General features: G+C 34.1%; 6 protein-coding genes across 8 annotated transcripts; 5 read left to right on the top strand and 1 right to left on the bottom strand.

Moving 5' to 3' along the window:
- The first annotated feature begins 4,426 nt into the window (after window positions 1-4,426).
- LOC105158025 (Core-2/I-branching beta-1,6-N-acetylglucosaminyltransferase family protein) lies at window positions 4,427-7,242 on the top strand. Its single transcript, XM_011074627.3, has 2 exons — window positions 4,427-5,062; window positions 6,544-7,242. Exons 1-2 carry the CDS (start codon window positions 4,427-4,429, stop codon window positions 7,183-7,185), a joined length of 1,278 nt encoding a protein of 425 aa, XP_011072929.2. The 3' UTR covers window positions 7,186-7,242.
- Window positions 7,243-11,382: 4,140 nt separating this feature from the next.
- SARD1 (Calmodulin binding protein-like protein) lies at window positions 11,383-18,602 on the top strand. The gene is made up of 7 exons (XM_088878308.1): window positions 11,383-11,564; window positions 12,243-12,318; window positions 13,123-13,669; window positions 14,359-14,519; window positions 15,677-15,871; window positions 17,198-17,303; window positions 18,108-18,602. The coding sequence occupies exons 1-7, from the start codon at window positions 11,476-11,478 to the stop codon at window positions 18,329-18,331; spliced, it is 1,398 nt and encodes a 465-aa protein (XP_088734434.1). The 5' UTR covers window positions 11,383-11,475; the 3' UTR covers window positions 18,332-18,602.
- Window positions 18,603-28,586: 9,984 nt separating this feature from the next.
- On the top strand, window positions 28,587-36,749 carry PK3 (serine/threonine protein kinase 3). The gene is made up of 7 exons (XM_011074626.3): window positions 28,587-29,009; window positions 31,524-31,666; window positions 32,406-32,549; window positions 32,977-33,162; window positions 33,978-34,102; window positions 36,197-36,438; window positions 36,513-36,749. The coding sequence occupies exons 1-6, from the start codon at window positions 28,799-28,801 to the stop codon at window positions 36,420-36,422; spliced, it is 1,035 nt and encodes a 344-aa protein (XP_011072928.1). The 5' UTR covers window positions 28,587-28,798; the 3' UTR covers window positions 36,423-36,438; window positions 36,513-36,749.
- Window positions 36,750-40,636: 3,887 nt separating this feature from the next.
- Window positions 40,637-45,654, top strand: MOS4 (modifier of snc1,4). Of its 2 annotated transcripts, none has more exons than XR_002286688.2 (7): window positions 40,637-40,981; window positions 41,601-41,776; window positions 42,304-42,387; window positions 44,610-44,679; window positions 44,798-44,931; window positions 45,027-45,192; window positions 45,346-45,654. XR_002286688.2 is itself a non-coding variant. In XM_011074625.3 (7 exons), the coding sequence occupies exons 1-6, from the start codon at window positions 40,742-40,744 to the stop codon at window positions 45,082-45,084; spliced, it is 762 nt and encodes a 253-aa protein (XP_011072927.2). In that variant the 5' UTR covers window positions 40,644-40,741; the 3' UTR covers window position 45,085; window positions 45,346-45,654. The 2 variants fall into 2 exon arrangements, 1 of the variants encoding a protein (XP_011072927.2); XM_011074625.3 differs by having other exon boundaries at window positions 40,644-40,981; window positions 45,027-45,085.
- Window positions 45,162-53,670, top strand: LOC105158115 (alpha-1,3-arabinosyltransferase XAT2-like). The gene is made up of 4 exons (XM_088878136.1): window positions 45,162-45,230; window positions 45,346-45,417; window positions 49,639-49,759; window positions 52,520-53,670. The coding sequence occupies exons 1-4, from the start codon at window positions 45,162-45,164 to the stop codon at window positions 53,668-53,670; spliced, it is 1,413 nt and encodes a 470-aa protein (XP_088734262.1).
- Window positions 53,671-60,330: 6,660 nt separating this feature from the next.
- LOC105158022 (zinc finger CCCH domain-containing protein 67) lies at window positions 60,331-68,173 on the bottom strand. Of its 2 annotated transcripts, XM_011074623.3 has the most exons (7): window positions 67,108-68,173; window positions 65,975-66,040; window positions 65,492-65,611; window positions 64,786-65,061; window positions 61,108-61,386; window positions 60,720-60,777; window positions 60,331-60,638 (listed from the first exon to the last, which is right to left on the bottom strand). In XM_011074623.3, exons 1-7 carry the CDS (start codon window positions 67,846-67,848, stop codon window positions 60,589-60,591), a joined length of 1,590 nt encoding a protein of 529 aa, XP_011072925.1. In that variant the 5' UTR covers window positions 67,849-68,173; the 3' UTR covers window positions 60,331-60,588. The 2 variants fall into 2 exon arrangements, with proteins under 2 accessions (XP_011072925.1, XP_011072924.1); XM_011074622.3 differs by having other exon boundaries at window positions 60,331-60,777; window positions 67,108-68,169.
- Between the last annotated feature and the right edge of the window lie 3,916 nt (window positions 68,174-72,089).

Raw genomic sequence — 72,089 nt, 5'->3', positions numbered from 1 at the left:
CCACCCCGTTTGATTTTTTTTATAAGTTTTAATTTTTTTAAAAAAATAAAAAAATACAGTAAGAGTAAAGTTGACAATTTCATACCTCCATTCAAGGATTACATAATTTCAGCAAATATCAGGGGGATATTCATAATTTTTCAAATAATGAGGGGTATTTATAATTATAACAAACTTGAGGGGAGGTGGCTACAATTTACCCTAATTATTTATTATCTTTTTGTGGTTAAATTTTTAGGTATGGAGAGACTAGCTAGGGTTCTCGGAGAGGACTTGGGAAAGTCTTGCTTTATGTTTGATATATCTCAGAGTCTGTTTAGTTTTCACCCCTTCCAAGTTTCAACTTAACGTAATACAATTTGAGTAGCATGTGCTAATTCATTATACCCTCATTACTTTATTATACGAGTTATTTGACTCATACGATAAAAAAAAAAAAAAAAAAACTTTGTATTAATTATATTATATTTATTTGAAAAAAGTATTATTTTAGTCCGCTAAATATGTCTAATTTTAATTTTAGTCCGCTAAATATGTCTAATTTTAATTTTAGTCCGATAACTATGTCCATTTTTATTTAGATCCAGTAACTTACGAAATTGCTTACTTTTAGTCCTCTGGCAGATTTTCGAACAATTTTACTTTGTAGGGTCAAAGCTAGAAAAAGTTCAAGAATATGATATGATTTTGAAGCCCTAGCTTCGATTCATACCATGTCACCAGGATTTTCAAAAATCTCAAAACTTCCGGAATAGATCAAGTGGGCGGTTTATGACTCATGGCAAAATAATCCCCACTTTAAACGTGGAGATATTTTGGAGCTTAACTTTATATCAGCGGCTCCAGATCGCAGAAAAATGGTCTCATCCAGCATTTCATTTTATCAAGTTGAAGATGAAATATATCTACCAGAACAACTTGGGAATTCTAGGAGTGAACTATCTGTTTAAAATATTTAAACCGGATAAAGTAAATGGATCATTTCTATTAAACTCCATTATAAGAAAAACACAAATTCACAGAAAACTTATTCGAAAAGAAAAGAATGTTCGTTGGGAGAATAAACTGCCTGCAACAGATGCCATAAGGAAGAAAATATGCGACATGATGCTTGTTGGACAATGGCATAACCACATATACCTTGGCTGTGAAAAATAAGAAAATGCTTTGTTCAGAATAAAGATCCGGGTAACCCAAAAGAAACATGAACCAAAACCAGAAAAGGTAAAAGAAAAAAATTTTACAAAATGAGGTAAAACGTCAAATGTATAAAATAAAAAGAAAGACTGTAGACGAAAGAGGACAAAGGCGCCAACAGTTAGAAAGTAAAGGATATCAACTGGTGAGCACATGACAACAAGTCATAATGACAACTACAAAGTTGAGAGCAAAAATAGGTGACGAATGCAATGATATCATCTAATAAGTTTGAAGTCCAAATTCCATGGACTGTTACAAATAAAGAGGCCAAAAGCATATGGAGGATATCAGAAAACTTCTCCCTTCAGAAAATAAATTTAGTCTTTAAATTTTCTAAGTGTTAGGATCCTTCAGTGTATGGTGATTTTCCCAGCAAGTCAAGTCCTCTTTTCCATGAGAGACTAAATAGTTGTCTTCTCCATTCAAAGAATACATATCTATGTAATATTTCGGATATTTCATCAATCAATTAAAGGCTTCTCTTCGACTTGATTATCCAAAATTTTAGTAAGTCTCTATTTTGAAGTGCTTTTACTTCCTAATGTAGGAAACGAAATAGTATTGTGTCGTTTGTTGCTGAAGGAGCCACGTACGTGCGAACCATCTACTATGGTAGTGTAGGTGGAGGAAGTCCATAAAACTAAGGACTTGGATACCCCTTAGCCAGGCAGTCAAAATAATATGTGAATTTATGGAGGCTTAATTTTATTTCGTAAGCATGTTGGGCCTTTTACGAGCATGAAGATGGAACATCAGGCTTTTATCATTAAAAGGGCAAAAGGATTATTAATTAGGCTAAAGGACCAAAACTACACAAAATTAAAAGATAAAGGACTAAATCTAATATTACCAAAACTCAAGGATCAAAATGAATTCAGGACAAAATTATAGGAACGAAAATTTCTTTCGGGGAAATGACACTTTTCGTCCCATAATTTAGGGTCTTTCCACTTTTGGTCCAATTAGTTAAGGAATTTTCACTTGTTGTCCAGTAACTTTTATATAGTGGCTCTTTTGGTCCAATGATAACTGCTTAGCACGTAGCAGTTATAGTCGTTACATTTTTTGTTCCATATGTTACAAGATTCTCACTTTTGGTCTCATATGTTATAAACTTCTCATTTTTTGTCCCATAACTTTAAAAAAAATAATATTTTTTGTCTCATGCACTTAATGATCATATGGCCTTTTCTATTAAACATCTAATAGATAATGTGTTATGGCACCAAAACTGCTAGTTTTTTAAAGTTTGGGGCCAAATGTGAGAATATCATAACTAATTAGATCAAAAGTGGAAGACCCTAAATTTTCTGACGAAAAATGCTATTTTCCCTTTTCTTTTTCCCCTATAGTTATTTTGCTTTTAGTTTTTGTGTGTCCATGAAATAACCTGTTACCTGTTTATTGAAGTCCATAACCCACGAATTCAGATGAATTATTTTAGAGTGTTGCCCACATTTTTAATAACTAACTACCGAGGCATGTCATTCTTGCGTGTATATAATAAATAATGTTTTATATTTTATAATGTGTATTATAAATAAGAAAAGATATATATAAACGAACACATGACATTAAATTATTTGAAAAAATAAAAGAAGAAAGAAAGAAAGAAAACAACAAAGGAGAGAAAAAAAAGAAAATAAACTTAGGGTATTATTGGTTCAAGAAAGCCCAACCCAAAAAGAACAAAAAAGGTTCAAGGCAGCCCAATACACTAGCCCCAAGGCCCCAGGAAGCTTAGTAGCCCAGGAAGAAGGATAGAAGCCCAAAGCACCCTAGACTCAACCCAAGGACACAACCCAATAAGGATGACTGGTAAAGTCCACACTTAGTCGCTCCCACATGGCATACGCCTGGCTTGTTGAGTCTGCCTCCTAACTAGCCTGGAAGATACAATTCAAGGGAGGTCACCATAGAGCCTTGGACTCCTTGGCGGCTAGGAGGCCTCACTAGCAAGGGGTCTCCCTCAACTAGAAGATACGTGATCAAAGCCAGTTTAGAGGAAGATAAAGGTAGATCATAGCCTATCTAACCACCCTTCTCCTTTTCCCTTCATAAATAAAGGAAGCGTGCAGACCCCCATCGTACGAGGACACCCCTTTATAAATACAGGTTTGGTCCCTCAGGCAAGGGACACTCTCTAGACTTTGGAATCATTGTTTTTGTTCATCAAGCACTCTCTCTCGAGAACCTAGCATATTTTTCTCGAATTCTATCATTATATCTCAATTTCTTATTACGTTTCATTTTCTTTTACGATTTTCTTCTCTTAAACCCAGTACTAACTTACGTGTCGGAGTGCTAATATATTGTTTTGCAGGTCTCATTTCCTACGTCCTTGCACTCGTTGGCCCAGATCCAAAACGAAAGTCCAAACTTATTGGACCCTTGCTATTTCCACACGTATCAACCGGCATAACAATAAATTGATGCCCTAATGTTATCATCCCATCTATGAGAGAAAAAGATTTTCTCTTATATATTAATATTGACTGAACAATTTGTGTTCTAGTGTTTGCTGCTCCCGTCAAAATGCAAATTGTTCTAGTGTTTGCTACTCCCATCTTCAATGCAACAATGTTCACTTAGGTTGTCTAGAGTGATCATACGATATATATTTAAATTCTATAAAATTCATGTAATTTTTTTTTAAGAGAAATAAGTATTTCCACTTCAATGTAATGCTCCTCCCTAGTTATATATATATAAATTAAAGAAAATGTAGGAGTTACTATAAAATAGTGGAGAGCATGAGGGAAAGAAGGATAGAGAAAACAGGCACATCACTCAAATGCTACTTCCTCAAAATAAGGATTAAGGAGGTTAACATCACTTTTCCGGATCTTTCATCAAACATCACTTGCCACTACCCTCTATTCTTTCCTTCATCAATTTCCCTTCTTCTTCTTCTTCTTCTTTTCTCTTTGATCATTTCCTTTCACCATAAACACAAACATTCATTCCCAGATACACTCGGTTTCTACAGCTCTTCTTTCATGCCCCATTTCTCAGTTCCAAATCATAAGCTTCACTTGGTAACTAAATTTTCCTTTGAATATACATATATTTACTTTGTGTTTTCGATCTAGCATTCTTTTTGTTTGAATCTTGAGGGAGTGGTGTCAGGAGTCTTCTGCTAACTCATCAATACAATTCTTCTGTATATATTCAAGAAAGGAAACAATTAAGAAAGTGTGTTTTTGTGTTCTTGATTTGTGAAAAAATGAAAAAGGATCAACAGCACGAAGTGCAGCAAGAATTAATCCCATCTCTTAAGCTCCTCCACTCACAGAGTTATCTCCATAACTTTATCGTATACTTTCTCTTTTTCGGGTCTGGTTTAGTCATCGGAATTACGCTAAGTTCCTACCTCAAAGACGCCCCTCAAACCATGCAACTCAAACAATTGTCAACCAGCATCCTCATGCAAGCGCCACCTTCTCCACCACCTCCCCCACCATCTCCACCACCTCCACCGCCACCCAGTGACGAACATCCTCCACCATCACCTCCGTTGCCTTGGCAGTCCTTGTCGCCGGCATTGCCAACACCACCTTTCACCGGCAGGATTGGACTGAGGCAATACTTGAGGCCTCCAAGGGCGATGCATGATATGACAGAGGAGGAATTGCTTTGGAGGGCTTCTATGGTGCCTAAACTTCAGGAATATCCATTCAGACGTATCCCAAAAATCGCATTTATGTTTCTCACAAAAGGGGATTTGCCAATGGCTCCTCTCTGGGAGCGTTTCTTCAAAGGGCATGAAGGACTGTACTCTATTTACGTCCACTCTCAGCCTTCTCACAATATAACGACACCAAAGACTTCAGTGTTTTATCGACGCCAGATTCCAAGTAAGGTAACTTTTCTCACTGCTACTTCTCCTTAATTAACTATGCCGGATCCAACTTGTATTGCAGATCATGAAAAAAATTGCATTTTACATCCCATAAGTTAGTTTATTTGTCATTTTGGTCCCCGTTGCTTTTGAACTCACTATATTGTGTTTTCAAAACTCAAAAGAATTGTAATTATAATCCCAAAGTCTTAATTCCGTTAAATTTCTTACTGAAATTTCACGTGCACTACACAAGCACCATTGCAAGGTGTATGCATATGTATGCTCCTTTAAGTCTTGAGAGGCTTCCGTGAATAATTTAACGGAATTAAAGTCTGTGGCTAAAATTATAAATGTTTCAGAATAATGGGATATAATGTGGTGAGTTAAAAATCATGGGGATCAAAATAGAAAATAGTAACACTTGTGGGAAGTAAAACTTAATCTTTGGCAAAGTATATTTCAACTTATATTATAATTATAAAATACACACCACATGTATAAAATTTAGGGTAAATTGCAATGTCCCTACCGTGTTATGAAAAATAGCCAAACATCCCTTTTATGAAAAATAAAATAGCAATTTATTCCCCTGTGTTTTTCAAAATGTAGCAATTTAAAACACATGAAGTTAAATTGCTATTTTATTTTTTTATAGGAGGTAATTTGCTCATTTTCAATATTATAGAAGCATAAGTTGCTATTCACCCATAAAATTTATATTATTTGTTTATTAAGAAAAAGTTTTGTACACATAGCATATTTAATGCATGCCATATTAATTGAAAATAGAAAATTCGGTTGGTTATAATACTATAGTTTTCATTTTCATTTAGTTATATATTACTTTCATTCAGCTTAATTGAACGAATCACAAAGCAATTGTGATACACTTGTTATGTGATTAGTCATTTTTTTTTAAATTATATATCAATCACACAACAAATATATTGTATTTATCATATAATTGATTTAATTAGATTTAATTGAGTTTAATCCATACTAGAATTTCTCTTGATTCAAATTGAAGTAACACTCTGATTTGTTCTCGCAACAACTAAATGACAAATAAGAAAGGATAATTTAAAGTGGGAGATAGGGTTGCTTCATGCTAATTTGAGAAAGGATGTCACATCCATCTATAGAAGCAATCCTCATTGCATTACACTTTCATACCAATGAAATAAGGAATACAAGAGAACATTGTATACTTTAGGGTTAAATGCAAGAGCTTTGTATGAAAATACTAATAGATAAAAACAACACCTTAAAAAAAAAGAAAAAAAGAAATACAATCTCTTAAACATTTAAAAAAGAAAGACAATGCGATTGTCTGACGTGGGGACAGTGAGTTTCATTTCAAAAGTTTAGGTTGTTATGTTGCCCTTTTTTTTGTTCAGGAATTCTTGCATGCGTGTAAAACAAAATGAACCCAATTGAATCAACGTTTGAGTAGATTATGAGCATACTACAACCTATACTGAGACAAACAAGTCATGCAGGAAGTAGCATGGGGGGAGTTCAACATGGTTGAAGCAGAACGCCGTCTCCTTGCTAACGCATTACTAGATTTCGCGAACCAACGGTTCATTCTTCTGTCGGAGGCCTGCATCCCGTTGTTCAACTTCAACACCATATACAACTACTTGACACGATCAACGACATCATTCATTGAGTCATACGACCAATGGGGCCCCGTTGGCCGTGGCCGATACAACAAGAACATGGAGCCACACGTGACGTTGGATCAATGGCGTAAAGGAGCGCAGTGGTTCGAGGTGAATCGGGAGCTCGCCGTGGAAGTCGTGTCGGACCAAAAATACTACAACCTCTTCAAGGAGTACTGTAAGCCCGAATGTTACTCGGACGAGCACTACCTGCCCACATTTGTGACCATGAAATTCCCCTGGATGAATGGGAACCGGACATTAACCTGGGTTGACTGGTCTAAAGGTGGGCCACACCCTACCCAATTTTTACGGTCAGATGTCACAGTTGATAGGTTAAAACGGATGCGAACGGGCACCACTTGTTTGTACAATGGGAAGCCCACAAATATTTGCTTCTTGTTCGCAAGGAAGTTTACTGCCAACGGTTTGGATCGCCTACTGAGACTAGCACCTCAAATCATGCACTTCAGATGAGACTAATGTTGGTATAATGTATAGAAACTCTTTTTGTTTTTTTGGTTTTCCATTCTTTCAATTTTTTCCATGATCAAGGTTAAGTTGATAACTGAGTTAGAAACTTTAACTTTGTTTTAGGGTAAATTGCAACGATCTGCTCTGAAATCTGACATAATTATGAATACTTTTTCATTATTTAAAAAATTACAAATACCCTCGATGTTTGACGAAATTATGTAATTTTTGAATGAAGGTGTGAAGTTGTCAAATATGCCCTTGCTGTATTTTTTTATAAAAAATAAAAATTGTAAAAAGATCCAACGGAGTTATCCACTTAGTCAATAAAAAAAATTTAAAAAATTTAAAAAGTAAATAAAATTATAATATTTAGTCCATAAGGGCATTTTGATCTGTTCACCACAAAAAATGAATGAAAACCTAATGAAGACTAAGGTTGCATTTAGTTTGAAGTATTTGAAATTTTAGATTTCAAATCCTTCATAACAAATCATCTCAATATGTTTGCATAATTTTAAATATAAAACATTTCAAATCGTTTCATTTTAATTTTGAATTAAGTTTTGATAAATATAGATGGACTTCAAATTCCTTTCAAATAGAGTCATTTGAAATACTTTCTCCAAATCTTTCCTTCAAATCCAAATCCAGCAATTCAAATAATAAGGCAATGAAATGTTAGACGACCATTAAAATCAAGGCAGTATTGCTTTCCAAACAACAAGAAGATATTCGTAATTATACCAAATTTCAAAGAAGATCATTATAATTCACCCTTTCTTTTAAATAAAATTGGGTTGCTATTAAAAGGGTGTCGGACTTAGTTTATTCAAAAGATCTTACAAACTCGGACTACTCGTTGTGATTAAGCTCATAACATGTTAGTTATGAGGGGGGGAAAAACAATTTTCGTCTCTCCGCAATTAATTTTGGTCCTGTAAGTATCACAATTATCATACTTTTATCATATGATGTACAAAATATTGTAAAGTGATTCGAGTTAGGGTATTCTAGTCAATTTTCTAATGTTAACTTGAATTTTCACCGAAAATTGAACATGTACCCCACACATGCTTGATTTCCAGCCAAATATTTCACATGTTTCTCCGGAATTCCGTGTGGGCAAGCAATTAGGAAAATCTGTTGTCCATGGGGGTTTGATTCTTGTCAATATGAAATTGTCAATAGTTCTTCTGTCACTTGAACTACAACCAACACACGATGTTTATGATCAACCATGTTAGATAACTCATATATTTGAAAGAACTTTATTGTAAAACTAGTCAGAAATCCACGTTTAATGTGTATGTAAATATAATAATATTTTTATTATCATTTATTATCAAAATGCAATTGAGTAAAATAAAATAGAGAGAATAAATGGATGAAAAAGAATTCACATATAAGAAAATATAGATGAGTGGGATAATACGTAAGGAATAATTAGTTATATATATATTTTTTAATTATGGAGAAAGCGATGAAATTTTTTATATATCACAGACGCATGACAATGTTCCAAAAACCCTATCGAATGCTCGAGTCAATCTGCACAAAAGTGGACAGTTTGAAAAGATTTGTTATTGCGGTTTATTTTCTTTTCCAAACGGCAAGCTAAAAGGCAAGACAGAGGACAATTTTATTGCTATAAAAAGCAGTGTGAAGGCTGAAGATTAGTATCCAATTTCATATTTTACAACTCTCTTAGTCTAGATCACCTCTCCTCTTTTTTTTTTTCTTTTTTTTTATGTTTTTTTTTTAATAGGATTTAGGATTTTCTATACACACGATGTGCAGCTAATTCTTTTTTTTGATTCAAAGAAAATTTTGAACCCAATTATTATGTTTTGAGATCTTGGTTTAATCTGATTTCCTCGAGTATTTCTTGTCTTGATTTACTGTTTATGGAATGATTATTTTTTATAGATCTGACAATTCGATTCAATATTAATTGTCCTACTACTATCCATAATTAAGTTCAGTTATCCGTAATTGCATGAATGAGTAGTACGAGTAGCAAGCAAATTAATTATGTGATTAGCATGATTTATTTGTAGGGACAAGAAAATTAGGTTAGATGATTGTAGCTACCTCAATTGTTTGATATAGGTTCAACTATTTTCACTGATGCGTATGCTATTATTAAATTGATATGGAACACTATCGTGCACAGTCTTGAGATAATAAGTTTTGATTTAGATGCTTGAGGTCAAGTTAATTACAATCGAAAATTGAATTTAAATGTTTGGTTGCAAAACTAAGGTCAATTATTAACATAACAATTGAGTAATACACTCCCTTGGGTCGGAACTCTCCTCTACTGATTTCTTCCTAGTAATTTATCTCTGCTTTTTGTCTAGTTTGTAGTAATTAGTAGTAATTTTCAATCCAAACCCCCCCCCCCATTCGGTTACTACAACTGAGACGGAGAAATTAACACATAGTTCTCTAGGACTTCGACCTGGTTCCACTACTGCTACAGTTTTATACTCAATAATTAATTTTGACGGCCTCGACAACCGGTTGTCGATGAAACACAGTACTTCAATACTTAGTGCAAGTTTTTCTATAAGACTCTTAATGACTTCTCTCGAGATCCTCAACTTGGAACTTTCAAATCGACCCTCATAAATTAATTTCACAACTGCCAACCTATGTGAATCATTTAATTAGTGGGAATTTATTGATGATGTTAAAACGTCGTTTAATATAAGCAGCAAGCACAAAAAAACACATATATCATAGATGAATACTTACTTTATTCATCAAGACAATATTATTTTAATAAAGATTTACGATTAATAACCAATCCAATTGCCTTCCTCATTACCTATTCTAACAGGACCAAGGAGCCAAAGTGAGCAAATGTGAGCGTGATCCTTGGAGCGGGCATGCGTGCATGCGTGTGAGACTATCCAAGTAATTGGACTGAATAAAAAGGTAAAACTCTTAACTCTCCAATTGAATTTCTAAATCTCATGAGATCTACGTCTAAGGGTCACGAGATGCAAGATTAGGTCCTTTTAAATTATTTTATTTTTTCCACCTAAATAGACGCTCGTTACTTGTTGATGTGACAACAATATTTCCTACTTGTATGGAGCTTGATTGACACGGCATTCAACGGGACTTATCTACTCCTAGGAAAATAAATTTGCGTACAATCTTGGGATGTAAGAACCACGCAGGACGAAGTCCTATATTCTCTTAACCAGCTCACATAAATATGAGCAAGGTATGACAAGGGATATAACTACCATACAACATGTCCATCTCAACACTTTCGAGCACTCTCATAGTTTTCTCTGTATTTTCTTCACTTGCCTACTAGTTTAGGCATTCTTGATCTATTTTACTTAATTAACACCTAAAAAACTTATTAACTTGAGCATCGAAATTGTTAAAAAAAGAAAAGAAAAGAAAACCGGAGCATACTTAGAATCGTCAAATGGGCTTTTTTTCATTTTATAAATTCCACAAGAAATTTTTATATTATTTTTCAATAATTAAACCTTTTATTTATATGAATTAGAAGGTTGAAATGGTCTTTTGACATGAGAAACCAAATCACTTTCAAAGGGGGTCTGGTGCAAGACTTTGAAAACAAAAATGCTTGTAAGGCATAAGGTAACTTTTTGTAATTTTAGTACAATTACGCAATTTACACCTATTGTCTATATACATTAGATTAAGGGTACTTTAATCTTCCTGTAAAATTTTAATAGAATTTTAAAAAAGAATACAGAGCATAGATCTTTGCAAAAATATTAAAACTTTAATAAGAAATGTGAATACAAAATATAAAAAAAAATAAAATTAAAATCAAAATTATAACCCTCTCTGCCACCATATATACTAATAATTTATGGTAAACTATGTGTGTAATTATTTGAAACTTAAATAATCCATGTAACGCACTTCTCGGAGTTTTGCTTTATTTTTTAAATAATATTTTTTTCTTTCACAGAATTTCTTTTTAATATTTTTTATATCGACAAATTAAATTGAATTTAGCCCAATATATATATATATATAGGAGTTGACTTTGAAAGAGTTGACGTCAAAGATCATGACATCACAGTTTCTTGTGTCACGATGCAGAAAACCCTCCTCTCTTACCATGCTATTTCTCACATTATTCCCCGAAATTTCTCATACAATCTTTTACCAACTATAATTCATTAAATACTTGTAGCCCCTCTTTCTCTCTCTCCCTCTTTTAAGTATCCACTTGCCCATCCCACCTTCCTTAATTAACCAAACCATCCCTCCCTTTTCCTTCTCCCTCTAATGGCAGCCAAACGATTTCTTGAAGGTGATGATGAGGATCCCCACAACCAGAAACGGCTCAAAACTAGACCTAGACCTTCTTTTGCTTCGTAAGATCTTTTACTATGCTCACTCATTTCTCTCTCTCTCTCCCTCTCTTTGTCTTTGGATATATTTACTGATTTGGGTCGAAAATTGAGAATTTGAGACCTCCCTGAAGATATGTATGGAACCTGAGAAAAAGAAAGTCGTTAGGCTCGCTGGATGATCCCCAATTAAGACTCTATTAAGTTAGCCGGGATCCATATAGAATAGTTAGAATCGGTGTACTTAATGCTAGAAAGTGGTAGTACTCAAAATGTCTTACCATAAATAAAGTATAATGAATGTATTATTAAGGTCAAATGTGCCCACTAATCTGGTCCATGTGGCGTCATCTCCAATCGGGTGTAGTCAGATGATCGACAACTTTGATTTTACAGTTACAGAATAGGGTCGAGTCGCCAACCCGAAATGGGGTATGGCATGATTGGTATTTTTGCTTATAATGAAGGGCATTTATGTCTTTTCAATAGATAATAGTAATATATCTCTATCATATATATATATATATATATAAATGGGATTATAGTGATTAGAAACAATTAATTTTGAGTCATTTCGAATTTTTACTCCTATCCAAATTTTTGATCCTGAATATGTGATATTTCAATTATATAGACTGAGTATTTGCATGTGGTTTTCCTTTTCGTCTATGCGAATGAAAAATATATGGTTTGTCGTGACAGTGTAATCAGAGAAGTGGTTATGGTGAATTTCTTTGAAAATTTCTGCTCAGCCTTGGAACCAATGCTTCGAAGAGCGGTAAACATACCAACTCTGCTTAATCAGCTCATATCTTTCACTTCTATTTAGTTTGATTTGATGTTGTGATAATTGCATTTTACCCCTTATTAGAACACTAATATGCACAAACTCTGATACACCAAAAACAAATGACAATTCAAGTCCATATTGTTTTAAAAAGAAGCTCATTGTCTCCCGTTTTAGGAAATTGTATTGACTTTTTTCAAGGGTTTATTAGTATTTTCAAAATCAACCTACTGCGTTTAACCCTTGGGGAAATTATAATTTTAGTTCTGTTGAAATATTTTTTTAATAATTTTATCCTGTAACTAAAAAGATGATATTTTGAGAACAATTCTAGCTGAAAATAAAGTTTTGCCGAAAATTTCCAAATTATTGTATCCACGTGCTAAGTCATATAAAGCGGGAGCGGAAGCGAACGTGTGAGCAGAAAAATATTTTTTTTTAAAAACGAGAACAGCTTGAAGTATCTATTATTTTTTATTAAGAATAGTTGAATCTTGGAGCGCTTAAGGCGTTGCTTCCACTTCAAAGTCGCTGGAGCGCGACTCGAGCGCCAGAGGGGCGTGGGGTGCCGGTGACTTATACCACCTAGGTCACGTGCGGAGAACAATGCACTTCCTCGGTCAATTTTTTTAATTTTCGGCGAGAACTATTCTCAATTAATTGCAATTTTTTTTTTCATTGTAGAACCATATCATCAAAATTTATTTCAATAGGACTAAAATTGCTAGCCTCGATACTTGTAGGATGAAAATTATAATTTTGCCTTTAATTATCCTCCAACAACTGGTGCCTCAGGTCAGCGAAGAAGTGGAAAACGGATTGAGACGACGTTGCACGCGGTCAATGCTCCGATGTCCGTCGTTGCGAATGAGCCAACCAACAAGTCTACAACTAACATTCGGTAAAAAGCTCTCCCTCCCAATCTTCACAGGAACCAAAATTGTGGATGTGGACGCAAACCCTCTCCAAGTGGTTTTAGTCGAACATGAGGGGAAGCTGCCAACGTCTCTGCCTTATTGGATCAAACTGGAAATAGTCGTTCTCGACGGGGACTTCCCCAACAAGGAGACGTGGAGCAACGAAGAATTCACGAAGAACATAGTGAAAGAAAGAAGCGGGAAGAGGCCTTTGCTCACCGGGGATTTGAACATAACGATGAGAGATGGGGTGGCTTCGGTCGGAGACATCGAGTTTACGGACAATTCAAGCTGGATTCGGAGCAGGAAATTCAGGGTGGGGGCGAGAGTGATGCAGGTGCAGGCCGGGAATGGGAACGGTGAGTGTGTTCTAATACGTGAGGCCATGACTGAACCATTTGTTGTTAAAGACCATCGCGGGGAATGTAAGTCTCTTTCCTTATGTTTCCGCTCACTTACTTGTTCATTGTGTAGGTTTAGTCGGACCAAACTAATTATAAAGTAAGCGTACTATGATAGCTCACTCTTTTTAAAATGTATGTCAGTCACACGACAAGTGTATCGCACTTGCTATATAATTGGTTCAGGTTTGACTGAGTCGGGTCCGTGGAAACTAGAATATCCATGAGTGATGTTATTCGTTATTTGTTACTATTTTAGGGTAAATTACATTTGTACATGCTGAAATGGGATCTAACAAACACACATCATTTTTACAAAATTACAAGTACATTTTCTTAGTCTATATTATACTAGTTGTATATGTCATATTTGGTGCATTTGCATAAAAAAAAAATCAAAATATAAATAATTTAATATCATTTACTAAAAAATTTTATCGTAGAAAAAAGGCTAACATGAAATAATTATGATAAACAATAAATAATTTTGAGAAGAAAATATTTGGAGAAAAAAAAAAAGAGAAGAGAAATATTAATTAAAAATAAATAAATATTAAAAAAAATAATTTTTACCATAGTAGATAATGGGGAAACGAAAAAAAGAAGAGTAAAAAGAATAAAGACATCAAAAGGGTGATCTCCCTTAGTCTATAATGTATATAATTGAAGATTGGTAAATTGGTGGTAAAACAAAAATGTTTGAGAAATTGCAGTGTACAAGAAGCATCATCCACCTGCATTGGAGGACGAGGTGTGGCGTCTTGAGAAGATAGGAAAAGGAGGAGCTTTCCATCAGAAACTCGCCTCTCAGGGTATTAACACAGTCCAAGATTTCTTGAAGCTCTTCATTATCGATCCTTCCAAACTCAGAAAGGTATTATTTCATTCCTCCACTCACACCTTCCTATCATAACACCCTTTCCCTAATTTGGGGATTTTTTTTACCTTGATTTTATTGGTTATGGGATTCTCAATTTCGGTCCCGTAATTTTTAAAAAGTAATATTTTTGGTCCTATGATACCTTTTCGTTAGGTACTTTAATAAAAAGAAATGTCGTGTTCAGCACGTGGCTCTTAGAGTCTTTACACTTTTAATCCCGTTAATTAGAAATTTTTTTTACTTTTCATCCTATAACTTCTAAAAAGTAGTACTTTTGATCCCATGCAATTAAGGGTTATGTGGTCTTTTCTGTTAAATATCTAACCGAAAGATAATCCCATAACCAATAGGATCATAAGTGGGTAGAACAAGAAATATTATTTTTCCATATTTATATATAGGTAAATTACATTAACAAACCCAGAAATTAAATCTAATTATACAAGCACCCTCTATCTTTCGCAAAATTATAAGAGCACCCCTTTAGGGGATGTGTGTGAATTTTTGTCTTTGAGAAGATGTCGAAGTAATTAAAAATTCTAAATTCAGGAAGTATATTTATAATTTTACAAAGAGCAAGGAGTAGTTATATAATTATACCTAATTTCAATAAATGTTGATGCAATCTACCATATATAATTCTCTCGTTTCTATTGATCTTTACTTTGCGCTAACAAATACACACAAATGTACCGAATTTGAATACATATATAAAAAACACGTTATAATACGTAATAAGATCCTCTATAAAATCACTAGCTGGCAAAAACCCTCCTTGAACAAAAAACAAGGCAACACGACACCTCAAACTTTTTAAGAAAAAGGACAACACAATCCTCTAATAGTCGGAAGTAGTAATCCTTTTTTCTCTAAAATTTAGGGGGCCGGTCACAACGTGCTTTTTAATTTTTTTTTCGATTCAAAGAAATTTTGTGCTTATTAGTAATTTTACAGGGGAGTAAAATGCAATTAACCCTTAAATGTATATCTATATATATACAGATATTTTCACATTTTAACGTGTATATACTTATTAGTTTTCACATAAACTAAATAAAAAATATTAGATATAAAATCAACATCAAAATTACATAAAATTGAGAAATGAAAATTTCCAATCCTCACTAGTTATGTTTGTGTACTTGGTGTAGATACTAGGAGTTGGAATGTCGGAGAAAATGTGGGAAGCAACGTTGAAGCATGCTAAGACTTGCGTAATGGGCTCCAAACTCTACAGATATCATGCCAACACCTACACTCTCACCTTCAGTCCCATCTGTCAACTGCTGAAGGCTGAGTTCAGTGGCCAAGTTTACTACCAATCCGACTTCAAAAGGATGCAAACAGTAAGTGTTACTAATATTTGAGTAAATTACATCCACGTTTCTTACACTTAGGTCATATTACGTAAATTGCTTTATTTCTTTTTATAAAATTATAAATATATTCCTTAAAATTACAGTTGTAATTTTAAGTGTACACCCGTTCAAGGATAAAATTTTACATGTACATACTTCAAATAAAAAGAATTTTTTCCGTAATTAGATTCAATCTCAGGAGTGTTGATGTAACTTACCCTTAATATTTCTTCTTCTTCGTTTCCCCTCGACTTACCGACTAATTATCACTATCTATTACATGTATAACTCTCTCTTATTGTATAATTCTTTTAGGTTTATACCCTGATTATGATCTTTTTTCATAAATTATCTATATATTTTGCTTAATTACCAAAATTATTCATGGCAATAAAAAATAGGAGTAGTTTGTGCAATGATATTGACGGTTTGGGGATATATTGTAATTTTATAAAGTAGGGTTGATTTGTGTAAATGATGTCGATGTTTTTAGTGTGTGTATGTGTAAGTTTTCAAAAGACAGACCAGAGCGATTTGTGTCAATAAACTATAAAGATAAGTATACTCTCTTTCCCCAAGGTTTTGGTGTAAAAGTGTAATTACATATAAACCTCCTGTGATTTAAAAAATTACGTCTAGTACCCATAAGGTTTGCTTCAGTCTAGCAAATAGGCCTCTTGTTAGTCAAAATTCAATGAATGTGTTGATATTTACAAAAAAAAAAAAAAAAAAAAAGGACTGAATGAATATTGATATTTACTTTGATTGACTTATTGCAGGTCAAACAAATTATTTCCTACTAATCTAGCCTTATAACGGTGAAGATATACCCTGTCTTATGCATTTAGGTGTGAAGACATTTGAGGGTAATTTGATCGTAATAAGATTTATTTGACTATCAATAAATCAATAATAAGTCAATCGAGGGTAAATATAGATTTTTATCCATTTTTTTATAAATCTCAGCAAATTCGATGAATTTTGATTAACATATAAACTTATGGAAGCAACCCTCAAGAATGCTAGATGTGATTTTTCAAACCACAGAGGTCTACATATATCAAATCTCAAGGGAGAGAGTATAATTATCCCTAAACTATATATATATATATATATATATATATAAGTGGGTGCTACCCTCGTCGTTAATCGCCTTTTCTTTACTAAAATCTAATATATGAACATTATTTATATTATTATTATGATTATTGTTTTAACTTAATAAGAGAAAATTATTTGTGATAGTGTGATAGCCAATAGTGCATATATGTATAACATTATTATTTTATTTTATTTTTATTTTATTTTTTGTAGGGTGGGGAGGCATATATTGAAAGCTTAGTGAAAGATGCATATGCAAAATGGAATACTTTAGAGGAAGTGGACGGACTATCTCATGACACCCCACTGCTAACCCAAGGTATCATTTTTTCAAACTCTTTCAATCTTTCGTTAACCATTAATAGAAACAATTACAAGGTACCAACGTATTATGTGTTATTGCATCGAAGACGAATAATGAGTTTAAGTGGCTTATAATTTTTCTACTTAATAAGTGAATTATTTTTTCAAAACAAAATTATATGAGGCTTATACGAAGCTAGAACAGGCTGTGCACACGATCTCGGTCCCACATACTACGCCAAATGATGTGGCCTGTAACTCGATCGGTGCCCATTGTGCAAGGTGTATTGTCTGCTACGATTTTGTATAAGTCTCACAATTTCGTTCTGAAATGCAGTCTCACTAAGAAGAAGAGTCATTGAGATTTATAAATCACTCAAACTCCTCATTTACAACTACCGTATAATGCGTGCCTACATCGTATATAAATATAGGGTAAATTACAACGATCTCCTCTGAGGTAATTGACATAATCACGAATACCTGCTCGTTGTTTGAAAAATTACAAATACCCCCTGATGTTTGATGAAATTATGTAATCCTTAAATGGAGGTATGACATTGTCAACTTTGCCCTTGTTGTATTTTTTTTTTAAAAAAAAACTTGTAAATAAATCGAATAGGGTGGATGAATAAATTTTAAAAATTATAAAAAACAATTATCTACTTAGTCCATTAAAAAATTAAAAGAATTTAAAAAATAAATAAAATTATTATTTTTGATCCATAAGGGCATTTTGATCAGTTTATTATAAAAAAAATAGATAGAAACCTAACCAATTGAGCTAATTCCAGAAGGCGTGCGTTTATTGTGAGTGCAGGTGAAGTTGAGGGGCAGCATTCCAATCAGCAGCAGCAGTTAGCAGTGAGTTCATATGTAAGTGACTGTAGTTGCTCAGTGATGCAACGCAATGATGCAGTTGAAGGAGACTACTTAGATGATTGGGCATTAAATTCTGGAGGCCTCTACCTCACAACCAACAGCTCTCCAGCTGCTAAAAGTATCAATAGGTTTTTCTCAGGATCTGAACGTGATATCCCTTGATTTTTGAGGAGTGAAATTCTAATTCAGAATTAACTCGATCAAATATGAATTACTCATATACAAATATAATAGATTTATCGTGTGATTGGTATATAATTTAGGAAAAATAACAATATCATACACTTGCTCTGTGATTGATTTGGTTCAACCAGACCTAATTCAGGGGAATATTTTTCAGTGTCAACATTGTAGGAGATGTAATGTAATTGTGGACCTTGCTTTAACTTGAAATACTTGAGCAATATATATGTTCGGATAGTTATCTTGAAAAGACCCGTTAAATTTTTTTTGAATTTAGGGTGTGAAAATAGAATAAGATGGTAGTTGTCTTGTCTTGATGGGTGCATTCACGGTATAATGCGCATATAAATGAGTCTAATTGTAATTTGAGTGACACAAAATATCCATTACGTTGTGTTTTGCTGCTCAGATCGAAACTCTTTGATTGCTTTATTTGTCCAAAGTAGTATCAGAGTTGGACTTGTTTTCATAAACATGATAAGTGATATTGTTCAACTACACTATAGATCGTTCAGGTAGGCACACTTATTCTTGCACAAATTAATTTTTACAATTTAGTCCGACAATTTTAAAATTTTGATAATTTTAGTTTTTCTAGGCTATTTGGCTGAAAAATTGCATGTCTTGCACATGAAGCTGTTGATTTGCAATTCTAATCCTATATACCAATTCTTACAGGATCGGTAATGCCATAATCCAAGTCATAGGACTAAAATTTGTTGTTTAATTGAGTGATATGCAAGTCACATGCAATTTTCAGGACAATTAGCCAGAAGGACTAAAATTGCCAAAATTTTAAAATTATAGGACTAAATTATAAAAATCAATTCATGGAGGACCAAAAATGCCACCTCCCCCAAATTATCTAAAATTGCATTTTCCCCATATGAAGACAATGAGTGACGACCAATGATATCTTAATTGTTGTAATTTTATTAAATTACATGAAGAAATTCATAGATTAATTTGAGAAGAAGAAGAGAAAGTGACTTGTTCCACGTAGAAGAATGATGGGAAAAGTAAAGAAAGTGATAAGTATATAAGGTGTTGTGGGGGTGAGTATGAAACGCTCATATCTCATAGCCCCACATAGGAAGTTTCTTGAAATAATGAACTCCTTACATTAAGTTCAAGTCCAAATTTGAGTTTGACGTGTTATGGAGATTAATACATCGGGTTGTCCCACAAGCACGTCGCTCGCCCGCCCCGCCCCGGCTCCTAGCTACGGGCATCGAGGCGAATGTCTCAGCTGCCATGTCTAAATGCCATTATTGGCAGAATTTAAACAGCCCTGCTGTTACGAATTGTTTAAAGGCTACCTAAAGAGGGTATTTAATGGGCAGCTGCTAGCCATGCCTATAAAAGGCTAGTGATGGCACCCGTTAGATATACAACACTGAATACCACAACAAGTTTCTCTCTTCTCATATCTAAGCTCTCGACCTCTCAAATTTCCAAAAGTTCTGAGCTCTTGCTTCGAAAAAAACTTTTGAGTGTTTGATCGAGGTATTCTTTAGTATATTGCTACACCGAAAGAACTGCAACCGTCTATCTTGGAAGAAATTACGTTGTACCCCGTGCACTACTGATGCGGGATGTATATTTTCTTTAAGGCAAGCATTACATTATGCAATTTGGTTATTCTTACGATTACCATTGGATTGAGAATTGTTACGATACAATTCTTATTGAAAGTTTACTATGTAAGTTTTCTTGTCACAAACAACGTTTCTAACTGTGTTGCTATTTCTGTTCCAACGTGACTGTTATTGTTTTGGATTTCTAAATACGATTGTTTATTTTCAAAATATTATTTCAATTACTTGAAATTAAAATTTTCTCAACATTAATCTAGCAGTAGTTAAGACTAATATTAAGGTCTCATGAACAAATTCGAGGTCGTTGATTCGAGTCCTACAGAATGTGTCGATATTTATCTCACTTTATGTAAGTTATTGAGTTATTGAAATTTTTTAATGTTCTTACTTATATTAATGTATTAATTGAAACAATGTAATTTATTGTTATTTTTAGTCATATTGATATATCGGTTGAATCAATGTATTACTCAGAAAAGAAAAAGGTAATTGACATGATCAAGGTAATATAATTACTTTTGTGGATCATGGAGATTATGTCAAGCTCATCTGCAAGATACTAGGTTGATTCATTGATATTTTTTCTAATCAAAACACTTAAGAACGAATCAACAGGTTTTATTAATCTCACTGTTTGATTCACTCTAAATACATAGGATTTGTAAGATTCTAACTTGAGGGTTTCATGCAACTTCTTCCTTCATATCTAGATGCTTTGGTATGCACAATTTCTCAATCAATAACCAAGATTCAGATATTGAATCAACTAGCTAAGGCAATTAATAATTCAAACAATAAGCAACATGCATGAGGAATCGCAAGAAAAATAATAATATGTATAAATACATTAATTTCTAAATTTAATTGTCTCTATTGTCTCATATATTAGGGACGTGGCAAAACAAGGCCTTAGTTATAGGGGTGTAAATAATACCTCATATTCTTTTTTTTTTTTGGCAATTACAAGACTCCGACACCTAATTTTGAAAGTGTTCGAAATTTGATTTTTTTTTTGTTGAGGTGGGGTGGGGGGGGGATGTTTAAATTGTCACACTTTAAACCCCACATCGGCCACCCCTTTCCTTCCTCCAAACCCTAATTTTTACCAGCAGTTGTGTGAAGATTGGAGAAGAAATTGGAAGATGTCTTCCATGCCCAATTGGATAGATTGCTACTGTTGTAAGTCAGCTTACATTTGCATATCTTGGATAGGCCAAAACCTAGGGAGACGCTTCCATTCATGTCATGACTACAAGATATGTAAATATCACTTCCCCCCCCCCCCTTTTTTCCATCGTTTCTGATTTTAATTTTTTTGGTTAAAAAATGCAGAATAATGGCGTAGAATCGTCCAATGGGAAGATCTTCCAATATGCTCAAGAACAAGGGCTATAATTCCTGGCTTGGTATTGAAGATGAGTGTGCTAAAAAAAGAAAAAAAAGAATGAAGACGGGAAAGAGGATGAAATTGTACATCAAGTTGCTTGTTTTTTTATGGATTTTTTTTTTTAATTTGGATGTCAGGAAGTGGTGGAAGCAGTGCGAAGAGTAGTGTAGAGGAGTAGATTGTGTAACAAAGTGTATTTTTATCTTTATGTTATTGTTGTTGTATTGGTATGTCGTTCATTTAAGATTAGTAAGGAATTTTGTATGTATCTTTTTTTCTTTTATGTGTAAGAGTAGTAAATTTGTTATGTTAAAATAACTTTGATCTCTATTAATTCATTGTTATACCCACAAACCCATATCTCTCAAGCTGTTGAGGGACTCTGGTTGACCTTTGGAAAACTGAAATATCATAAGTGGAAACAAGGGTACAAATGATGTTGGGTCCTTCACCTCAAGAGTTGCCTTGTGATGAGTGTCGAAGTCACCATAAATAATTCCTACTACACTTGTGAAAGTGGGAGTAGGGTCGAATCCACAGGGACTGGCTTTAAGTTGATTTCTTTAAGAGAAATAGAAAATAATGGGGGAAGATTGATGATAAAAAGAAGTGATTGAAAACTAAATAAATAATTAAAAATACCTGGTGGAGATATATGAGGGAGATTTTCCGGTTAAGGCTAGGATTATGCTTGATCATTGATGCAAGAATAACACGTGTATGGACAAATAAACCAGTTATGGTCGTTGGTACGACCTAACAACCTCACCTTTCCTTACCTTTTCGTTAGCCAAGGTATGACCGTTGGCTAGATCTCTAATTAACAGACAACCTTGGGAACGTCCACAAGATTTAATCTATTAACAGCATTAAGAACTAGAAAGGCCTGATTCTAATCAACAAACTCCTACGAGGATAATTCGTTTAAACTAGATCATGCATTCCCCATAACATAACTAAATACTATGACATAACTAATCATGCTACGTTGCCACTAAGTATTGAACTAAATAAACAATTACATGGATTTATAGAGTCCAATTAGCTAAGCAAACCTTTCTTGATAATGAACAACCGGCCGAATCATTCATAAATCAGATGTTTGTAATTAAAGCCCAGAGAATAGCATGAATATTTGTTTGACAAGTGTAGAACGCAGATTAGATCTCACAACATAATGAGAATCAAGCAATTACCATACCTTAACCAGAAAATAAGGAATTTAGCCGGACATATTAATGGAAGAACACACTAGAAAGTGGAATTCCATTAATTCCGGTAGTAAAATAAAATAAAAGAGAAAAGATCAACAGAGAATTCTATAAAGTTCTAAAATAAAAATTGAGTCACTTCTAATGAAGAGATCCCCCCTATTTATAATAAAAGTCTCATACGAATCTAGACGTAGTGGGGGGATAGATACGTGATAAACTCTAAAAAGGTAAATAAATTACAAGAGATAAGCTTTAAAGAATCCTTTCTAAATCTAAACACTTGATTCCTTTATCTCTTGGGAAAATTGTTCGTGCTTATCCTTATCCAGAGTTGACTACTCCACTAAGCGTGGGCACGCTTTGTCAATTCTGCAGAAATTTCCTTGTAATCTCCCTTTTTTGTTGAATATGCAATAAAATCACATAATTAGGAATATTTTGGCTTAAAAAGGAAGATTAAATTGCTATAAAATCATTATAATTGCAGAGTTATCACCTTGATTCCTTAAGGAGCATCTCCTCGCGTTGGGTATTTGTTTCTATTTCGATGGGTCATAGAAATAATATCCCGCAGTTTCCTTGGAATATTAGACAAATCTGCACAAATTAGACCTTGAGTCCAGTTTCCGTCTCCCACTAGTCTCTTAACGTATATAGGGTTATCCCGCACTCCTAGATGCTTGTAAGACACAAGCTTGCCATGCTATATACTCATATGCATCGAGGCCACGCTCTTAGAAGCGACCAAGAGCGTACCCCTAAAAGGACAAAGTTAATTCAATGAAACTCATCATTGACCAAAACATGTTGAATAAAGCTAGATTCCTCCTCTTGGAAACATCGTTCAACTATGGCATTTTAGGAGGTGTCCACTAAGAGAGAATCACATTCTCTTTGAGATATTCCAAGAAATCTTTACTTAAATACTCACCACCTCAATTCAATCGAAGGACTTTAATTTTCCATCAGTTTGGTTCTTCACTTCAAATTTAACTTCCTTAAACCTTTGAAAGACTTAGGACTTATACCTCATAAGGTAAATATATTCATACTGTAAGTGATCAACGGTAAATGTTATGAAGTAGTTGAACCCACCTCTGGCCTGAGTATATAGTGGCCCACAAATGTTTATATGGATCAAATCCAACATACCACTCAAAAGCATGCTTTGTCCTGCAAAAGGATTCCAAGTCAGCTTCCATTGTTAGATAATACTCACAAGTTAGTAGGTTGTCCAAATCATCAATTACTAGACTTTTTGAGTCCACCAACTTCCTTATCTTATCTTGAGAGATATGACCTAGCCTAGCATGTCAGATTTGTGCATTATCTTGATCATCCAATTTTCTTTTATGTTAAGCAGTCATAACCATATTATACTGAGGAATTATAAAGAGACCATTACGTAATTTTTCAAACAAGTCTGAAGAATCATTCTTCAGTTACTAAATTATTCTTATTAATCAAAAATTAAATCCCAAGCTCGTCTGACAATACATTTGATATAAAACATAACCATTAATGATTAAGTTGACTAGCCCTACAGCTTCCTTAGCAACAACTTTGCCATCGTCTAGCATTAGGGTGAACTCGCCTTTTACTTACTCTCCTGCTTCTTTCCATCACCAACAACTCATTATAGATGTGAGTACCATAACTGCTATCCGATAACTAAGAAGCAAAGTTAGTGATCATGTTAGAAGCGTACCTTGAATGGAAAGAAGCTTGTGACAATCCCTTTTTCAGTGCCCATTTTCATGGCAGTTCAAGCATACATCACTACTTTACCAGCCCTCACAACCGCCTTCCCTTTCCCTTTGCCCATATTGGCAGTTGGAGTACTCGCAGCAGGGGCCTTGCCTTTACCCTTTTTCTGCTCCAATGTCCAATACCCTTGTCGTTCGCCTTCGAGGTTGAAGCTTTTTTAAACATGATTGTCAGCCCCGACTTCTTAGTTGTTGCCTCGAATTGGACCAACATGTTGATCAGTTCATGGATTGACTTTGTAAGTCCATTCATGTTAAAGTTTATGACAAATGAGTCGTAAGAGTGAGGAAGAGGTTGAAAGATCAAGTCTATATACTTGTCATTCTCAACCCCAATTTGGAGGTTTTCTATTTTCTCCACAAAGAATAGCATGCAGACTCCATGCTCCTCGATCGTGGTTCTTTTGTCCATCTTGGTGCCAAAGAATATCTTAGTCACCACATATCTACTATGTTGATCAAGGATTGTTTACACATCCTGCATACGGGTCATCATCTCTTTAGCATACTGAGATTTTGACTCGGTCAGTTTTCTATCAGCTAATCGAATAGTGCACACCCCTAGTTCAGGATGGGGAAGGTATATCCTCAACCATTTTACCAAAAATTTAGGAAGACATCCTTATCTTTAGAGGATGCCCTCATCTATAGTGGACTCCAATCGCCCTCATGGAGCGGGTCTCCAATTGTTAGGAGATAACCTTCCATCAAATCTGAGGATACTCCAACAGCTGGGAGATGACCTATACCAAATTTGTAGAGAAGTCAACCTTATCCAACCACCTTGAGATAATCCTCCATCAAATCTTTGGGAACCCTCCACTAAATTCGTGGGGGATTCAATCTTATCCAACCGACTGAGGGTTGCCAATAAATTGAGAACTCTCCCAATGGGAAAAACCAACTTTATCTAGAATTACAATTTTAATCTCTTACTTGAGTTTCACATTCTAACTTCAATGTCATTATCTCATTGGTACACAAGAAACGAGTAATTTCACTCTCAATTTCACCAATTTTTTACTCTTTTAATTCTTATTGATTTATCTCATTGCTTTGTATTCCAACTGGACTCGAGCATCATTTTTTATTCACATCAACTATATAATGGCACAGCAATTCCCTCCCCTTCCTCGATTGCCACCGCCTATGCCATTCCCTCCCCTTCCTCGATTGCCACCGCCTATGCCATTCCCCCTATTGGGTTCGAAAAACATTAGGGAAGCGCGACGAACTTTAAAATTTTAACAATTAAATTGTCATGCATAATTCTAAATTATAGAAACCTTCACCCATTCGAATAACGGATCATGGCGAATCACAAAATAAATCAAAAGGGCTAAATCGTATTTATCTCTTCCATACTCCTATTGATGTCAAGAAATGCTTCCAAGCGTTATTTAGAATGGATATCATCAGACTTATAGAGCCATAAGTGTTGCTCCTCTAACTGTATCCCACCTATGTGAGTTGCTAGAAACATATGAAGTGTATGGCTAACCCAATAATGGAAGTTTTGTAAGGTCACCGGAGCAGGCTACCATAAGAGAAAAAATATTCTTTTAAACATATTCAATTTGGAACTCTTATATGTCCAAAGTTCAATATTGAAATAATTGCAAAGGTTCTTGGGCGTATCATCCAAATAATTGGTCTGGTACTGTATGTAGCCTTTCTACTGGGCAAAATGCCTAAGATTTATAACTCTCTTGTATGGACATACTTATTATTGAAAATTAATCGACGCATTAAAGGTTGGGAAGGAATGAGATTATAGTATGCTGGGAGGGTACAGATAATTAAATCTGTCATTATGGCGTTAAGTATATATTGGGTTTCTGCATTCATCCTACTTAAAGGTGTTATAAGGGAGATTGAGAAACGTCTGAGAGCTTTTCTGTGGAAGGGCACAGAGACCAGTGAATATGCTAAAGTAGCATGGAGGGATGTCTGTAGGCCAGCGTCGGAGGGGGGTCAGGGCGTACGGGACATTGTTACTTTAAACTTGATGAGTAAGAAGCTGTGTGATGTTATTCGATGTGATAGAACATCAATCTGGGTAGAATGGTTATATAACGGAGGCCTACGTGATAAATCTGTATAGACGGTCACTGATAATGGGGGTTCGTGGGGCTGGACTATCAGATTGGTGATGGGAATTCATTTTATCGGTGGCATGATCCATGCCATCACCTTGGTCCCCTTATTGATAGATTCCCACAGGATCCACATATGCTTGGGCTTCGGACGCGGGACAAGCTCAGCAATGTTATTATAGAGGGGCAATGGCATTGGTCTCTCATTATAGACATTGAGTGCTTGGAGATTTTGCATACATTGCCAATAATTTATGGCGGGACAGATCGTATTATTTGGCGATTTGAGACAGGATGACCTATAGTTGCATCTCTTTATAAGCTATTGGACCCACCGAGACTCAAGGTAGGTTGGTCTTCACTACTTTCAGGTTCCTTGAAGATCCCCAAGCATTATTTCATCCTATGGCTTGTGATTTTGAAAAAACTGTCCACAGTTGATAAACCATGGCTATCATGCCTAGGCATTTGTGTATTATGTGATGAGGACGCAATGGAGACACATACTCATCTATTCTTTCGATGTCGTTATGCCAAAAGATGCCTGACAGCAATTCGACGGATTGTTCAGTTTGAATGGCCTAATAGAGAGTGGCCACGGGACGTTGAGTAGGCTGCAAGGAAATGGAGAGGAAAACATATCATTAACTTGGCTTATCGTTCACTCCTTGCTGCTTGCATTTACCACATTTGGAGGGAACGAAATTTGAGACGCTTTGAGCATACGGAGCGATCATCGAGTATCATAGCCATCATTATTGTGGAAGAAATTAGACAGAGGATTATCAGTATTAATTTATCTTATTTTGTTAGTTCATGTGCGTTATATAGATTATGGCGTATCCCTTGGCCTATCGAGGGAGAAACCACCAGTTGAGCACTGTTGTATTGTACGATCTTATTTTATTAATGAAAACTTACATTTACCCAACTCTCTTGTAGTTAAAGGTCAAGATACTATTGGTCAATCAATTAATTGACTTGTGGTGTCAAACAATTATTAGGAAATAATCGAGTTACAACTGTAGCTATGAGTGCTAGAGATTGTCTGATAGTAAACATAAGTAATAAGAGAACACTAAAGTCTGAGTCATAGAATTTCTCAATTTTAATAGAAGGTACTTATTAGATCGAATATACTTATTTGATTTGATGGATCGATTTTGCCGCATCCAAACTAATACTAATCCAGGCCATTTCATGAATAAAAATGTGACCAACTAATCAACCAACAAAAATACTTGTTACAAATAACATCTTATTGTCGCATAGAAACATATAAATTCGACTAATCTGGCTACCCACCTTAGATGCCCCTAACATTTGGATTCAATGCTAGTCAATTCTAAACCTTTACTTTTTAAATCCTCCAAGAAACTAACCAAGTAAACACGTAGTGTGTTGTGTATACGATGTAGAGCAGTCCACCTTTTAATTGTGAAAGATGGAAATATATTTTATGGGAAGGAGATGTAAAATCCTAGGCAGCTTAGTCTACACACCAAATTGTTTGGTCCCATTAATTAATTTTACATTCTTTTTTCTTGAGCTTGATAATCCAATTAAACATGTCCTACTCTAATTCAATTAAATTCATCACACAATTAATTTAATCTCATTGCATAAATTTAGCTCAAGAACTATTAACTACTTTAGTTAATATTTCAATTAATCCAACATTTAAATTAAATAATTTTTAAATTGATTCATTCATCAAAATAATTAAATTCAAGAAGGCGAGCTTCTCCGAGCAAGTGTACCCATTGGGTTCACCCTAATAATAGTCATGCGCCCACAACTATTAGGACTTATCAAATTTAATTAATTATACTAATTATATTATCTTGTGATTAATTTTTTAATTCCAAATTTTTTTTAATCATGATTGATGTTTAACAACATGCCACGAAGTCCTATCTCTAGGTGAAGGTGACGAATATTTATATAGTAAATATCATGCAAGTAGGATTTTATCATTATTATCTCCGAATTAAGTTCATAGTATGGATGGTGAATCGAAATCTTAAAATTGAATGACATAGAAAATGTCTTAATTATATCAATCACTCTCTCTCTTTTTTTTTTTGGGGGGTGGTGGGGGGGGGGGGGGGGGTGGGGGGTTAATTTCAAGGATTTAACTTGGAAGTTGACATTAGCGCACACGTTGCACAAATGGGAATGCGTGCGTTTAGCCTCCCAAATCTCTTAATTAACACTCCACAATAATTTGCATGGAAAATTACTATTTTATCTGCCATCGATCTGTAGAGTGAGTACAATACTCGTGTGCTCACTTTGGAGTGTGGATCCGGGAGAGGGAGGATACGTCATTTCGTAGATTATTAGATTGGAAGTACTCACAGAGAGGGAAAGAGAGAGGGAGAGATGGGTTGCTCGTTCTCCGGATTGAATGCCCTATACGACGCTGTTAATGGGGGAGGTGATGTTTGGATCAACGAGAACCGTTTCAGGATCCTGAGGCAGCTGGGAGAGGGTGGCTTCGCCTTTGTTTATCTCGTTAAGGAGCTGCTCTCTGATCCTTCCAACCCCGCCGACGGCATTTCCCGCAAAATCAAGGACCCTTCTCACGTCTCAGGTACTTTTTCCTATTTCTATTATCTGATCCGTGATTTTCTGGGTTTTGCTTTGATCTGAGATGGGTGGTGTTGCTCTGATTTAATTTGAATTGCATTTGGATTTGTGATCGTATGTCTGAACTTCGTCAGATTCGTGTGTGAAGTTTTATTTAATGTAAGTTGGAAATTTGCAAATTTAAGTCGGGATCTGAAGACTGATAAGCCTTTCCGGATCTGTTTGTGCTGTGCTCTCTTCCAAGATATTATGGGTAAATGGTGAAACAGACTTGGGTCATTGAACTGGGAGGAGATCGTTAGCCTACATGAAATTGGATTGTAAATGATTACATTATCTGTCTGGAGTCTTCCGTCAAACGAAAGAATTCTAGTTTTTAAAAGGTCTGATACTTGCACGTCCTTTGAATTAGTAAAATCAATCTTCTGGGCCTCAGAACATACACTTTGGAAAATATTACTTAGCGAGGGAAGATGCACTTTTTTTATGGATATTTTACTCCCACTTCCTACTTGAAAACTTATACTTATTAAATGAATTATTGGTTTTTGATATGCGTGCTAAATGTAAATTTACAATTTATAGATCTTTTATGCTAATCATTGTTCTTTATTGAGGTAGAAATCTGTAATAGTAGGTGAATAAAGTGTTTCTTTTAACTAATTATTTTTGTTAAGGGTGTTGGGCTGGCAGAGACAATGTAGTTGTTCCTTATTTCAGTAAGGAGTTGCTTAAGCATTGGTATGAGTTGCCCATGTACGTATAATTTGCTAATAAAGATAAATATAGAAGTTTTGGAATGATCTCAGCTTGAAAATATGGTTCTAAGCTGAAATTTGTTTATACACACACCCACACCACATTGTGTATCTACATATAAAGAGTTTCTCATATATGTGTGTATGTGAGCACATAATTGTATGATATTGGTGGTGGTGGCGGCAGCAGAGTCCATGATGGTGGTGGTGGCGGCGAAGGTGTGAGGGAGGAGAGGGGATTGGGAAAGTGAGTTTTATAATATTAGCAAGGTTAAGTATGTCCAGAAAAAAAGTTCAGGCGTAAAAAGCTGAAAAAAGCACCCCCCTGGTGCTTCTGAAAAGTGGGTGATTTTGGCTTTTTGAAGCACAAGTCTAAAGCGAATTGGGGCGTGAAAACATTCCTTAGAAGCTCTTTGAAAGCTAAAAGTAGAGAAGAAACTTAACTAAGCTGTTGTAAACAAGCCCACATTCGTTTATGGGACTAATGCAATCAATTTTGGAGTAGGAAGTGCTCTATTGTGCAATAATTGCACCACCATTCCTGAAAGGCACATGATTGTGCAGATTGAAACTTTTTAATGGTGGGTTCTAGGAAGCAAAGGAGTTTAAAACTGCTTACGTTTATCAAACATATGCAGGGCCATACCATACTGATGAACGGAACCATGCAAGTGAGTCTATTTTCTCATTGTTGTTGGGTTTGTCACGAAGGTTAACAAAAAATGCTTAGTGGTTTGTTATAAACAAAAATGAATCAATTAAGCACATTGAATGTAAGGTCTTATGATGAAAACTTTTTAAGGTGGCTCTACCTTGGTGGGTAAGAATCAAATGGGAATTATTTCCAAATTAGAATTGTAGAAAGACACAATTATCATCTAGCTGATGAGTTTACTTTTTCATTTTGTGATGGGGGATTAGAAGTCATCAAGGACCTGAACTGTGAGCTTCTCAAATGTGTGACTTTGATATAATTCGTTATGAGGAGGCTGGCTATATAGAAAATGATTAAACTTGTTCAGTGTTCTATATAGCTTTGTATGATTTGCTAATTTGTCTATGATTGAAAAGGGGAGTATTAGGACTGCACTATATATTGTGATACTCCCCAGGTTATGTCCCAAAAGGAACATTTATATTGACTCAGTAAATTGAAATGAGACCAAGCCGAATCTGCTGTTGACAAGGAGAGATGAATATTAAGAATGAGGAATTTTAGGTAGTTGGTTGGCCTTGCTCCCACTGAGGAAGAACAAAAGGTGACTGACGCAGTCTTTTGTATGTATGGTGGAAGCAGCTCTTTACACTGGGAAAAATGATGAAGTCTAATATCAACAGTTATGGGAAGAAGATCAGGCATATGCAATGAGACAGTATGAGATAGCTAGTCCTATAAGGTGAAAATTGGAGATGGTAAAGCAGATAAATAGAAAGGCAGCCTGAAGTCTCTTGCTTGATATACTAGTTAAATTCAGAGTAATTTAATGGCTTAAAGGTTGCTGTTAAGTGAAGTCAGTAAAACTATAAAATCGAAGGTTTAGCCTAAGGACATGACTTTTGTGCTTTAAAAGGTTAAACTTCTGGACATATTACTTGGCATTTCCTAAATGCTAGTTTGTGAGAGAAAGAATGTTGTACAAAAGAACTAACTTTTTGATGCTAATATTTGTTTTACAGAAAGGATAGCCAACTTTGGCCAAGTAGATTGTCATTAGATAATTACTTGATTGGTACTCTGTTTGAGTGGTTTGATTGTGCAGGTGATGGAACATATGCAATGAAGAAAGTTCTCATTCAAAATAATGAGCAACTAGAGTTAGTGAGGGAGGAAATTCGTGTTTCATCTCAGTTTAGCCATCCTAATCTGCTTCCTCTTCTTGACCATGCAATCATTGCAGTCAAGGTAATTGCTATTTTGACATGTTAAAGGATGGAGCTGTACTATAATCCCTTGTTTCCGGAACTGGTTGCACTATCTTGTTCTGCATCCTGTCTGCAATGTTAGATTTGAAATTTAATGTTATGAACACCACAAAGCTTGATGTGCAGGTTTTAGTTGTTTTGGACATAGGTGGTGATGGGTTCCTCTCTCCAAGTAAATACAGTTTTTGTATTAGTCAGAAGGCAGCTTTTGGCCCTGTTAAGACTTTTTTATGACTTTTAACTATTGTGCTAATTATACTTGCCAATAATTTTTGCATATGCGTGGCTTATCAGCATGTAGTGAGATAAAAGTTAAAGGTACACTTTACTAAACATCTTTGCTTGCACTGCAACATTGTCTAAGATTCTTTGCTTTTCTTCTTGACTCGTCATGGTCTATTTTTTAACTCTTAATCAATGTTAATACATATGTAAGTTAATTTTCACAATAATTTGGGAATATAATTATAATAGTTAAATAACTTTGATTCTCAAGAAACATCATGTTTTTTTCAGAATACTGCTCAGAGACCAGATTGGATATGGAACTCTATGTGATGATTGTTTAACTATAATGAAAGCATGGAATAAAGTAGTGAGGGGATATCAATGCTTCTGCACCAGTACTTTAAAATTTCCATGACTTTCTCTCCCTCTACTGCCTTCTCTGGTCATTGGATTCGTTATCTCTCTAACAAATGCTTGTTTCTATTGATCAGGCTTCACAAGATCAATCCTGGAAGCATGAAGCATACTTATTGTTTCCTGTCCATTTGGATGGAACACTACTGGACAATGCCAAAGCTATGAAAGCTAAGAAGGAGTTTTTCTCCACCGCAGATGTGCTTCAGATATTTCGTCAGGTATGAAGAAGTATTTGTGCCTCCTTTATTCGTGAAACTTCCCTGTTTTTACACTAAAGATCTTATATACATAGTAATCTGTGATTAACTATGTAATAGGTCTTTTGTCTACTCATTTTTCTTCTCGGCAGATAATTTGAAGCATTTCCATAGATGATCTTTTAGTATTCTGTCTCTCAACACTAATAGCTTTCCTTTTCTCTGTGTGGAAACAACCTACATTAGTACCACCATGTACCAGTTATTGTTATGTAGACATGCTATGGGGCATTTTGATCACAAACTGCTTATGAAGTTAATTATAACTTCCTTGAAATACTTGGAAGTGGAATATTAAATGGTTTTATGGGCAGTGACATATCTGTTTATAGCTACATTTGATTTAAAGGATGTGGAAACAATTTACCAGAAAACTATTTATCTGCAGCTTTGTGCAGGACTTAAGCATATGCACAGTTTTGACCCTCCATATGCACATAATGATGTCAAACCTGGGAATGTCCTTGTGACGTACAGGAAAGGACAGGCGCCTTTAGCTACATTGATGGACTTTGGAAGTGCTCGTCCTGCAAGAAAGCAAATTCGAACTCGTTCAGAAGCATTACAGCTGCAGGTTCTTTTTCAAATTCTGAAGCTTTATCTGTGTCATTGTTAGCTGTATCAGTTGCAATATATTAATGCTGAAAGTCATTCATCAACCGTAAAGTACCCTTGTCATGGGATATTGCTTCAACTTTTGTCTGTGATATTGTTATATTATTCATATTCACTTTGATACATGCAGTGTTCTATGTCTGTTATTCAAACATAGAATGTGTGGAAAAAATAATTAGATGGAAAGATGAGAGGATTAGGAAGCAGATATCCTCTTAACTATGTACTACAGAAAAGTGGAAGATTGAAACTAAAAATGTACTGGGACCTAACATTTCAAACAGGAAGCTAGAGACAGAATTAGTTCTTGACAGAGATAGAAGGTGGAAGAGAGAAAATAGACAAACCATTTATTTAGTCATAGTATTAAGAGTTACCAGAGACAGTGCTCCCAAAGTCAAGGAATCTTAGAAGCCAGCAGTCAGGGAAAGTCAGATTCTTACAAAAATTAATCCTCCCTCTGGTTCAGCAGTTTGTGAAATTTTATAAAACTGTTTCCTGCAACAGACAGGCTTTTAGAGTTTGCCTGAACTAGGATGTGATTCAGTGGTCAGTCACCAATCTGGTCCGGTTCATCAAACACTGATCGACTATGCTATCCTTCAATTTCTGTTAGACATAGCCACATTTTGTTTATTGTTTATGAAAGCTATAACAGACCCTTTTTAAGTTATAGTTTGTGCCATCTTAATGTGCTAGGTTTACATTTCAGACCAGTTATTGTGCATTATTCTAAAATATTTATTGTTTAATCTCTAGATGTTGAATATGTAGGAATGGGCTTCTGAACACTGTTCTGCTCCTTTCCGAGCACCAGAACTATGGGATTGCCCAAGCCATGCTGACCTCGATGAGAGAACTGATATCTGGTCGTTAGGCTGCACTTTGTTTGCAATTATGTAAGAACTATTTTCCCTCTTGAGGGTCTTACTTTCTTATTCCTGGGGATTTTTTTATCTGATCTTAATTTCTGAGCTCATGGAATGAAATTATTGTTATTATTTGTAATTGTAGTATTATGATTATAATGGATTAAGTTAATGTCTGTACCTGGGGGATCAACTATAAAGGCTATTTGTAATTGTAAAGTTTGCTATAGGAGATGGAGGAAGATCTTCATATAATTTATTCAGAAAGGCATATACTAAGGTTTCTTCAACTGTGTCAACGTATATTTAGGAAGGATTCCCAGTTGGCAACATATGCTCTCTGTCTTTGTGTCTAGGTTAATTCTGTCTGTCCCAATATATTTATCCTGTAGTACATAAGCAACATATTAATTATTTAAATTCCCTTCAATTTCAATATGATGAAGTAGAATAAATTTCTTTGGTCATATGCTTCATATTAACATGGAAAGAAGCCAACAATGATGGAATAACTACACTGGATTATGCAAGCCTTTTTCTTATTGCTTTCTTTTAATGTGTTTTACATTGTTGATGTTAACAAACTAGATTTGACTAAATCATTATGTGATATTATTGCTAAAGGAAACACTTTCAGATAAATCCAATAACAGAGTAAGTTTGGAACTTTGGAAGCTCCCCCTACCCCACACCCCCTGCCCCTAGGTTATTTGGGGAGAAAGTGATTGAAATTATACTTTTCTTTTCATAGGAAATATTCTACCATGACATCACACTAAAGGTTTACATATTCTTATGATATAGAACGTTTGGTGCTTAATCTCAGATATACAAGGAAAAGAGAGGTATTACTGGTATATCATGCGGAAGTATACAGTTGGGTGCACTTAGTGACCTAAGAAATCCTATAACATAGGATACTTTATTCTACCATGATATCGCACTGTGACTGTATAGAATTATTTAATTTGGATTAAGGATTTTGAGTGTTGTGGAGTGGTGGAATAAGTTAAGTATGTTAACCAGTTGATTGAGGTAGCTTTCACTGTCATAAACAGCAGAAGTCTTTATCGAGATGGCATGGACATGAAGAGGTCCCAAAATCACATAAAAATATGTTCATTAGAATGATTTGAGCTTTCATTATATGGCCTTAATTTAATGTGCTGGAGAAAGAGATTTATTAAGACCATCTAGAAAAGGTAGCGGTTGAGGCTTACTTGAATTTGTTTGTGTTTTTAATATGTATTAAACCTCTATGTTTATTGACTTAATGCTCACCCTTTAGGAAGTTCTGATGCTGGGAGTTTTTTTTTACTTTATGTTTGAGGTGTTACTGACTGATTTCAGAAATTGAATTGGAGAGCCGAAACTAGATCTTGGCAGAAGAATTTATAATATTATGCATATTTTGAGCTTAAGGCGAGAGCGTGAAACAATTTTATATGTATATTTATTGTCAAGAAGAGAGTGAACCTTTGAAGAAAGAAATTATACTTGGATACATACAACTGTATATCTAATTAAGAATTCCTACAGGTGTTATTGAGACTCACACTCTATTTGTTTTTGAGAAATGCTAAACCCAGATAGAAACAAATATAGTCAGGTCTGATACTTTCCTAATAGCATAGGCAATTATTTAGATCCATCATAAGAAATATCAGGTCTTGGTACCCAGCTATACTCAATATCAGCTAAAGTTCTGTTGCCTGGTATGGTCAGTAAACGATATCTTCCGCTTTTCTCATTGTTTTTGGTGATTTATAATACCTGCTTAACTTATTGCCTTCTCTTTATGCCAATACATGGTAATAGGAAATCTATGTGTGCAACTGCAACAGGTTTTTAAATTTCTGTCTGAACATATGACGCCTTGTTTCTTAAACATGGTCATTTCTACCTTGAAGTGCCTCATTTCTATGAGCAGCAATAACCAGATGAGGTGGTGGTCACTGGTTTGATTCATTCCAGTTATCGACTGAGTCATTTTCCTCCTGAATGTATATAATTGGTTTTTGAATCATGCAAAGCATCAAAAGACATTATGTTTGTGTTTGTCCATTACAACTGCCCTTTACTTGGTGTTTGTAAATCTTGATTCATATTGGATTCTTTTCATAGGTATGGTGAATCTCCATTTGAATATGCACTTGGGGAATCTGGCGGGAGCTTACAGCTGGCTATTGTAAATGCCCAAATAAAGTGGCCGAGCGGACCTAATCCTCCTTATCCAGATGCACTTCACCAGTTTGTAACATGGATGCTGCAGCCGCAAGCTGCAGTTCGGCCTCGCATTGATGATATCATTATTCATGTTGATAAGTTGATCACAAAGTTTTCTAATTGAAGGAATCAAACTTAAGGTATATCATAATTCATGTCGATAAGTTGATCACAAAATTTACAACTTGAATGTTGATGGATTTTTGTATTTCAGTGTGTCAGGTGATAGAGTTACTGAGGTATTGCTTTGAAGTGACATGGGATAGGAGTTGTATGGAGTCGTTATAAATATCATATAATGTGCTGGTAAAAGATTTAGGACTCGTCCGTTTATGGTACAGCAATGTATTGGAGTTTCTTTTAACTTATGTTGGTTATTGTTATCAGCAATGTAAAAGTCTAAATCTCCAAATGATTATTGGTTATAGATCCAGAATTATAGATACAAAAATGAACCTAGTTGTTTTGTGTGTTTTCCATGTGCAAATACATGCACCAACCAATAATCAATGTGCACTAGATAGGACTGCAGGTGGGGTGGGCTTTTGGTTTGGGTAGTTTGAGTTTCTATCTGACCGGACCGGGTTTGGGTTTTTTATCGGATCTTTTAAACTTGTTTTGTATTGAAGACCTAGTTTTTTAAGTTTTTCTCAGGTTTGGGTAGGAGAAACCTATCCGAACTACTCGATCGGGTGTTCGATCTAAAAGCCAAATAATGTCTAGGCCTTAAAAATACGAATAAGAATGAAGATTGGTTTTTTTTAATATAAATCTAAGAGTAGCAGTAAGGAAGTCCTACTCCACAGAGTCATAAGTTTTCTTGAGATCCTAAAGAACACATCTGGCTGGAAGGTGGCCCGAATTATATCTACCAAAGAGTTATTGAGCTTGGAGAATATTGTCACTAATTCTCCTACCAGGGGCAAATTCATTCTGTGAGTTATCCAAAAGTTGATCAAGAATGCCCTTCATTGGGTTGACTGTCACCTTCTGGAGGATGTTACAACAGGCAATGGGTTTGTACTGTCTAACTCCTTGAGGAAGGTCAACCTTAGGCACCTGTGCCAAAAGAGTGGTGTTCACTTGTTACAATAGCTTCCCATTGATAAAGAACTCACGAATAGCCTCTGTAACTTTTCTTCCTACCACTGGTCAAGCTGTCTTAAAGAATCCTGTAGAGAAACCATCAAGGTCAGGGGTGTAGACAGAGCATCGGTCTGGGAGGCATGGCGGAAGCAAGAAAAATCAAAATCAAATGATCTAAATAACATACAACTTGATCAAATAGTGTGCTTTTGATTTATCCCGGGCGTCTGGTGTGCAATAAATAAAATTATAAAGGCCAAGAATTGAGAAGAAAATTGATAGGCACTATTAAAATAAACAAAGCTTTACCCACGTCGTTTCCCTCAAGATTTCAACTATGAAATCCTCCAAAGAAGTCCCCTACAATCATTGATGATTGCTTCTTTTTCGTGTTAGCAAGACAAAAAGCGGGAAAGTGAAAATCAAAATATGCATTATCAAATTACGATGTTGATTCCTTTTCGTTCCTTCTTTAATTCAAGAAATCAAGAAGAACAAAAAGGAGAGAGTAGAGAGAGAGAGAGAGAGTATGCATGTCAATTGTGAGAGGGAATGAGAGTGGACATGTGTTATGATCTAGTGTAAACATATTAGGAAAAACCCAGCTTATACAAACTCACTTTTCACAACCTCTTTGTGGTCGGGTTAAGGACTCTTCGAGAGCCCCACTCGGTCACCTCATCTTTCAAGCTTCTTCTTGACCTAATGGTCAAAATCTGTGCATGTGCTTGGATTTAAACGGACCAGGTTTTAATAGATTAAGGCCATGTCCAATGAACCTATATTAAATCAAATTTAATTATAAGTCCATCAATTTAAGGTCCATGTCTTTTAATCCAATTAAAAAACATAAGCTCACTCTCTCTTTTAATTTATAAACCTAATTTATAAATTAAACCAAGTTAATTCAATTAATTTAAAAGGCCAAACCCAAAATTAATTAGTTCAATTAATTAATCTTTGAGAAAATATAGCCCACGAAAATTTATATAAATGATCCAATCATTTTACTCTCCAAGAAATTAATTTAATCTAATTAAACTAATCTCTTCATTCCGAAATTAATTTGAAATTAATTCATCATGTTCCAATTTTTAGAGCGTGAATCTTTAGGTTCACTTTCAGCTAGATTTGGACATGTGTGACTAATATAATTAATTAGTTCTCATTAATCAATAACCAGAAATGGCTCATGACTGTAGGTGACCGTCTACTAACAGTCCATGATACTAGAGATTAGGTGAATACTGATGTGATTTAAAAACTTATAAATAATATTAAATAATCTTCAAAATTTGATGTTTTCATATGCAAAATATGTATAGTAATTTAATTTGATGTAATAATAATTTTTACATGTAAATATTGATGAATACTATTTTTTTTTTTAGTATTTATCATACTTTTTTTCAATAAAATATAAAGAATTAACCAAAAACAATATTGATAGGGGTAATTTTGTCTATTCCAAGAGGATAAATACTGAAAATGCATCAAAAAGTTATCCCATTCGAATGTCCAGCGCATATAGGCCACTCTTCATTTTTTTTACGGAGAGAATCTTTTTTGCAAGGATTATAATTATACGAAGTCTTTTTTGACTATTTAATTAACACATATAAGTATTAGCAAATTTTTTATAACACATGGGATAATATGCAATTTTCCCTTTTCTGAAAGTAAATCACAGTTGCAAAAACTCCCACTCATATGAACTGAATTGACTTCAAAAACTTGAGCCAAGACTTTGCAAATGACCTATGTTTTAAATTTTATTATTTTCTTTTTTTTTATACTTATATGTGTTTACTTTTCCACTAGCAATTTTCACTATCAAAAGAAAATAGAAATATGCGAGTATTTGTAGAAATTTTTGCTTTTAGAGAAGTGATTTTTATAAAAAAAAAAAAAAAAAAAGTGAAATTTTATGCCAGAATTAAAAGTAGGTAGTGTTTGTTAAAAAAAAAAATAATAAAAAGTAGATAAAAACTAAATTGTGTAGTATTAGAGAAAAAATCACTTCCAAAATAAATTTAAATAATTAAAGACCTTTTCTCCCATAAGTAAAAGAAATGCTAGTTTCATTTAATATTTGTACTTGTCTTTTGTTAATAATAATTAATTTTTTAGAAATATAATAAAGTTTATTTCAATCAGTATATGTCATATTTAATTTTTTATAAATATTTATTATTTATATTATTAAAAAATTGAATTAAAAAATGCTCCCACTAAGTACTGTAATTATTCTTTTTTGTATTAACTTATCATAGTAACTAATTTATAATTTTTTATAATACTAGAATAATATCATATAGTATAGAAAATAAAATATAAAACCTAAAAAAATTTAAAATATGTAAAATTATAAATTTTATTAGTGTCACATTATTCAAATTATTTGAAAACTCTAACATAAATTATATATGTTTCTTTTAAAAAGAGAAGGGTAAATTTAAATTAAAATTATTAGAATGAGGTTAAAAAAAATTGAATTTATTTATGAAAAAACCAAAGTAGCTAGAAAAGGAGGTGTTTCTAACTTTGATTTAAAAAAAAAATTTGTAGCAATTTCGAAAACACAAACTAATATCCAAACATCTCAAACGTACTTTTTTTTTTTTTAATTAAAGTATTTTTTTCAAATTTTTTACAAACACTCCTATTCATCAATTTGACATCAAAAATAAGATGAATATCAATTTAATTAACTAATTTAAGTATAGTTTAATTTTCGCAAGAAAAATCTCTATAAAATTAAAAAACACACCATAGTGTTTGGTTTCATTTTTTGGGCCAAAATATGGACAATGTTTGCCTTAATTTATTTTGGAAGTTTTGGTACTATTTTGAAATATTTTGAAACAGTGCTTCATTTGTTTTTGGTCAAAATAAGTTTACACTAATTAAAGATCCTACAACTAAAAAAATTATATACATACTCCTACATATATATAAATATATATAAAAAAGACATGATTTGACAATAAAAAGTAGTTTTTGTCTCCCACTAAACAACATCAAACATATCATATTTAATTTATATTATCTCCAAAAATAAATCCAGACTTACACACTATATCTAACACATGCTTATTTATGTTTTTTTTTTTCTCTGTATTTTCACATAACATACCAAAACAAATTAAAAATGAAACCAATGATAGTGCAGACTTCCCACTTAAAATTGAAAATTGAAATGAAAACAAACCAATTATGCCCCTAATGTTGGGGGGGAAGTGATGAGGGCAAAAGTTATAATTCACCCTAATTATTCACAAATTTAATAAGCCTTCTTTACTCAAACTATATACCACGAATTCCCACCATCCGAAGCGTTAGAAGCCGCGGATTCAAATGATGGCAACCCCAAATGGAGGCAACCTGGAGATACTAATGCTAGAGGCGCCGCCGGAGTCGACTGCGGCGGCGCCGGCTGAAATGATCGACGCTCTGCCTTACATTGATGATGACTATGGCGATCCGAAAGTTAAAGAAGAAGTGGACCGGTTAGTGGAAGAAGAGATGCGACGTAGCTCCAAGAAACCCTCCGACTTCCTCAAAGACCTTCCTCCTCTCCCCAAATTCAAGTTTGAGGTGCGCAATTTCGTGCAATATTTGATGTTTATCGGAGATTTTACTAGAGCTTAAAGAAGTGAACGATATAGTGAATTTGTTAGGGTTTGGACTTTGATTTATTACGGAATTGCGTCAGTTGTATGAACCGGGAATGAGTTTTTGAGTTGGATTGAACTAGGCTTTGTAGCCGTTTCGTGAATTACTTATTTACTTGTTTGACAATTGGACATCCTGAGAATGTTTATATACTGAAAAAATGAACTTTCTATTAATCGACTTCTTGAGAAGTAGTGACATTGCATATAGTTCCAAGCTGAGAGCAGTGAGTTTGAGAGAAATACTTGTGTTTCTAACAGCCCCTGTTCTATTCGTCAGCTCTATATTCAGAAATCCTTCTTTTCTTTTTTTGTGTCTGTCTGTCTTCATTCAGATTAGAGCAGCACACTCTTTGCCGCAGAATGCTTAGAGATTTTTTTTCCTGTTCCAAAAATTTCTTGCGATTATATGGCCCCTTTAATATTTTCACTTTCATGATTCGGAGTGTGTGTCTGAGAGAGAGAGAGAGGGGGGGGGGGGGGAGGGAGGGAGAGAGAGAGAGAGATTTTACAGGCACTGGCTTATGATATTTATGTTTCAGGGTCATCCAATGCTTGCTAGGGAATATGAGAGAGTCAGAGCTGGGAAGCCTCCAGTGCAGATGGATACATCCAGATATGGACTTGAAGTGCCGCCTGTAAACAAACGGAATGATGAGACTGCATGGAGGCAGGCACTGCAGAGAGCCCAGCGTCTGTTGCAGCATCAAGTAATCAGGTACAGACTTGTGATTGTAATGAAACTAATTTTGTTCTAAATATGGTGAATTGAGATTTTCTGGTATTTCATCAGTACTCATCAATTTCCATTGTTGAACTTGCTTAACAGAATCCAGCTTTTATCATACAATTGCCTTTGTTTTCCTTTTTCAATTTTTATTACAGTTTGTCATGCCATTTGAAAAATTGGCAAACAATTTAGGTGATTCTGTAAACATGTTTAAAGATTGTAATAAATTTATGTGGGTGGAAAGAGTTTCATATTATTTTAATAAAGGGCTCACAATGAAAAATACTAAGTTGACGGTAGAAACTTTGTAATATATTCTGCGAAAATCTTGGTATAAACAAAACAACACATTCGCTTCTATTTCAGCAGATACCCCTTCGCATATATTCAGACAATTGAAAGTCCTTGACAGTACACTCTTTTGTATCTGCCTTTCCACAATCCACCTTGATTTAGATTTTGTTCCCCTAAAATTTTGTATTTACAGGCTCATAGCTTTATGATTTTTGTTCTAGGCTTGAGAATCTAGACTTGATGTCAAAGCATGGCCCTGAAGTTTGGAAGTTGTATAATCAACAGCTGGAGGCATTTCTATCAAGGTGTGTTTCTGACAAGATACATTTGATAGCCCTAGAGAAAATTCTTTTAGCATACATGCAGCGCTCATTAATTGCAGTCTTGTTCATGTATTCATTTTTTTTTTGTTTCCTGTTTTTACAGTTCTTATTAGATATTATTATAATCGGTTGGTTCCCAGTACAAAATGCCATATTGGAAGATGGTTACATGACATTTAAGTGCCATGATTTTCATCACATAAAACCAGAATTGCTCATATCTATGGAGTATTCATGGCAAGACATCAGAATATTTAGATACGTACAACAAAAGAATGTACATGCAAATGGTCATTATAGTGCATACGTGTGTGTCTTTATGTCAAACTGGAGAAACTTTAATTGAGTAAGAAACTAGTACATGGGCATCCTAGATCTCTCCCTAAAGGTATTAGATCCAGGGGTTTGGAGCTTGACAGCCATGTTTCCATGGATATGGTACTAAAGACCAGGATAGTAGAACTACTAGATGATCAACCCCATGCAGAGCTAAAGGTCAGCAAGGGGCAGGAAAACCAGTTGGGTTCTTGGATAAAGAGGGTTATCATTCATCTTCTCTTAGACGTAACTCCAGAGTGTAGTTTCTACTCCACAAGTCTGATACTGAAAAGAAATATATGACCAGTGTAATCTTACTTTAATACCATGTGATAACAGAAGCCATAAGCGTCTGAAACAAAATTTATCAGATGAACATTCTATCGACATATCAATTTGAGGTTATTGATAAATAGTATGTAACTTACGCTATAATCTGCTTTGGATTCCCCAAATGTCCTAAGGAAATATATATTTTCTAAGCAGATTGTAGCAGTAAAACTTGGTGCTGGAACTGCATTACGTGAGACAAAAAGGATCTTACATAAACAACTAAACCTTTGAAGGGTGCGATTGCTTGTAAAATATTATTCATAGAATCTCATGAAATACTCTATAATGTTTGTTTTTATACTCTTTCTTATAACATATTTCAAACACATTTTACAACTTAAGGAAAGCTTATTACATTTGTTCTAATCATTTTTTTCTCTTAAGTAACATCTCTTTTATACATTACATCAACTATTATTATTGTACTTTATCTCATATCTAAAAACATAGTTAAGATTGTGTCTATCTAAATCAAATTACTTTCACATTACTTATTCCATTTAGATGAGATGAAATGAGATGCCAAACAGTCGCAGCTAAGACTTCATAAGTTAGTTTATCAACCCCAGCATCAAGAAGTTCCGAGTTCCAGAAGCTCCATAGTAAATTGTTCGATGAATTTAGAAGAACAGTATGGAAAGATGGTAGGCATAAAAAATTAATTCATCTAACATCATGCAAGATGATATTGTAGTTGAACTGAGATTTAAGTTAACTTTGGTCAAGATGAAAGATAATCATTACTTCATTTTTTTGTTTACAAAGCTTCTGTTAACCACCATTGGATGTCGACTAATTCAATAGCTCGCCCCAATCATGTAGTAGAATTGGTGTCATACAAGTACCTGCAATACAAAAATCAGAATTGTTAAAAGGAAATAGTTGGAGCAGGTCGATTTGCTATGTTGTTTATTATGGTATTTTACCTCTAATGACAAAACTTTATTAACAATTTTCTTAATTAAGAGACAGTCATTTATTGCTAGTTTGCTTTACACTCTGAAAGTGATGTCGTAGTCCAAATTTGATGATATAAAGTTTAACTATTTGGAGAAAGTTTTGAGGGTTTTAGCATGATAATTTACCGGAGTTAATTGGCTGGTTAGAACTAGTTTGGCCTCTTCAATTATAGGTTAAGTCTGCCTGATGAGTGTGTCTGTTGATGAATTGCTAGAGTTGATTTGGCTGGTTGGAACTCTTTGAAAATGTTCATCTGTCAAATGGATTTCTACGGAAAATTTTCCGACTTGTGCTTTTAAGCTACCCATCCTTTGTTAATGAGGTCTCTGACGTTTGATAAAACAAAGGAGCCGAGGTGTATACCTGTACACCAAACATATGGAGTTCATCCTGTTTCCACTTTCTATATGGTGTAAATGCAAACTGTTTCGACTTTTTATATCCTATAAGTTAGACCTCTAATGTACTTTTGCATGCTTCATGTTTCTGAAATATTTTTGTGACTTCCTCTGCATGTTCTAACAATATTGGTCAGTTTGGTACTTTACCTGCAGTTCTATTCTTATGTTACTGATTTTTGGCTTCCTTTTCAGAATGCAATCACAAGTTCTGGAGCTGAATGGAAAGATTGAAGCTGTAAATCGAGAGAGGAAGTATCACCAGGTAATCAGATGAAACCTGCCTTTTATGTCCTCACCTCACTCTACTGGAAAGGAAACATCAGGAAAGCAACATTGACTTTGTATTTTGCATATCTTCTGCTGCTGCTATGAATGTTCAGCAACACACGGCCTATGAGCTCAATGCTTTGTCTACCCAGTGGAGGGAACTCTGTCTGAAAAACATTGAAATCCAAACTGCATGTGCGGAAATTGAAAGCCGAATTGAAGAACTCAAAAGCGAAGCTGCTGGAAGGTAACTGAAACCTGAATTCAAACTACATTTACTTATCATCGTCTAGGTTTCCCTTATATGTTGCTTGTTTACAAGTTCGACATTGTTTTAATTAGGGGCTGGAATTTGGAGGCACGTATTGAGAATGGGCCCTCTGCACAGGCTGAAAATTGAGGTTTGAGTGATGTATCTTGGCTGCTTTTGTCTTCTTGGATGATTGCATTCTAGTAGTGAATCAATGGATGAATATAATGGAGCAGGAGTTGCTCAAAAGGATGGAAGGTGTTAGTATGGCAGTTGAATGCTTAGAGATTTTTAATGTACATTTTGTGATGTTTGTTGTTGCATGTAGCTATATAAACATTTACTTGTGATGCATTCAGTTATTGCAAATCTGTTTTTGTTTTCGTATTCAATTATGTGCAATGACCGCAGGTCCAAGAAGACCGCTTAGTCATTATGCAGATTGAAGTTGCTATGTCGTTGATCTCCACTGCTGCATCAACTGTGCTGCCATTTTGTTTACAAGTCCCCAGCAACACGAGGAAGAGTTTGATATTCTGTTGATCCTCCGTTGGGAATTTTCATGCATTACGTTTTGTTTTGGCCTCAGTTGAAGCCTCTCTTTTAGTTCTGCCATTTTGAGTAGTATTTAGATCTGCTTAAGACATAATTTGTCGTCTTGTTTGTAAGATCTCCAAAGATAACTATTTCGTTGAAAGTCATGCATAGGATCGAGTGGTATCAACGTGTCAGATTAAAGACAACAAGATAAGAGGAAGGAAACGAACCATCTGCCATTCACAATATGAGTTGGTTAGCGTTACGGAATCCACATGGATTTGGTCAAGTTTACATGAACAATCTAATTGTACTCTTTAGAGTGGGTTGTTTTCAAACTTTCTAAGATTTGATCTAATTATAAATATACTAATTACATTTACATAAACGTTAGCTTAAAATTTATAATTATTTCTATGTGAATTTTTTTTTTTTTTTTTGATTCAACCAAATTAACTCTGTAATTTTTATTATTTTTAGGAATAAAAATGTAAAATATTATACTTATTATTTTCTATTAATTATTTTTCACATTACATGTATTTACTCTTGTTAATGACTTTTCGTTCATATTTATTCATATTAATTATTTTTTATATTATATTGAGATATAATATACTTATTGGATCATAAATGCCCTTGTGGTTGTTTGTTATGTTAAAATTAGTTAAAATAAATGAAAATTAATTAAAGGAATTGTCGTGTGAAACAATTACTTTAAAAAGTAAACAGTTTAAAAGACAAATGAGAATTAATTAAATTAGTTATCCCATAAAGTAAAAAAAAAAATTAGTAAGAGGCTATAAGGTGATTTTTTTTTTTTTTTTGAAGTAATAATTATATGATTACATCAACATTTCGATAAATTGATTAATATATCAATTCAACCAATATATTAATAAGGCTAAAAACAACAAACAAACTACAATAGCTCACAAAAAGTTATATAAATTCTCACATATCCAGTGGGACTTAAACTCATAGCATCAAACTTGTTTCTCAACCTGAACCACTAGGCTAATACATCATTGGCGGCTTAAATGTAATTTGAAACATTTGAAGTGTGACTATTGTGTGTTATATAACTTTTTTATACATGTATGGTATGATTGGAACAAAATGTCAGTGTATAATATTCAATCAATTCAATAATATACGTAATGCGAGTAAAATGTTGCTTGTTTGGGCACATTTAATTTGGATTTTTGGGCCTAGCTTTTTCACAAGTCTTTGGAAGGAGATTTGCAAAAAATACATTAACACTTTAATGCTTAACTCAGTAAATAATGACAAAATAAGGACTAAAGCTATAAAAGCGTAATGTCTGATAGGAAATTTAGTGTAAGAGTGGTTTGCATTTTTAGTCCGTATGAGTGTTGAGAAAAGTGTTATCTTTCACCCAGGGGGGTAAGCTCCCCTTTATAGTTTTTACTTTCTGCTCAGTTCCCCAGGGACAAGAGATAGCCTCTAGTAGTTTTGAGGAGGATTTTCAGGTCACCTACATATGGCTCCAATACTCTTCTTAAATCCTTGGACATGCTCCATGCTAGGCAACTATCATCCCTCCAGTTGTTCATTCTGTACATGCCAGATCATGAATTAGTAACTGCATTCAATTTTTTAAAAACAATCCCAATTGTGTCGAACTTTTCATTTTTGGAATGGAATAGGATCCATATCAAACCTTATTCCATGGTATTTACATGAGGTTCCTCTTTAAGAAAGAATTCAGAAAAAACCGGATCCCATAGTTTTAAATAAGTTTCTTTTGAAGTAGATACCTGAATGCCAAGTATGGCTTGTAACAATCTATCTTCGGGGACATACGGTGATTCTTTCACCATTTGGGGCTTTAATTTACCCACTCAAATATCACCCACCTCTATCCAAGATCCCAACATCACAATTCCATTTTTATCTAAATTGCAAAGTAAATGGGCTTCTTAATGTGGTATTATCGATTTGGGTGTATATGCAGAAATTTTTCTCATTATCATAGCGGATCTTCTAACAAAAAGACTTTGTATCGAATAAAGTATATTTTTGACATCCAAGTGGATCAGGCCCCTTCTTGGGCTTTCCGCAAACCTTCCTAGGTCCACTCGAGCCTATTTGTTCCACAGACCCTTCCCAGGGATTTGGTTCTGTGTTCCTCCTTCTCTTGGGTCGCGTGCCATCCAAGCTCCTCCCTGGGCCTTTCTAGGCTAGGCTCCCTATTAACCATGGATGGTTTGCGGCAACATTCAGTTCCCCCGCCCTGGTGGTTGAAGGCCTACTAGCACCTCATTAGAGTAGTAGATCTCTCCTCAGAAGAGCTTCGGGTTTCAGAATTTTCGTTTGGCCTTGAAGCCCCTTCCCAAGCCAATGGGTTGGATCCTGTCATCCATGGTAGAGGATCTTATTCAATTTAGTGCTAATAAAGTGAATTTATTAAAGTTCATTGGCTTTTTTTGTCGTGTTTATTGTATGTTGCATTATATACATATCATGGACAAAGCCCACAAACTGTTATAACCAATGAAGTTAGGTCACACATATGATGGTGACCATAAAACCAACTATCAACAGTTGGTTTGAAATTTTTGAAGTTGAAAACCCCGAGAATGGGCATCGAGGATTCTATAGAGACCTACACTAAGTAATGTATCCATATAATGGATGTCATGTTTATGGACGACACACGTGTGACGTCTATATATTATTAGTAGTTGAATAACATAGACCCATCAAGCCAACTGAACTGACTCGCAAAGAGTCATCATATGGAAGCCCAAACGGCATGATCGAAATGACTTAACTCCTCGACTCCAATAGTACGAAATTTACTCCTAAAACTAGAGGATACTATTAGAATATGTGATCAGAAAGCCAATTAGATTGACACTCTTATAATCTATGTATAATTCTTTTTTAATGTAATATTGAATTAAATGTATAAAGAAAGAAATCATAGACAATGTGTTAGATGTACTTACTGTTTATATTATTTTGCTTTACTGTAATAATATCACAACAAAGTCCACAGACCAAGCGTACAACCTATGTAGTTGGACTGTATATTGGATGAAACCTATAAAACCAACTTTTGATAATTACGTCTTAAATGTTCCAAGTCAAGGACCTCGAGATTAAACATTAAGCGTCCTCCGAGATTTGCACTAAAAGTTGCATTAACTACATGAGGATTGCGTTTTATCGGCAACAGATGCAAGACGTTTATGTAAATTTAGTGGGTGGTTGACAATGGTTGTCAAGCTAACTGAACTGGCTTACGAGAAGTCGTTATACAGAAGACTTTGAGGCTTGGTCGGTATGACAGGTACTCCTCGACTTTTCTAGTACAGGATTTAATTTGTTGACTTAAGGAACTACGACAATCACATCCATATTGTATCTTGGGCTTGGCAAGAATGACAGTCTCTTTGATGTGGTCATTATAAATCTTATCAAGTTAAGTCATAATATAGAATAAGGATGGTGGCTTCCAAGATCACCCCCACCCCCTCCTTCCACGAAGAGAAATCGAAGATCTAAGGAGAAGGATTGGTTTACTATAGTTGTTCTCTCCAAGAAAGCAAGTGAGCTTATCCAAGAAGGAATTCTATCCAAAGATATTGGCCCTCAACGAATAAGAATCTGAGTAGGAGATTGAGAAGATCCCCCTGATAAGCACTCCCCCAAGTCCCAAGGCGGTTGGACTCTTCTAGCTGGTAGGGACAAGGGCTATAAAAAGGGTTTTTCTTCCCTTGGTAAGGGGTAACGTTTTCTTAAACATTGCGCACTTAAAAACGCTATTTCTCAAAGCACTTCCAACATTGAATTACCGCTCTATATTACGCATTTTCATTTTAAATCTTATTTCTATCACCGTATGCTAACTTGAGCATCAAACTAATATATTTTTTTCAGGTCCCTTTTAAAAGCTTGTGAAAAGCTAGGCCTAAAGATCTCGAGTTGGACTTATTTAAACGAGCAACTCTTTGCTTCCATCAGTATTGAAATGAAAGTAATTATGCTTGACTGCTAAAGCTTGGGAGTCCGGATGTGAAAGAGACTTTATCTCTCATAATGGAATGAATGGCCTATTTATAGTTGATACTTCACCCCTTCCTCCAACGAACTCGGAGAGTTGTTGGCCTCCCTTCTTAATGTGATCTGTCTTCACAGATAGGTATCCAGATTCTTATGGATAAGGCGGATCCCAGGCGCATTCTCTTCGGACCATGTAGTAGAGATACTGGGCATGTGTCGCCCTCCTCCCTTGGTGGAAAGCATCGCAACCACTTGGGTTAGTTGTTCCTGGGCCGCCCCTTCATTCGGCCTATATTGTTTTATGGTATCACTATCAATTATCAAAATCATGAAGGAAGCAATCAATATGTATAGCATATAATCCAACTCTTTTAGGGAACATTTACTTTTCAGGATTAGATTATGATTATAATCATAATTATATAATAAAATCCTCAAGACTTGGATCACAATTCTTGCATAATCTTAATTAGTAACGGGCTGCATGTGTTAGTCAAAAACTTAACCATTTGAAAATAAACAAAATTCAAAAAAGGATTAAAAAATTACCGACGATATTCTAATAATTTAAGTGCTTGCTATGTGATCAATGAAAGATCCCAGAATGTAACAGTTCTTGTTGTATCTTCTATTCCACTTTACCTACACACACCCATGTATATAAATTTTATCCTTCAATAAAATTAACAACGTAATCTTTATATACATAATATATGTATATCATATGAAATAAAAGGCACACCTAGAACCCCAATAGAAAATCCACTTAACGCACGTATTTTGCGTGCTTTATAACCATGATATAATCCATTACAACAAATGATACACATTTATTACAGTTAATAAAACACAATAAAAAAATACCATAAGCTAGAAATTTTGAGTAAACTCAACACATAATTACGTTAACTATTACAGGGATGGAGTGCTATAAATTATCTTAGAATGGTTCACAAACAATTGAATAAATAACTCTAAATCCCACTCCCAATTGAGTTTCACAAACCTATATATTTTAGTAGTTGCAAATAATTCATATATGTTCTTTTTCTGGCAGCGGAGAGAATTATGTCTTACAAATCGATATTTTCAAGAAGTTTCAGTCAGTATGAGCTGAAGAAACTTGGAGGAATAGCATCAATTTTTTGCTTCCTCATGACGTTCAGCCTTTACAGTATTTTCAACCTCCCTATTCGTAAGTGTGTACTTTCATTTATATTCTAATAACAATAAATTATCAAAGCTTTATCTTTATTATGTATGATCTTATCGAAATTTTGAGAGAAACGTGCAAGAAATCTCCTTGTGATATTGTAAATGAGCAAATTATTCTTTATGAAAAAAAGAATAGTAATTTATCTCCCGGTGTTTTTAAAAATGCAACAATTTATCCCCGTGTATTTTTCAAAACGAAGCAAGTTACCTCCTGATCTTAGAATGAAGCAATTTACCTCCTTAGATCGGAAGGTAAATTGTTTTCTTTTAAAAACCATAGGGGGATAAATTGCTATATTTTATCATATAGGGGTAATTTGTTCATTTGCAATATTACATTGAGGTAGATTGCATTAAACCCGAAATTTTGGAATCATTCCAAAATTACAGACCTAAAATTGGAATTCCACCCATGCTTTTTGTTCTATACAAAATAAAAAAAGAATTACAATTTTAGTCCTGTAAGCCTGAGAGGGTGACAATTAGTTTCGAAAGAATTCATTTTGACAAATTTGTACTGTAATTTCAAAATTTTCATACATTAAAGACAAAAGTGGCAGAAAAAGTGCACCCAATTATGCTGGTCAAACTTCTCCTGACATTTTAGTAAATTCCAACCATTTAGGTCCTCAACGTGTAAAATATTTAAAATTATAAAACAAGATTACCAAAATGTATTTCAATAAAAATTAAAATTGTCATCTTCCATACATATGGGACTAAAATTGCAATTCTCCCGTATAAAACTTAACAAATGAAGAAATATTGACGTATAATAACTTCATTTGCAGGTATTCGTAGGCCAGATGACATTCATAGAAATATGTATTTCACATTTGGTTTAGCACATCAACAATTAATATTCAAGTCAAATAACATACATTATGATAATTTGCATAGTGAATTTGGAAGAATCCATGGCTTCTGGACTCAAACTGTTGATCAGCCTTGGGAAAATCAACCAATCACATCAAGCATGTAAGTTTCTCGAGTTTGTCGCAATTTCGATCCTGTAATTATTAGTAGTATATACACGTTTTAATCCTATAAAAAATAAAACTTGCAATTTGGTTCATTATTTAATAGATTTCGCAATTTGACTTTTAGGATATTTTTTTTGAAAAGTTCTAAATCTGTTGAAAATTAATACGAACAAGTACTGCACTGCATTAAATTTGAGGACAAACGTGACTTACATTTGTGGTTTTCCAACCAACATGTAAATTTCTACCAAATATGTTCTTAAATCGCGATATTTACAAAAATACAAACTAAATCTCAAGTTTCATTTTTTACCGAACTAGAACGCCAAACACCTATAATTAAATGGTCAAAGTTGCAACAAAACCCTAGTTTCTCATATAATTGTAATCTTGTATGTGATTATAACACTTTTAAATGATAATGAAACCTATTATATCATTCGGATTTCATTTGCTCGAATTTTACAGTCTTAATTAGGTTTAATTGAAATTTTAATTCTGTAATTAGGTCGTGCAACAGTTTATTTCTGTAATTTCCTATAAGTACAAAATGAATTCACCTTTTTAATTTTGCGATCTTTGAAAAAGTTGGCCGGGACTATGATGTTACTTTCCAGCCAACTTTAAAAATTCCAATCAATTTTGTCCTAAAATCGTGAAATTAAAACTATTTTACAACTCATATAACTTACACGACTAAAATAGAAAATGACTGTACCTACAATACTTTAAAAAATGCATTTAAGTCCTTTTGATTGATAAATGGTTTTTGGTCCAAAATCTATCCCATAGTAATCTCTATATATCGTTATGACCAGATTCCCATGATGAGATTGTTAAGAAGCCAATATACAATTTCAGCAATTCAAGATCAGATGTAGTTGTGATCAATGGTGACATAAGAATCCATGGCAAATCATCCACCATCTTCATAGCCTCAAGCTCAGAGAGGGGCCTCCATTCTTGGACCTTAATGCCTTATCCTCGGAAAGCAGATGTTTCTGCAATGCAGCGTGTCCGGAATTGGACCATGAAATTTCAGGTGGCCGCAAAACTTCCAGATTGCATTCGAAAGTTCAGCATCCCGGCTGTTCTATTCTCCACCGGTGGATTCTCCGGCAACCCTTACCATGACTTCAGTGACTTGCTCATTCCACTCTACTTGACCGCCCGACCGTTCAATCAAACGCTGCTCTTTCTTGTAACTGACAGCCATCGTTCCTGGATTTCCAAGTTCAAACCAATACTAGAAAGACTTTCGAAACATGATGTCATAAACATTGACAAAAGAGACCAAGTTCTATGCTTTGCAAGAACGACAATTGGACTGAAAGCCCATGATGAAGAGCTTAGTCTTAATCCTTCCCAATTCCCATACTATTCAATCAAGCACTTCAGACAGTTCCTGCAAACCACATACTCCTTAGAGAGAACATCGATAAACGACAGGTTAAGAAGTACTAGGCCTCGGATGCTTATCATTTCCCGAAAAAACACTCGGGTTTTCAAGAATGAAGGAGAAGTAGCTAAACTGGGCAAGAACTTGGGATTTGATGTTGTGGTGGAAGATATTCCATGCAACATGGGCATAGTTGCAAAATTTGTCAACTCTTTGGACGTGATGGTGGGAGTGCATGGAGCTGGGCTTACCAACATGGTTTTCCTTCCTGACAATGCAGTCCTGATCCAGATCATACCCTTGGGGTTGGAGTCATCGGCCAAACGTTACTACGAATTTCCGACAAAAGAAATGACATTGAGGTACTTAGGGTACAAGGTGAGTGTGAATGAGAGCTCTTTGTTTGGGAAATATCCAGCTGATAGTGAAGTGTACAGAGATCCTGGTGCAGTTAGAAGCAGAGGGTATCTTCGTTTTCGATCTATATATATGGATAATCAAGACGTAAATATTGATCTTGCTAGATTTAAGGACACCCTTTTAAACGCCTTACAGCTTGTCCGAAATTAAGCTTTCTTTGAGATTGGTATGAAGAACTTCCCCTTTTGTCTCTCTGTGTGTGTGAGTGTACCACTCAATAGTCTCACATTGATCATATATAATAACAATAACTATTTGCTTTTCAAGTATGCTACTTATTAACTTATTTAAAAACTAAAAGTCTTTTGAATAATTAAATAAAATTATTATACACTTATCCATAATTAAATAAATTAAATTTTGTATACATTTACATATCCGAATTGTTTATTAGTTATATTTTATTATCATATAGCGATGATATTTTATACGTAGCTGTAATATTTGATATATAATATTTTGTATATATAAGATACTATAACTGATATAATTTTGGATATATAAACTATAATTTTTTAATACTATATACAGATAGCAAGAAAAATACAGATTAATATATATATATAAAAGTATATAATCATTAATAATATAATAATTTATTTTTTGTAAAATTATTAGTGCTTATAAAAGAGAATCTAATTATCTCATAGAGAAAATCATGTAATGATTGTCTGTTAGGAAATTTAAATAACTTTTCAATTTTTATGTAATAACAAAGATATATAAGTCAAATTTTATCAAAACTTAACTACCATCGTCATTCAAATACAAAATTACTAAAATATAAGAAGTTTGTATTAATATAAATAATAGATCTGCAGAAAAAATACAAAAATAATTCAAAGTATTATCTAAATGCTACACTAGCACGGATAATTCTCTTTCTACATTCACATTTCTCCCAATAATTATGATACAGGTCGGGTCGTGATCTTGGATCTTCTAATGGTCGGGTTGCTAAATCCCTTTTCAAACTTCCTGTAAGTGGATCCTGAGAATAGAAAACATGTTAGGTTTATTGGGATGCCCCCAGCTAAGGCTCTCCGATGTTAAGTTAGAAAGTGGGGTCAAATTCGAACTAAAAGAGCTAATAAGGTCGAAATAACATTAATTGCACTTAGCATAAATGCTTATGATTGGCGATATTTATAGTTTGTCATACCGTACGGAATGGCTCTACATGACAGGATCTGGATGTATATGTGTCAAATGATCCAACGGCTTATCAGTCGGGTATTCTATACGGGTCAGGTCGAGCAGCCCAACTCACGGGTTTACATGCGGATCTTGTCCTCTATGTAATTTTCCTGGAATTTGAAGGGCATTTCTATCCTTTTATTTGCCAAGGAGCTGCTACCCCCATCAAATTATACTTTTAATTAGTGAAAGTGATCAGAATTGTGGATCAAAACTTATTGATGTAAGTAGGTTTCAAAATTGCCCATATTTACATGAATGTATCACACATCAATGGTAATGTCAATAATTACCTGATAAGTTTAGTATTTATTCTGCCTTTTAATTTCTCTATTAATAGTAATTTCTCTAATTTTATTATTTTTTTCCTAAATTTATAATTTTATTAACTTGTGCTGCCAGGTATTATACTAAAGGAATGCATTAAAATAAATATTAATCAAAGATATTGCCATGCAATTTCGATAATGAAGAACTCTTTTTCATTTGTCCTCTTCTTTCCTTTTACACGATGAAGAGTTCACTACAAAAATATATATATATATATATATATATATATTTTGTAATAACAGCCAAGTTATTAACTTGGAACAACTTTTGATGGTTGTAACGGTTTTTGTAACAGCACACCCTACAGCAACGTTTTTGGGGGTTATAAAATATTTGATACTGGTAGAAAATACATTTAGACCTATTTTTGGAACAGCAAAATCAAATTTTATTTAATTATTATTGGAATGGCCTATGTAATACTTTTTTAGATATGATTGTGCTTGGATGTTGGATCTGTTGTTGGAATATTTTTTGTAACTGCTTTACATTATGTTGTAATGATTATTGTAATGAGTTCTGTACTTCTCTTTGCGACAGCTCTTTGTAGCTCCATTTGTGTATGTTGATTTTAGTTTTGCGTCTTCATTTGTTACTATTTTTTATGCTTTAGTAAAACTTCTTGGATGGTTTTTTTCAAAATTAATACTATCTTTTACAGTTGTCTTTGTAATGGCTTCATGATTCTGCGACAGCAACTCTTATTCCAAAAGTCGTTACAAAAGTAATGACAAATTTTTTTATAATATTTAATTGTATTTAATTTATTTTAATATTTATTTTTATAAAAATATATTATTGATTTTTTGTTATATCTAGGTAGTTTTAATTTCTTAAATGTGCAATATCATACAAAAAAACATATAATATAACAAGAAAATTAAAGTAATTTAATTACAAAAATAAAATATTATTTAAAGATTATATTTATACAAATAAAGATCCTAACCTAAATCTAAATCAACACCCCCTTCGAACGTGGGTTCGTCATCATAGCCGTCAGGTACCAAGATATCAGTTGGAGCTTCGGGCACTGGAGGATCGGCCTAAGTGGGATCCACCCTCTGTATCCATTTCTCAAGCCTCGCTACCCGTGGTGGGAGTGCTGGGTGCATACACACCAACAACGGGAGGAGAATTGGGAGAGCCACAACCGCGTGCACGACCACGACCCTAAACGCGACCTCATCCTAAAGGAGGCGGAGCATCGATAGTCATAGATCTAAAATTTATAAAAAAAATATTAAAATAATCATCGATTGTCCAAAATTACCTGAAATTTGTATTAAATTTTAAAGTCACAAAAATATTCCTAAAAATATAGATTTTAAAGTCCAAAAATTTTAAATTTTAATGAAAGTTCCTAAAAATTTCATTAAATTCCATGGTTATCTAAAATTGCATAATTTTAAATTTCTAATATGCATAATTTTCCTAAAAATTTTATTACGGTCCAATTTTTTTCTAAAACTTGCATTAAGGTCCAATTTTTTTCTAAAATTACATTAAGGTCCAATTTTTTTCTAAAATTACATTAAGGTCCATGTTCTCCTAAAATACATAATTTTCCTAAAAATTGCATTCAGTTCCAAATTTTCCTAAAAATTGCATTCAGGTTTAATATTTTTCTAAAAATTGCATTAAGATCCAAGGTTTTCCTAAAATTACAAGGTTTATTTTTTCCTAAAATGCACAATTTTCCTAAATGTTACATTCAGGTCCAATTTTTTTCTAAAAATTGGATTCAAGTCCAAGTTTTTCCTAAAAATTGCATCAAGGTTCAATTTTTTTCTAAAATTACATTAAAGCCTATTTTTTTAATAATTGAAAAAATGGTTTTCCTAAAATTACAAGGTTTATTTTTTCCTAAAATGCACAATTTTCCTAAATGTTACATTCAGGTCCAATTTTTTTCTAAAAATTGGATGCAAGTCCAAGTTTTTCCTAAAAATTGCATCAAGGTTCCATTTTTTTCTAAAATTACATTAAAGCCTATTTTTTTAATAATTGAAAAAATTTCAAACATTACAGAAATTTATAATTGCAGAAATTACATAACATAATTCTTTTTACATATTTTTTAAAAACGAAATTTACAAAAATTTAAAAAGAATTATGAAAAATATTAAAAATTATAGAAAATGATAAAAAATTTTAAAATTACAAAAAACTTTTAAATATTTTTAAAATTAAAAAAAATTATTTGAATTTTTTAAAATTATAAAAATGTATTAAAATTTTATAAAGTTACAGAAAACGTGAAAAAAATTATAAAAATTATAATAATAACAAAAATGTTTTTAAAAATTACAAAAGCTGTGTTTCTTTGTCCACTTGTGGTCGCTACGATAGCCGGAAGGGAGTGTCAACAATTGTTTAACTGCAGGACTGATGTTTGCAACCCAATCACTGATCTACTGTCCTGTTTGCCTCAAACGTGCAACCTTATATTCCAAACTGTTCTTTGTGAAGGCGTTTTTTTTCCTTCGGTGGGGATGGTTCTCAAGGAGAAACTTTTTGTGGCAGTCAAAGTAGCACGCATTCCTACCATGCTACAGATAGAATACCCGTGTGTCATCCATACAACTGGACAACCCATAATACTGGCAGTACCTCACCCAAACGCCATCCCACAGGCAGGTAGGTCATTCACAGTCCACATCAATGCCGCCCGTAAAATATATGCCTTGTTCATGGCATTGTCGTACTTTCGAACACCCACATGCCACAACTGCAACAGCTCTTCGATCAAAGGTTCCAAATACACATCGATCAGATGCTTCGAATTAGAAGGGCCATGGATCACCATTGTAAGAAAAATGTCGTCCTCACAATGGTCTCACTCCCGCGTCAGCTGGTACCTAATGTCTTCACAAAACTTGCATTATTCCAAATTGATATCGTCCTTCCAGTACAACATGCAGTCATTCTTACACGCATCAATCTTCTCAATGAGTAAATCCAAATCCTTTATCAACTTCTTTGTACTGTAATAATCTTTCAGTAGGGTGTGACCGAGGGGCAATATTTTGCTAGTCCACTGCGATATTCGATCATATGATCGCTCAAAAATACAGTCGTCCGTCTTGATATTCACTAACTTAACAACAAATACCAATTGAGATTGGGTGCAACCATTCCAATGGCTGGTCGCCAGCATGCACTACATCGTAAAAACGATCTGCCCCACTGTCATAATAATATGAATTAGGACATGCATCAATAAGACAGGACCCCGTACCATCATGAGAAGAAAAAAAATAACTCGGCTTGGCTGCACCAAAAACCATCCTTTACGCCCAATCCATCTGTTATTCATCATCCTAGTGTGAATAATTACCCTCCTCATAAGCAGCTGGGGTTTGCTCCTTCAGCACTGGAGGGGCAGTCGCAACATCAAAGTACTCCTGCACCCTATCCTCGTCATGCGAAGTCCAATTATAATATTCTGGCATAAACCCTCGTATACACAAGTGATATTTATTGTCGGGTGTTATGAACTTTGTGTTTTTATACTTTCGACAAGGGCACCTAATTTTGTCTCCATCCATATGTCCACGCTGACACTTGACCCATTCTATGAAAGTCTTAACCACATCCTCAAACTCCGGTATAAGACTTGTCCTCCTCGGGAGGTTCTTATCATGCATTCATCTCCTCAGTTGTCGTAACATAATGATATATATCGCATATTTACACGTATATATATAATTATATAATTCGACCTATAAATTTATAAATATTACATTACACTAATTAAGAATAGATAACATATAAGATAAAAAAATCATAAAACTAAAATAAGTAAATCATATTTAATTTAATTAATACAAAAGGCTAAAATTAGTCGTTGTTACCTAATCAACCAACTCAAGAGATTAGCAGTTGACGGAAATCAATCTACCTGATCAAGTGTATATACAAAAAAATCTGAGAGTTGTTGAGAGTATGTGTGTTATAAGCAATTCTACAATAAATAAATGTAATAAAAACAACTTGCAACATACATATATATAAGCTATCTTGTACCGGCAATTGTAACAGTCTTGGAACGAAAAATATAGCCGTTGAAATATAACAGTTAAAAAGTGTAGCCATTATAATGTCTGCACTTGGAACAACTTTTGTAATACACGTGTGCAAAAACAACCATCCATATTCCCATGGTTTTTGTAACAAACCAACATAGCATTTCTTGCGATTTTTTACAAGGCTATTGTAACCGCATTACATTTTTTTTTTATTAGCCGTGCCAAAAACTATATGAAAATAGTAATGGCCGAAAATAATTATCGAGTTTTGTAACGGTCTTCTTATTTCAAAATTTTGTACCAGGCTTTCGTACATTGTTTGTAATGGCTGACATTATAAGAAATGTTGGACGTCGCTAATTTAAAAAACAATCACAAAAACCATTACTAATTGTAACTGCCTTTATGTTGTAATGGCTTTTTGTAATCTGTCCACATTGTTACGGCTGTTTAAACGGTTTTGGCCATTATAACTTCATGAAATTAATGTTATCTCCAACATAACGTTAGCGTAACTTATCCATTAAAATGTTATACCAAAAACCGTTCATATTTGAACGGCCTTATGACCGTTACAAACTCACCGTCACAAATCCCACATTTTTTTGTAGTGATTTCTCAATAATAGATGGATATTTATACATCTTTATTTATCAAGGTTAAAGATTCTATCAAGTATTGAAGAAATACGAATAAATTATGCAAAAAAAGCTTAAATTATAATTTTAAATAATTATCTCTAAATACTATCTTCGGTCTATATATATATTGTTTATTTGTTGAATATTTACATATGTAGCAAAAGGACTTCAAGTTTTTGAATTCAAGAAATTATTGACAAAATGAGCTGAAACCAAACTCAACTCTTCCATTTACACAAAAATAGGGCAAAAACTTAGGAAAATGTTTAACAAATTTTTAGAAGATCAATTTCTTTGTTCTACTTTTTCACTATTTTTCATGAACTCGAGATGTAATAGTATTTTTAATTGATCTTCAAAAAAAAAAAAGGTAATTATTGATTAAATATAATAAAGCATTTGGACTTATCCAATTATTGTAAAAACATGAAATCAAGAGGAGTAAATAAAAGCATGAATAGTGAGATGTGTGCATAATTACCTTAAGTAACAATAACAAAATATAAAGCAAAACTGTGTAGAAGAATGCATAGTGAAAATAAAATAATATTTTTCATTCTATTTTAACTATTAAAATTGCTATACTATAAGTTGTATATTTTTATTCATGATGCAATCAATAATAATGATTTGGGTTTAAAATTAGAATTCGCATTGTTCACCTCAAAGAGGACTACAAATTTGTAAGGATAACTTATACCTATTCTGCTTTGCGCTTTCAGCTACAAGGAACTAAGATAAAGCAGTTAAGTCTGAAGTGTCCGAAAAGCATCTGTTCAGGTACCAAGAAAGTCTTGCAAAACTTACAAGTTCAAATCCTGATGACTTCAACCAAAAAGCTAGAGTTTCATGCTAATCCTAGGCTGCTGCTATATTGAGGATTCAGTTTCATTTCCATGCCCCGACTTTTCAGCCTCGTCTACAATTTTCAAGTTGCCAAGTGGTGGCTTATCAAAAGGAAGGGGCAAGACTGCAAACTTTGAGGGATGATCGTACTTACATGCAGGACCAAACTTGCAAATGCCATAACGGTGATAATGCGTGCATATGGGCTGATCCTGCATTATCACGAGGGATTAAGAGAAACTCACATGAGAATTATCAAGGTCGAGAATTTTATGCCAGGTAAAGAATGTTTGAGAGCGTCATGTAACCATAGATGATTCTGTCTTGAAGATTGATTATAGTAGAAGAAATGTGAAAAATGTATACAAAAAAGAAAATATTTCAAAGTGAAATTAGATTATAAAAGATTCAGAGAGCTGCATGTGTACATACTAAAATAGAACATTTCAACTGGATGTAGATGGGTTAATTTAAGAAAGGAAAGTTGAGCAACATCTTAAAAGCAAAAGGAATCATAAACAGTTCCGTGGACGCAAACTTACAGGTCTAAGTGGCAGGCCTTTGTCATTGAGAGCGAAAGTGTTTGCCTTAGGCTTGGGGTTACGGTTCTTTGGGTGGTGAAATTTGCAATTAGACTTGAATTTGCAATCTCCAGTTTTTAAAAAGAAGGTGCATTCTGGTTCACCAGGACGTTCGGGATGCTCTTGGACCGCCATATCATGTTGGTGTTGCGATGGGAAGTTAATCTCAGTTGGTAGATTGTTCATGGCAAATGCTGGAGGTGTAGGCAGGCTCCTCTCTGATGTCGGGTAGGCTGTGCCCTACATAAGTAGAACAAACAGATGAGAAAACTGATTAAGCACAGGAGAAGAGGCATTTAATTTTATCTAATGTCTCGTGAATTTTGAGGAAAAAGAACAATTCTTAGTCACCGAACCATGCCTCAAGTAAAGCTGAGGCAGTTTTAATCTTCTGTAATACAAGGTGTCTCATCTTCCGTTTCACCTACCAATGCATGACGAGAATGCATACAGAGAGAGAATTTTCAATTTTTCTCCCCTTATTACAGACCACCACTTATCCAAGTATGGTTCATTGATGTAACAGAAGATAGTATATGCTGGAGAGAATGTGGAGTGCACAAGAGAGAGAAACTCAGGGGTGTTTAACCGTACTGCAGAACCAGCCAAACCAACCAAGCAAACCCAAGCTTCATTACAGTTGCTGAGACAGCAAAATAATGAGTTGGTCTCAAGTTTAACTACAAATCACAGTCGGACATGGTTTAAGTAGTTTCAAACAGCACACTGAACCTCAAGAGGTGGCTTGTATGTTATAACACATCAAGCTATGATACAAAACTAAAATTATATTAATAAGAACACAACATTATTTTCTTTGAAAAACAGAAACTAGTCTTTCTTTACACCATCCGCGGTTCATCTCAAGTTTATATTGCCTATCTTTTAGTTGACTGATTAGTTATTTTTTGAGACCAGATGTTTATTTGTGATCAATTCTTATTCTTTTATATGCTTAAGAAATACATTTCATTAACCTTAACATTAGACATATGATAGAAAAACATCATTACAGAAGCAACACCCTTAGATCAATTATAGTTTATGGTAATATGCCAAAGAAACTGTTTTCTTATATTTTATCTCCATTACATATTAAATTTATGTATGTTATAAATCTGATATTACTTAAAAATGTCATTACTACCTATATTCTATTTTACATGTCAAGTCTAACAAACTAACTCAAAGTTTATGAAAAAGATCATCATTTCGCAATATTATAGATGCATATAAAATTTTGTTATCCTACGGTTCATTATAAAAACCGCAAAAGTCCCGCGGCTAGAAAGCCACAAAGTACAGTTTTTAGTGATGAGTGAATCAATTGGGCAAGATAAATTCAAAACAACAAATGTGGGACTGGCCAAAAGGTAAGCAAAACTACCTCGATATTCATCATGAACACTCCTCTAGATACGAATAACAAAAGAGATCACTTTAAACTAAACATGCAATTCTTCTGATCAAATCTCGATTTTATACATTCACTATCATTTCGTGCCATATGCTGTCCGTGAAGGGTTAAATAAGTATCAGCATTTATTGACAAGACTTGCAGTTATAACACATGTTTTCAAATATTCCAAAAGCATTCATCAAAACTATATTCCAAAATAAGTGTTGTGGTCAGGAAGTTCCAGGCTACGTAACCTGCTAAGAATCAAAACCAAATCAGAATGGGCTCGATCTAAAGCATTAATTTACATAGCAGATTAGTTTATTTAATTAAATTGATTAGGAAGATCTCTCCCATATTGTACCTCTCACATGTCTATTACAACCTACATATATAATAAGGATAAGATGAAATTGTAGTAATAATGATATAAGAGAGAATAAAAATGATCAAGTCATTTGGGAAATATCTTGTGAACGTAGGCCAAATGGTCGAACCACATAAACTAGCCCAATATCCATCATGAACACTCCTCTAGATACGAATAACAAAAGAGGTCACTTTAAACTAAACATGCAATTCATCTGATGAAATCTCGATTTTATACATTCACTATCATTTCGTGCCATATGCTGTCCATGATAGAGTTAAATAAGTATCAGCATTTATTGACAAGACTTGCAGTTATAACACATGTTTTCAAATATTCCTAAAGCATTCATCAAAACTATATTCCAAAATAAGTGTTGTGGTCAGGAAGTTCCAGGCCATGTAACTTGCTAAGAATCAAAACCAAATCAGAATGGGCTCGATCTAAAGCATTAATTTAGATAGCAGATTAGTTTATTTATTTAAATTGATTAGGAAGATCTCTTCCATATTGTACCTCTCACATGTCTACTACAACCTACATATATACATAAGCCGATATTGTAGTAGCAATGATATAAGAGAGAATAAATGATCAAGTCATTTGGGAAATATCTTGTGAACGTAGGCCAAATGGTCGAACCACATAATCCTTATTTTCTTCTTCTCTCTTTACATATCTAAAATTTGACATAACTCTTCAGGGTGCATGCATCAAGCACTTGTAACGATGTTAGAAGTTGCAAAATTAATCACAGCAGGATTCCAAACTGTTACATAGTAAACAATTCTGAAATGGACATTGAGGTTTGTAAATTTGTAACTTAACCAGATGACCTTTACATGGAAAAAGCCTCACTTGACCAAAGCAGAACTGAAAGAAGTCACTTTAACTGAGATGATGTAACTAAAAAATCCTAGCTAATACAAATTCTTATGCCACTTAAAACTTGCTTATTAACGGGTCTCACATTTTAGACGAAATTGCAGGAAATAACAATAGAAAAATGGTTGAAAAACAATATAAACATATACATGCATAGGCAAGCACAAAAATACATGCACACAAAGGATGGAAAAGAATAAGGACCACGAGTAAGATTAAAATATTCAGAAGAGCGGAAATTTACTTAAGTAATCACTAGTGTGAAACTTAGATCTACTCAATTACAAAATTTATTAGCTTTGTCACTCGATAAAGAAATTAGATTAGTATGGGACGCACGTCATCAGGAAGGGGATGCAGGTCACACCGTGAACCACTTCAGCAAGTTTTATACAGACAAAAATCTAAGAAAATTATTTCAAGAAGAATCTCCGGAATCCCAGCGCGATTTTATGTCCAGTCCTTCCTCTCCCCTCCAGGAGAAGAAAAAGAAATGACAAAAAAAGAAACACCCGAAAATCAAAAGAGAAGTAGATAGTATCCCCAAACCATTGCTCGTATTATCACGTAGCACTGGGGAATCAGATCAAAATCTGTCCCACCTAGATAGTGGGAGGCTAGTTGAAATGCTCTACACAAGGCGTCAAGAAGGTATTGACAATCTTCCTTTCTATATATTTTAACTATCTTAGAACGATGCTGCCCTTTAGAATTCAATCAAACAAAATCTCCTAATCCCCCAACCCCTGCCATCCCACAGAGTAGGATAAAAATAGCGAGAGAGGGCGAACGACAGTTAGATTACAGACCCTCTACCCACCAAAAGAATGTAATCATGACTATCTTGGAATCTTTTTCAGGACACAAACACATAAGTTTGAGAAAACATGTTTCAATGACTGCAACTGTATAACCTTAAAGGACAATAAAACAAGTATAATATTGAAAACACAAGGTAGTGTGCGACACTCCTATGAGTTATTACCTGATACCCATTCCACTCTGGATTTGGTCTAGGGGCACCCTGGGTTGGAGGATAAATTACTGGTACAAATGGAGAAGTACTGGTAAATGCCCCTGAAGCAGACCACGGAGAGAGGGATGACGAGGAAACAACTTGTGATGGAAGAGATCTATCATTGCCATATCCAGAAGGGGAGCCACCTCCAGCCACTGTTTTAGGTTCGGGATGATGAAACCTGCAGTTGGCCCCGTACTTGCAAGAACCGGTGCGCATGTAGTAGGGGCACTCTTTTTCTCCCTGTGATGAATATCACCTTTAGTGGGTTGGCAACATTAACAGACTGAAAAACAATAAAACAATTTTTGGATTATGAGAACTACTCAAAGCTACGCTTGGTTTTGTCCAAAAGTTCTCCAATATTTTATATTTTCGTAAAATATCAGATAGAAAAAAGAGAAAGTCAAAATGAACAGCAATATACAGCTATTTGAAGAGTTGGATTTCCATATAATGTGTCTAGTTGCATGAAACTGAATATGCATAGATAAAATAAATTAGATTCCCCCTTAAAAGTGTGCAACAATCCATGACCTCGAGATGTTTTGGTCAATCAAAACTCATTTTTTTAGTTTGATTTGAATGGAGAACATCTTTTACAAAATTGAATTGAATCAGCCCAAATCAGAATATATAAAACAAAAACTCAAATTATAGAGAGAGGTTATACCGGTCGAATTGGCAGTCCTAAAAAGTTATATTCCGGAATATGAGATGTGGAGCTTTTGTCTGAACCATGAGAGTAGTTACAATCCTTTCCATATCTGCATCCCCCTGATGTCAAGTAATACTGCAAAAAACTCAAGTAAACTGCTACATCAGATAAACAGCAAACAGTACAATGGTTAAGCTCAAATGCACATATTAGCAAACTAAAAAGATGAAGGAAAACAAATATCAAGGATAGAACACATTGATATGTCTGAGGAAGCAATACACACAGAGAGGGAAGTGTGAAGAGCAAAAGAGAAGCTCCGAATTATCACAGCATATCTTACACTCATATACCTAGAAGATATTGAGGAGCAAATTTGTAGCAAATAAATTTCAAAATTCTGGTACATAGTAACAAATTATCAGCTATGAGGACTTAAGACAACCCCTAATCATAAAGCATATAAGCTGATGATGAAAAAAAGAACAAAGTAATCACCTTGCATTCAGTCTGCCCTGTCTTTTCAAAGTTCTCTTCCCTGTTCATCGCTTTCTCTTTAACACCCTGCAAAATAAAATTCATATCGGGAGGAAAGAGCTTGTACAGGTGATAAACCCAAAGTAAGTCTAGGATACAAAGTAACAAGATATAATAGAATTGATAAAATTGGCATGAAACCTTATAACCAATGAGACAAAATCACCTTTTCTAGTAACAAAAACCTACTTCTAAAATGTGATGTTGGTAACATATGGCAACTTGCACACTGTGGACTCCTTGATAAACAAGTAATAACCATGTACCATTAACCATATTTTAGGGATGGAAGAAAAAAAAACATTAATAAAAGAAAAAGTAAAATGCATTATGCATCAAACGATTGATGAATCCAAAATATGTGCACTATACTTTGAACTACCAAACCATCAGCCATCACAAACTCCTCCAAGCATCCAACCATTAATTGTAACTTGTATACGGAGTAACACCAATTAAAAGCAACAATCTGATCAAAATATCTCCTGGTTATGACATCTTTCATTAGCAAAAGGGAATATTTTTACTGGCAAAAATGGGCAGTGAAATATTGAGAGACAAAGATACGATTTCCTGGATGGGAAAAACCTATCCCGTTGTAAAGAAAATTAAGTCCTCATCAATCAAATGACTTCCACGAATGACGAAACAGATCGTATACACACAGCACGATTGTAATCTAGATTATCAATGTCTTCAGATACAATCCAAGTGTTCCCTTATTTTCTTTATAATTCAATCATTAAATGTGCTTTTCGTTCATTAAAGCTCGCATCTTTAAGCCAACCATAAAACTTCAACTGACCAAACAATATCAATACAGCATAAGCAATTCCCTAAACCATTAACAGCAACTTCGGATCAGTCCAATGAACAAAATCAGACGAAACATTGAGAGACCAACTTCAAATCTATAAAGTTCCATGCCTCTATGCAGAAATACTCGCTAGCTACTTCAGATCAGCGAAATGACCAAAATACATGCGCAACAGGCTATTAAAACATTAACAAACCAATTTCAGATCTATAAATTTTCATGTCCTTATGCACAAAATACACATTATACACACAACCACCTAAGTATGCAGACATACCTGATTTTTTCTCCTAGGTGGGTGATTAAATTTGCAATTCAATCCAAATTTACAAGACCCAAATTTCATATAATATGCGCAATCCTCCGCATCAGGTCGCATTGGATAGTTAGTCCTCCTTCGGTGATTGCTATTATTATGTCTCCCCAGCATCGTCACAGCCTGCCCCGACTGCCCATCTACATTCCCCTCATCCTCGTCATCGCCCTCCTCATTCTGGTTTTCTTCTTCAACGCTCTCTGCATCTTTGTCATCCTTGTCTTCATCAATATGATCGCTTTTTGTCATTCTCGCATCATTCCTGTCCTCCCCGCCCTCATTCTCTTTGTCAACAGGCTCTGCATCTTTTCCATCCTTTTCTTCATCAATATCCTTTTTAACTACTTCCACATCGCTCCGTGCCTCGGTAACATGAATGGCCTCTAATTTCTCACACACTGCCTCGATTTCAGCCTGCACAACGGTAAGCTGAAGTAGCTCTCTTTGAATAGAGTTCCCCAACTCCTCCTCCTGAAATGCGGTGCCAATTTCCTTCAGCACCCCATCAGCCGCACCCTCGGTCGGTGAAGCATTCCCTGCGTCAGAGGCATTTTGTGATGAGCAAGAAGAAGGCTGGAACTTGATATCCTGATCGCTGGTTATGGGATCAGATGGCGGCGTATGAGAGATCAAAAGCCCCAATCCTTGTTTCTCAATTGGGGGTTTATCAGAGGTTGATGATGACACTGGTGATTCAGCCATTTTGCTCCCAGCACATTTCAAATCCAAATAAACCCACCCTTAATTCTTCTGACCACTACAATATACCTGGGTGGTTTTAAAGGCTTACAAAATGATTGAGGGTGTGTGTGAAATGGTTATTTACTGAGAGAGAGCTTCCGAGTTTCGGCGTGTGAGACACACACACACAGAGAGAGAGAGAGAGAGTAATTTCTCACTCTTGATTGCTAAATGCTCATCTGACCTACATCGCCTTCAATTCTAATGAATTATAAAAATGGGCAAAGGGTTAAAACTATGAATTAGGTTGAAAGTTGAAACTCCAAGGCCTAATGGTTGGCATTTATAATACCATATCAAATATTGAAATAGGAGGGTAACATGCATGCTCTACTATTTCTATGATTCTTGCTTTCTATATAATCAAGAATTGTGTAATCACTTCAATAAGATTGGGTCTTCAATCATATTCCAGAAAGTTTGATAAATTAAAAGGGTTGTATTATAATTTGGTTTGCCCAATTCATGTAAGAGTCTGCCATATTTGTTGTGTTTAAAGATTGTTGGGCTTGTGTGTTAAGTTGGGGTGTTGGGGAACAGGAGATTTGGGTCCATTAAGTGGTCTATGTTATAGATAAGTAGATTTCAGGTATTTTCTTCTCGACTTGTGAGTAATTCATAAGTAGGTGGAGTAATTCGTTGTGGGCGTGTTCTAGTTTTCTTGCCTTTTATATGTTTTAGTTGGTTGGAAGATTTAGTGCCCATCATTCATATATACATACATGCTGTCCACTCTAATGCTCTTCGTTTTAGTGTTGGTGAGTTGGGGCTTCTGATTAAAGTGTTGTTGCATTCATGGAGATGGTTGTGGGCACGAATGAAATTTAGGATTTGTCGCTTCAAGAACTTTAACAAAAAGTAGGGTTTTTTTCTTTTTTTTTTTTGAATAGTAGCCCAAGTCTAGTTGAGGGTGATCTTGAATAGTCACACACAGATCACCAGGGAGATAGAGGAACTAATTTGAAATTAATTTCGATAGAAGTAAATAATTGGATTATTTACTATTGGATAATCCGATGGATGAAAGGCCCAAGATTAAATTAATTGAATCAATTCAATTGGGCTTATCTTGAATAGTAAATTGAATTCATTAATTATGAGCATTTGAGCTTATATCTATAATTGGATTAAATGACAACAGCCCTAATTTAGTTGGATTTTTTTTAAATTGGATTTAATCAAAATTCATTGGACCTTTGGACTTATTTTAATTTATTTAAAACGTAACCCGATTCGCTAAATTAGGGCCAATGAGTTAGGAGTTGAGTTGCAAGTTAGGAAGGGAGGAGTTGGACTCCTCTCTAATTAGGAATAAGAGGTGACCGAATTGCACCTTCCATTGGCCACAAATAGTGGCCCTTCCATATGGTATGATTTGATCATACGGGAGCTTGATTAAGGGGATTGAGTGGATTATACTTGGACACATTTTCACTCTCCCATTCAAGCTATACAAAAGCACCATAAACTCTCCCTCACTCTACTCACTCTCGGCCGCCCTCTCTCTCCCCGATAGTGTTCATAGTGTTTCACAAATCGAGTTTGGTAAAAGAGAATACATTAAGGGAGTGTTTGCGAAACTTCTACTTCTAGAGAAGTGGTTTTAGTAGAGAAAGTTGAAAATTATAGCAGAATAAAAAATAGATAGTGTTTGTAAAAAAAGTAAAAAACAGATAAAAGCTAAATTGAATAGTATTTGTAAAAAACTCACTTCTTAAATAAACTTAATTAGGTAAAAATCATTTTGTCCATATGTACTAAAACGATACTATGTTCTTTTGAAATTTACACTTGTCATTTGATAATAATAATTCTTTGGCAAAAAATAATAAATTTTATTACAATTAGTATATCTCATATTTAATTCTATAAATATTTTTCATTATATTATTAAAATATTAAATATTTAATTTAATAATATTTTCACTATGTAATATAGTTGTTCAGTAATTCATGCACAATTATAACCTTATCCTGAAAAATATAGTTGGCTTAAAAATATTTATTTTTAGCACTTTTGGAAGCAGACTGGCTTTCCAAAATCTCAAAAGTGCTTTTCTGAACCTAAAAGCTAAAAAGCGCTTCTAAAAATCTGCGCAAACACTCCCTAATTCATAGTGTTCCACAAATCGAGTTTGATTTCCTCTAGTAAGGAGATCAGAGGTCTCTCTCCTTTGTGTGGTTGTGAATCTTCTTTTAAAGGTTTTCTATTTTAGAGTTTAAAGTGAACAAATCGACAAAAGCGTATTGAAAAATTGGTGAAGTCGTGGACATGTCCACAACCCACCATTTTTTTACTATACCATTTATTTTAATTATATTTTTGTAAAAAAAAATTATAATATTAAAATAATTCAACCACATTTCCTTTGGTGTACAAACTCTTCACTTTTAAAATGTGGGAAGGTGAATAACTTTTCCTTTTAAATAAAAAAATAATACTTTATTTGTCGAGAATATTTTTTTTATTCTTAATACTTATTTACTTTTGTAAACCTTAAGTTAACTTTTTCTAAATTTATTCTTCTTTTTTGTTAGTATATAATTGAAATTTAGTGACGACTAATATGTTAATATATAGTTATTTCGAACCTCTTACTTTTAAATAATATAGTTCATTCTCAATTTTATAGAGTTTTCCCTTATTTTAGTAATATTAATTATACATATTATATATATATATATATATTGCATTCTTTCATTGATATCTTTTTATTTCTAAATATTTTAAAATTTATTGATATACTAATTTTTTATTATTTTTAAGAAGAAATCATATAAATTGATGAATAAATAAAAGGTGGTCACCAAAAAGACAAAATTATAATAAAAAGAAAAACTATTTAGTAGTTCTAATTTCTCCTAAAATATTGTTCATGGTCTAAGTGGGTTAGAGGTATTAAAACTATTAAATTATTTTTTTATAGAATTAATTATTCTTATATAATTAATTTTAATTTATTATTAAAAAATTATTTAAGTAAGGACATACGTATCTTTTCACAATGGAAAACAAACACTTAGAGAATTCGTACTTTTATATATAGTATAGATATATATTATGAACATACATAAAATGCGCCATACTTACTGTAAAGATTAAAGAACAATGAGTTTTCTCTAAAGTTTATCATAATTTTAAATACATTCTCATTATTTGAAAAATTACAAATATTTTTTTGTAACAGTCTATTGTATAAAGTATTTGTTAGAGCATTTTTTAATTTCAAGAGGGTATTTGTTATTTTTCAAACATTGAATGAATATTTATAATTATAGCAAACTTCAGAAGAGGCGATTGTAATTTAGCCCATAATAAAACCATCCACACCAACCTTATAAAACAATCTTTACAACAACTTCCCTTGAAAATATTTCAAATTAAACTTCATATAATCATTTTTTTTTAAACATCAAACAAAAGAATAGACATGTGGTGTTGGTTCGTATTCAACTTAAATTTTGAATTATCATATCCAAACACGTAGGACATATACGAACACATACTCACATGCAATGCATTTATCAAATTCAAAATGGATTCAGCTTTGGAAACGTTCCGATGTGATTAATTTTTCGTAGGGATATTGAATAGTTACAGGTAAACGATTCGCGTGGGACAAGGTAATCATGAAATGTTGATCAATATACCTGGTAGCTCGTATTATTTGCTGACAAGAATTTAAGAACTGAGTTAGCATAGAGAACATATCTGAATAGCTATAAATAATTTTACTTGCTTCTTTCTCTTGTTTGAGACAATTTGTGAAAATAGAATATTCTATTCCTTTACAGTGAAAGATGTTAGGACGAAGTTGTTAATAATAATTTACCTAGAAAAATAGGTAAAAGAAATTTCCATCCAAGATGTAATAGTTGGTCCATTCTCGCTCTATCCCCATTCCATTTACTTGCGAGTTTGGAGTGGGGACTAAAAAGGATACATCAGATGAAGGAGATGGCTCCGTACGGGAAGACCGAAGGGACTTTTTCTTTGTAAAAATCTAGAACCAAAAGCTAAAACAAGGGCTCAAAAGCAAAAAGAGGGACAAGAATGCAGGCATATAGTCTACTATAAGGAAGGCACAGAAGAAGACAGATAGGGCAAGAGGGATAGTGAAAGAGAAAACCAAAAAATGTGGGCACTTTCTGTCGCGCAATCCATCATTGGCTAAACAATTATTTGGTTAGGACTGCACGGT

The sequence above is a fragment of the Sesamum indicum genome, linkage group LG3 (assembly GCF_026168435.1).
Source record: "Sesamum indicum cultivar Baizhima isolate 11 linkage group LG3, ASM2616843v1, whole genome shotgun sequence".
Taxonomy (NCBI): domain Eukaryota; kingdom Viridiplantae; phylum Streptophyta; class Magnoliopsida; order Lamiales; family Pedaliaceae; genus Sesamum; species Sesamum indicum.
Note: the sequence above shows the minus strand (reverse complement) of the source record. Positions and strands in the feature narration are given on the sequence as shown.

Coding starts and splice junctions, on each gene's coding strand:
- LOC105158025 (XM_011074627.3), top strand. CDS start 4,427: ATGAAAAAGGATCAACAGCACGAAGTGCAGCAAGAATTAATCCCATCT. Junction 5,063..6,543: donor GACGCCAGATTCCAAGTAAG/GTAACTTTTCTC, acceptor CAAGTCATGCAG/GAAGTAGCATGGGGGGAGTT.
- MOS4 (XM_011074625.3), top strand. CDS start 40,742: ATGATGGCAACCCCAAATGGAGGCAACCTGGAGATACTAATGCTAGAG. Junction 40,982..41,600: donor TCCCCAAATTCAAGTTTGAG/GTGCGCAATTTC, acceptor TTTATGTTTCAG/GGTCATCCAATGCTTGCTAG. Junction 44,680..44,797: donor GAGAGAGGAAGTATCACCAG/GTAATCAGATGA, acceptor ATGAATGTTCAG/CAACACACGGCCTATGAGCT.
- LOC105158115 (XM_088878136.1), top strand. CDS start 45,162: ATGGAGCAGGAGTTGCTCAAAAGGATGGAAGGTGTTAGTATGGCAGTT. Junction 45,231..45,345: donor AATGCTTAGAGATTTTTAAT/GTACATTTTGTG, acceptor CAATGACCGCAG/GTCCAAGAAGACCGCTTAGT. Junction 49,760..52,519: donor AAAGCATCGCAACCACTTGG/GTTAGTTGTTCC, acceptor CGTTATGACCAG/ATTCCCATGATGAGATTGTT.
- PK3 (XM_011074626.3), top strand. CDS start 28,799: ATGGGTTGCTCGTTCTCCGGATTGAATGCCCTATACGACGCTGTTAAT. Junction 31,667..32,405: donor ATGCAATCATTGCAGTCAAG/GTAATTGCTATT, acceptor TCTATTGATCAG/GCTTCACAAGATCAATCCTG. Junction 34,103..36,196: donor TGCACTTTGTTTGCAATTAT/GTAAGAACTATT, acceptor TTCTTTTCATAG/GTATGGTGAATCTCCATTTG.
- LOC105158022 (XM_011074622.3), bottom strand. CDS start 67,848: ATGGCTGAATCACCAGTGTCATCATCAACCTCTGATAAACCCCCAATT. Junction 65,062..65,491: donor TAGGACTGCCAATTCGACCG/GTATAACCTCTC, acceptor TATTCATCACAG/GGAGAAAAAGAGTGCCCCTA. Junction 60,778..61,107: donor AAGGCCTGCCACTTAGACCT/GTAAGTTTGCGT, acceptor GTGATAATGCAG/GATCAGCCCATATGCACGCA.
- SARD1 (XM_088878308.1), top strand. CDS start 11,476: ATGGCAGCCAAACGATTTCTTGAAGGTGATGATGAGGATCCCCACAAC. Junction 13,670..14,358: donor TAAAGACCATCGCGGGGAAT/GTAAGTCTCTTT, acceptor GAGAAATTGCAG/TGTACAAGAAGCATCATCCA. Junction 14,520..15,676: donor ATCCTTCCAAACTCAGAAAG/GTATTATTTCAT, acceptor TACTTGGTGTAG/ATACTAGGAGTTGGAATGTC.